This window comes from Juglans regia, chromosome 14, assembly GCF_001411555.2.
Source record: "Juglans regia cultivar Chandler chromosome 14, Walnut 2.0, whole genome shotgun sequence".
Lineage (NCBI taxonomy): Eukaryota > Viridiplantae > Streptophyta > Magnoliopsida > Fagales > Juglandaceae > Juglans > Juglans regia.
The window spans coordinates 7,344,002-7,415,710 of NC_049914.1; the positions used below are offsets into that span (position 1 = coordinate 7,344,002).

Genomic DNA, 71,709 nt, shown 5'->3' on the forward strand with positions numbered 1-71,709 from the left:
GCTGTCTCACACATTGGTTCTTTGTCTTTACACTCTCCGCACCGAACATTTACATTACGTGATACTCTTTATGTTCCCAATCTTTGCAAAAATTTAATTTATGTGCATCATCTCACCAAACAAAATGATGTCTTTATAGAATTTCATCCCTTTCTTTTTTTTGTGAAGGACAAGATCACGGGGGCGATCCTACTAAAAGGAGCATGTAACAATGGCATCTACACCTTCCCGGAATCATTGGCGGCATCCAAAAAGGTTGCTAATGTGCATGAAAGGACCTCCATTGATGGATGGCACAAGCGTCTTGGGCATCCTTCTCTTAAAATTGTTCACCATCTTGTTAAGAATTTTTCTCTTCCTATTTCCTCGCATAAAAATTTGTCTTCATTATGTCATTCATGCTCTATTAATAAAGCACATCAACAACCGTTTCGTGTCACAAGTCTCCAAAGTCATGAGCCTCTTGAACTTATTTACACGGATGTGTGGGGACCCGCTAGTTATACTGGGATTGATGGATCACGATATTACCTTATTTTTGTTGATCATTATACAAAATATATATGGTTTTATCCCATGACCACCAAATCTGGTGTTTCTACAATCTTTCCACACTTCAAAAAATTTGTTGAAACCCGCTTTCAAAAATCCATCAAAACAATATATTCGGATAATGGAGGTGAGTTTATTGCTTTAAAATCATATCTTTTACTTCATGGTATAACTCATCTCACCACTGCCCCTCACACTCCACAACAAAATGGTGTCTCTGAACGTCGTCACCATCATCTAGTTGAAACGTGCCTCACCCTCCTCTATGATGCAAATCTTGATTTTTCATACTGGCCCCATGCTTTTCAAACAGCCTCTTATCTCATAAACAGACAACCCACGTCTCTCCTACAAAACAAATCACCTTTTGAAGCTCTTTTTGGTCAATCACCCAATTATTTAAAATTTAAAAAATTTGGGTGTATTTGTTATCCTCTCACAAAGGCCTATAACTCAAACAAAATGCAGCCCAAATCCAAAGCCTGTATCTTTCTCGGATATTCACCAACTCAAAATGGCTACAAGTGTTTCGAGCCCAATACGAAAAAGTTCTTCATCTCTCGCCACGTATTATTCGATGAAAATAGAACTTACTTAAGCCAATCTTCACCCGTGCCTTCCACGCTCAACCCGAACCTTCGAGATCCTCATCAACTGCTCTCTCTTCACTTCGGTGCCCAGCCGATTGCAGTGCCCTCCTCAACGGTGTCCAACGCATCGGCATCCTCGCTGCCTCCGGAAAGTTCACCTGCCATCGTTGCGTCCTCCCCAGGTATTTTCGCCCCTTATGCTCCTTTACTTTCTGAATCCTTGCAAGCTGTAGATCCAAACCCCACCCATCCGAATACACCGTCAAGTGACAATCGGACTGGGTCTTCACCAAATTTCCCGACGTCCCTTTCACCTCACCCAAATTCCCCTACAGCTAATCCTCTCCCCAATCCGAATCTCACAAACCCTAACCCACCAAATCCTCAACCTCAACGAACTCACATCATGACCGCAAGATCAATGAACCAAATTTTTAAACCTAAACAAATTCACATCGTGTCAAAGCATTCCCTTCCCCCAACCATTGAACCAACTAGTGTGAGTCAAGCCATCTCTCAACCTCACTGGCGTGAGGCCATGTCCACAGAGCTCACTGCCTTGATGAAACATGGGACTTGGGATTTAGTTTTACCCACCTCTGAATGTAAACCCGTGGGGTGTAAGTGGATATTTGGGGTGAAACGGAAGGCTGATGGTTCTGTTGACAAATTTAAAGCCAGACTCGTGGCTAAGGGCTACAATCAACGCCCTGGTGTTGATTACACAGAGACCTTTAGCCCTGTAGTTAAACCAGCCACCATTAGAGCCGTATTATCTATAGCAGTGATGAATGGATGGGATCTAAGGCAAATGGACGTTAATAATGCCTTTCTAAATGGTGCCTTTCTAAATGGTGCCTTAACTGAAACTGTTTTATGGCACAACCTCCGGGATTCAAAGATCTGTCCAAACCCCATCATGTGTGCAGATTAAACAAGGCTATCTATGGGCTTAAACAAGCCCCACGGGCTTGGTACACTGCCCTAAAAACTGCAATTCTTCAACTGGGATTTCGAAACTCTAAGGCAGATTCTTCTCTCTTCATATACAGCCACGGCTCCACTCTTTGCTACCTTGTGGTGTATGTTGATGATCTTATCATCACAGGAAATAATTCATCCCTCGTGATCTCCATCATTAAACAGTTGGGTGACATGTTTTCTCTTAAGGATATGGGCTCCCTTCATTTTTTCTTGGGGATTGAAGTCATTCCTACCAGATCAGGGTTATTTCTCTCCCAACATAAATACATCCGTGAGCTTTTAGACACTACAAGTATGAGTGGTGCGAAAGATGTCTCAACCCCTCTCTCCACCACCCAACCTCTCCAACTGATTGATGGCACGGCTGCTGTAGACAGCTCTGAGTTTCGTCGAATAATTGGTAGTCTCCAATACTTGTCCTTGACACGTCCAGATATCTCGTTTGCAGTGAACAAATTATCTCAATTCATGCACAAGCTCACTGCAAATCACTGGACAGCAACCAAACGGCTCCTTCGCTACTTAAAACAAACCATTTTTTATGGTATTCAGATCCACAAAGCTGGACCTTCTGTTCTCAAAACTTACTCCGATGCCGATTGGGCTGGAAATATGGATGATCGCACGTCAACCTCTGCTTACATAAGTTTCTTGGGTCCGAATCCAATTTCTTGGAGCTCCAAGAAACAACGTGCCGTTGCAAGATCCTCTACCGAGGCTGAATACCGGGCCCTAGCAAATGCGGCTTCCGAGACAATGTGGCTGTCTACTCTTTTCAAAGAACTTCAACTTCCACTTAAAGGCTCTCCTCATCTGTTATGTGACAATATTGGAGCCACACATTTAAGTTTTAATCCAGTCAATCATTCACGCATGAAACACATTCAAATTGACCTTCACTTTGTGCGTGACTTAGTTCAAAAAGGAAGCCTTCAAGTTAGACATGTTCACACTCAAGACCAGTTAGCTGACCTCCTCACCAAGCCACTGTCAAAACAGCGTACAGAATTGCTACGTACCAAGATTGGTCTTGCCGATGGAAGCCCAATCTTGCGGGGGCGTATAAGGGAAACAAGTGTGGATTCTGCTCAATCAAACCAGAGCATGTTCAGCCTAAAATCATGACAAACATTTGGTCATAAATTCCATACGTGTAACTGATTTCATTCTTGTATTGTACAGCTGTCCACTGTAATCTCTAGCACAATTCTAGCATTCCCATTTATGTATTTCCTAAATTAGTTTCTCTTATACTTGTATATAACTACACAGAATCACTATCAATAAAGTGTGGGAAAATATTCATTGAATCCTCTGCAGTGCTTATCCTCTATACACCGACCCCATTTGTACAATGAGCCATGAAATACTATAAAATACTCCAATTTCTAGTGGATTTGCCCCTCAAAGGACCTATGGACGAAGCTCTGTACCAAACTACGTAAATCTGTGTATCTCATTCTCTATTTATATTTGTTGTGTTTATTTTTATTTACCGAAATGGACATACGTATGGACGCTAGAGTGCCTCTCCAAACTGTGATCAAGAGCTCAAACGATACTGATTGAGGCCCAAATTGTCACTGTGAGTCGGTGATTTTTCCACCGTTCCAACCTGTTGCCTACAAAACAGGTCTTAACAAGTCACTACGAAGATAGTTTGCAAAGCAACCCATATAAATAGTTTATTGTTAGATAAAACTCATAACACCAGCAAAAAAAAAAAAAAAGTGCAATAGGATAAGAGGCATGTTTCAATATGGAGATTAGATTCAAAGGATGTTTTGAATCGATCCTAACAATAAACTTTGAAACAAGTTATACTATAAGTTCTTATATTTTTCTGGCAAAAATCATACTGTAACATGAATCCAAAGTATCACATCATGGAAGATAATCCATCCAAACTCTTGAGAACACAAAAAGGAAAATAGGAGATGAAAATTATTTTGGAAATGAACAAACATGGCGTCATTTTAAAGCCAAAAGTGCGAGGCTAAGAATTTGGACTTTTCATTTTTTTTTTCCTGTAATTTTGGTAGTAATATTATTAAAAACATACATTTGCTTCAGTTGCAGGGTTATCGACATCTGGCATAGAATTGTATTGCATCTATTGTTGTAACAATGTAGTCATTGGTCGGAGGCAAATCGTTCTTTGCTGCCCAAGTAGACTCAGTTTAGCTAAATTTAGGTAGATTGTACGATAATTCACTATAATAGAGTCGACAAATAAACGGTAATTATAGCTCAAGATCATTTCACTTCCAACCCCTTGTATTATTTCAGACTAAACAATTCACTTCCCAAGCGCCACTGAAGGAAAAACTGGACGCAGCTGCAACCGCCGACGCCGTCGACTCCCAGATTTGGAACATTTAATTCGCCATCCCTTTCCGGTAAAACCTTCTGTTATAGTCTCCTCTTTTCTTTTCTAGCTTTGAAATTTTTCCAGAAATTTCAACATTTTCCTTTCAACTAGTATTACTGATTGTTCTTGGTCTCTTAGTCTCTACCTCGCATTCTCTGCCGTACTCTCGGCTTTACATTCTCACTATTCCCACATCTCTCCCTCTCTCTCCAACTGAGTTTAGTGCTTTATCTCATATATAATTATGTCGTAAGAAGCTCATTTTGCACTTTCACAATGATTATTACCCTGGGTTCTATTTCCATCATTTATGGATCGACGGAGTATCAATTCCAGGAAAGTATATTCCACTGGGTTCTGTTAAACTGCTTGTAGATCAAATGTCTTTTGCTCTTCAGACTTGCTGAGATGTCTTTGAAGCTCGTCTAGTAAGCTCAAGTAGATACTTTTGTTTGTTTTTTCTTCCCTAGTCTTTCAGTGAAACCACGAAAAGGCTACTGTCGTTGATAAGAGTCCTTGGTGTTCATAAATGATTTCTGTATGAAGATTAAAGGTGCGTTTGAGTAGTGAGAAGTGTTGAAAATGTTTGTGAATAGTAGTGAAAAAATAATGAAAAAGTAATAATAAAATATTGAATAGTAGTAAAAAATAAGTGAAAAGTAATAAATAGTAGAAAAGTAGGTAAAAAATAATAAAAAAATAAAGAATAATAGTGAGAGTACCTCAACTCTCACTTGCCAAACACACCCTTAGCTCAATGCAAGAAAGCCTACAAACTGTGTGTTAAAATTACAACCTTCGCCAATTAAAAAATATTTAAATTACAAATAAAATTAAAATAAATAAAAATATCAAAATTAATATTTTAATAGAATAGTGATAGATTTAGATTCTGTTATTTGATATTGTTAAAAAATAACTAGCTAAATTTATAAAAATAAATTTTTTAGTCAAATTTTAACCAAACTTTACTAATGCTCCAAAGGCTCTTAATTTTTAAGGAAGAAGTAGCATAATGGTATTGATTTTAGCGATGGAACCTGTAGCTTTTTGGAAGCTCAAAGACGTATATCTAACTTTAAGCACGAAAAGAAAGAGACGACAAATTTCAAGATGGAAGATGGTGGCAACAAGATGGAGAGAAGCGAGAGAGAAAAAAGCCGGAAAGTTATATTTTTTTCATTTCATTCGCTCCTCCCAAAAGGACTGTTAGCGCAGGTTTACTTCGTTTTTCTAGGCATGGCAATATGAAAATGCCAGTGGTGGCTGGAACCTAAGAACGCAACCAAGAAAATGAGATCAGTAAACAGGAAGCTAAAATCATAAAACCATCCTAAAACTCATCAATGCAGATAATGCACATAATGCATGCAGATAATAAGGTTTCGGCCTCCAATCACAACTTATTCACAAGAATTGGTACACATTTACAATTTTCTAATGATATGTCTCTGCTAGACCATCCACCAAGTATAAATTATCAAACCTTTTTTCTGCTTAGGCAACACATGCTTTTGCTAAGACAGTCACCCGTCGATGGCGACAAAGGCTTTTATTTTGTACAAGTGAATGTCAATCGTCTTCATTAATTTCTGGTGAAAGTTTCATTACACTTGCATCATCTTGAATAGGTATTATGTATCTGTTATGCAGGCAAGGGGCGGTTACTCAGCTTTTTAGTTATCTCTGCCGTATATTTACCCTGGTAAAAGGCCTGCTGGAGTTCTAGCTCGGTAGGTTGTCGAGATCCATCTCCTGCGTAAGTTCCAGCACCATAAGAAGAGCCACCTTTCACCTCATTCATCTCAAACATGCCACTCCCAAACGTGTAGCCAAGAGGAACGTATATCATACCATGATGTGCTAACTGTGTTATAGCTGTGAGTCTGCAAGCGACAAATGCAGAGAAAGAATGAATACCAAAAAATGAGCACATAAATGTATTCCTTGACAATGGGCAAAAAGTGGGAGAACCAAATGATGTTTAGGACTAAACAAACTCCATTAGTATATGCATTGCAGATTATCGACTTTCAAAGATACAACCATGATGCTGTTGATGTGAACTCATCCTCCACCTCATATTTATTAAACCATGCCCAGACTGCTGGCAACATTTGTTTAAGATGGATATCAACAAGTTTTTCCAGCAATTGGATTATATTTCATGGATGGTGTCAAAGGAGGAAAAAAAATCATGAAGACATTCCTTTAGAAGACTTTTAAGGTTATATATAGGCACGGCTTAGTTGAAGTGTCAGAAGTAAAAGCAGAAGGAACTCACGCAGTAAGTTCCTGGCCACCCCCATGAAAACCAGTGCTCCAGAAGATTCCAGCAGGTTTGCCAGCAAGTGCTTGGGATGCCCATAGCTCATCGGTGGCATCGAAGAAGGCCTTAAACTGGGCTGCCATCACGCCAAAACGAGAAGGAAACCCAAAAATTAAACCATCAGCTTCCAAAAGTTGATCCGGCCTGATCTCTGCTACATCATTCGCTTTTGAAGGGGCCCTCATCTTTTGCAGTATGGTGTTGGAAAGTGTCTCAGGTACCTGCACCATACCAATCAATTCAAACAAAGATTGGAGCCAAATAAATATAAGCTCACTTCCTATTTAAAGTTTCCCATTATCCTTTTGATAATCTTGCATTCTCATCTATAAATATTTTACCTGCCAAAGTGTTGCTTCAACACCTTGAACTGCATTAGCTCCTCGCTGCATCTTGCCATCTCTCCATCTATAAATATTTTACCTGCCAAAGTGTTGCTTCAACACCTTGAACTGCATTAGCTCCTCGCTGCACTTCCCTTGCCATTATCTCCACATGTCCATGTAGGGAGTAATATCTGGAAAAAAATAGCAACCCCAATTATTTTTCAAGGGAGAAACCATCTTCTGAATCCAGAATTATTTATATGCACATTTTGTGGTTAGGGGTGTTGTTGGGGAGAGAGAGAGAGAGAGAGAGAGAGAGAGAGAAGGAGAAGAAGAAGAAAGGGTGGAGGGAGTGTTATACACTTACACTATATAGACCTTGGTGGTAGCCATAGCAGCAGCCTAGAATCAGACTTTTATCCCAATTTACAGGCACTTATGCATGTTCCTTCTACAGCCTCTTCTTGCATGAACACAACACCGAATCACCATATATAATGCATATCTTAACAAGCTGAAAAATACCTTTTAAGACAAAATGGGACTTCATTATTTGACTAGAACATTTGATCTCTCACAGACCAACTTGCAACTAAGATGACCAACTAAAGTACAATTCTTTTAAGGTCCTGAAGGGGGTTATGTAGAATGGGTTTACATAATATCACTAATGAAGTGAACCTAAGTCACCTCTCGAAAGTGATTATCTTTAAACATCAAGTATCTGCTCCTGATCATCCTCAAGTAACATAACAAAGGTAATTGTTGTACTAAAAAAATGGGAAGAAGTCAATAGGGTATTTGACCAATACAGATGGTACAGATTTACAATCAACCTATTTATAGTTCATACAATCAGCAATATAGCTTAAAGCACAAGGTTCACAATCACTTTGGGGATGGGAGTGGGTGGCAACCCTTTCAAATGGAAAGGGAATCTACCAATGGAGCTAAATAAATTGCAAACTTGTTCTTTGAAAAACTCAAATTTCATCAATTCACAAGATAACAGCAATAGTCTGATATTGGAAAGTAGTTTGATATTGAGGACAAATGCTTAGAGTCAAAATCTCACTCTTGTGACCAATGCTTTCGGATAATTGAAGGTATATAGATATATATCGACAGTTCTACTCTCCAAAGCCGTTCAAAGCAGAAATCAAGTCATATACATATTGCCTAAACTTTAGTATAAAGTAGAAATTCTACATAAGGGATTCTGACCCACCACAAAGAAATGTCAAAAACGAATGACTGCACCACCCACTTAAAGCTATCTTCGGCTGTAACTCCATTTTCATTATTTTATTCTTCAAAACTGTTCCAAAAGGAAAATTAAACCTTGAAAAAGCATATTCATATGTAAAGCCAGAGGAAGCCGCTGTATCCAACATAATCAATCCACAACAAACTAAGAAATTCATAGACCACCAAACCAACCGATGTCATTATACTTTTCAGAAGGTACTTTCTGAGTTCATTCGGCCGCATAAACAAACCATAAAAAGCATTTCATAAAACAAATAAAGCGAAACAAAGGGCGCAAGAGAAGAAGAAGAAGAAGAAGACGCTAAGCTAACCTCCGTGAATGGAACCAAGCGCTGGTGACAACGCAGAAGATGGAAGAAACTGATAATGAAGGGTTAGGTTTAGGCGTCGGAGAAGTTGGGTGTTCGAAGAAAGAGTTTCGTGTCAGATAACAACACACCCGATGTGAACTCATCCTCCACCTCATATCGGCTTTGTCGCCTGTGGTTTATTTATTATTTATTTTTTCTGAGCTACAGGTGCTTTCTGGTTGTTCATGAACGGACAACATCAAAGTTGGTAAAAGAACTTTAAAAAAAAAATGATTTATATATAATATTTTTTAAAATATTTTATATAATTATATTTTAAATAAAAAATATTTTTATAAAATATCTTATAAAAATATTATTATTTTATAAAAATACTATCATTTTATAATATTATTGTGAACGAATAATATTTTTCACGTTACTTTATATAATAAGATGAGAACGTAATACATAATATTATTTTATTATATAATATTATATATATATATATCATTATTCTTAAAAAAAAAAAATAGGTAAAAGGCAAACTCATGCAAAGGATTTGATAACGTACCGGTGACAGGTCTCGCATGAGACAGCTGGGGCTACAACTATTGAGTATTGATAAATGATAGACTAATTCTATATACAACCGTGAAGTGCGTAACCACCGCGTAATCGCTTTGAAAAAGAGTGGGGTCCACTATTAAAAAATTAATTTTTTTCATGTGGGTCCCATATTTTATTCATTTTTTTCAAAACGATTACGCGACGGTTACGCAATTCACGGTTGTAAGTATATTTTCTCTAAATGATAATGATCCTACGAGGGAACTTGTATTTTGTTTATAGAGTTAATCTTCAAATCAATCCAATCTACATCTATTAAAATGCAGCCTTCCAATAAATTAATGCCATGTAAACTTTCTATCTAAACTATAATGGAGCCGTACTATAGTAAATCATAATCTCCTCTCACACTCAGATCTCTCCTTAGTCTATTGCATCTCTTCATCTCCCTCACAATCTTTGGTAGTCCATCACAGTCCCTCTTCCACCTGAGGTTCTTTCGTTGGTGAGAAATCGGAGCTCTATCTCCTCTGATTTTTGGTAGATTCTCCTTGACGGCCCTCTTAACCTTTGTTGGACCTCCACACGGCATGCTGATCGAAGTTTCAGAAATTAGAAACAACAAATTAACATCGACATGCAGCTGGCCTCTTTCTTCTAATTAATTTTTCTATCCCAATATATAGGCGATTACGAGCCAGTATAGGACTTCAAACAGCAACCCATACCAACAGAAGAACCACATGTATCACCTCCCTCGGTGTATTTCGCAGCTTTTGTGTCTTCGTGAGCTCACCACTTCAAATTTTTGCTAACTTTTTTTGTTTGAAAAAAACTCTGATTTTCTCACTCGCTTTGTTATTTTTGGAAATTTCGAGTAAAATTGTTTCTCTCTATTTTGCTTCAGTTGACTTGTTTTTTCTTTAGTAGTCTATGCCATTTTGGCTGAATAAACAAGCCTATGTTTGCTTCTTGAGAAAATGCTGGGAAGGAATTAATCACTTATTTATTTTTATACATTTAAAATTATAGATGCTTCACACGAGAGAGAGAAAGTAGAATATATGGAAGATTGATAATGCAGGTTTAGTATGGAATAAGAATTTTATAAGGTAGTGAGGCGGCCATCAAATTAAGAAGAAGAATTAAGTTAATTTTAGGAGGAACCAACATTGAGCCATTTGCCAGCTTGAGCCATTGCTAAAGAGTTTCATGAGTTGCACCAAAAAGCTAGAGAATAATAGACAGAGAAGTTTTAGTTTCAGTTGAACCAAATTAAAATGGAGAATGGGTTTTTGCAGGTTCGATTTTCACATGCAGCCACGACCATGGATGGATCAAGGAGAGTAGTATGCGATACCTTCAACTTTTTAGGACTAGTCCTCTTTGGAGCTGCAGAGTACTGGCTTTTGGGTTTTGGTGCAATAAGCTTCACGAATAGATTTGTTGATGTGACAGATTTTTATTGTAGATTGTTAAAGTTAAAAAAGCAACAGGATTGCTACAAAAGCAGTTTTGCTGTTTATAACATAATTCTTAGGGTATTGTTTATATTAATTTATTTTATTTTATTTCATTTAATTATTATAAATTTTTTAAATTTAAAAAAAATAATAATATTAACAAAATATATTCTAATAATATTTTATTTAACTTTTTAATTTTAATCGTAACTCAACTAATCTCATGCAAAAACAAACTATACCTTAAAGTTTCATCACTCGTAGTATAGTTTAAAGAAGATAAAACATTGGGTAATAAATCTGAACTTGAAAGTTTCGATTTTTCTGTCCATCAGACAGACTCATTCAACTCTCCTCTATTTCACTCTTTAAGCTCTCATAGACACCTCTCCTTTAGGACATTTTGATACCATGCATTAAAATAATTTTAAATTATAGAGGAGACGACTTATAGATTAAATTAAAATATTTTGATACCATGCATGAACATGATTTTAAATCATTTGATTATTAATAGATGAGTAAAGTCACCAGAAGACTGAACCATGATGCATTATAAAATATTATAATTTTGAGAGTCAAAAAGATTAACTAAATTATTAATTGTATTCCTTTTTTAACATCTCTATCCATCCACCTACTTAGAAAAGTAGTAGTCCTCCATTTTCCTCCATCAATCTCTTCCAACCCATTGACAGCCAATTCACAACAATCAATGGTCAAAAACGTTCAAATGATTTTGATTACATCTCAGCACCACTTCCATGACGCGAGACTTATTCTTTTGGGCCTTTGGCTTGTTCTCATCATTCATGGTCATGGACTCGTGTAATCATTCATTAATCAAAATTAACGGATTAAGATCTTCTAGATTTTTTTAAGATCATCTATCTGGTGGATTTCACAATTTTAATAATTGCTTTAAAATATTATGATAGAAATTTTTCCACATCGGTATTTCAAGCATGGTCTATTATTAAATTTGAAATCAACAGTTGAGATTTAGAAAAATTAACATGTAATCCCTCCAAAATTAATAACGCTAACAAGCGTCCTTGGTCCTAGAATGCTCTATCTGTAGGCTCTTTACTGCATCATCAATGGAGAGAAAAAGAAATTGCTCTATTTGGATACTGAGAGTATCTTAGATGATCTGTGAATAATCGTGAAATAATTTATAAATAATAGTGTAAATAGTAATGAATAGTTTGTCATTAGTAGTGAAATAGTTGAGAATATCTAAGAACAGTTATGTTTCCAAACAGACCACATCGGTAGAGAATCATTTGTTCTGGAAAATAAAAAGACATGCTCTTATGGCCATCGCCATAAGAGTTGCCTCGACTTACATGCTGCTATGTAGAGAATCATTTATCCTGGAAAATAAAAAGACATGCTCTTATGGCCATCGCCACTATTACTGCATACAAAAGGAGACCACAAACTCTAAACGAAAACTGTATTGTGATGGCTATCCAGAGTTCCAGCAAGAAAGCAAACCCGTGATTAGTCTTTCCAAAAAGAAGGATGAAAAGAAGCTTTCACAAGGTAGGAGAACGAACTGGTTTCGATTTTCAGTTTACACCACAAGATACAAAAGCAAACACGAGGAATTTTCCTCTATTTGCAATGGAGGTATCAAGGGGGATGAAATCTTTATCATTTCTCTACAAAGGAAGACTCGGCAAGATCAATGGCACGGGCAAGAGCAGCAGCTTTATTCTCGCACTCTCTCTGCTCATCTGCAGGATCACTGTCGGCCACAATTCCAGCCCCAGCCTGGAGGTGAGCTATCCATTCTCGGCGCTTGTTCACATCTCTGTATGAGAACATGGTGTCGAAACGAGTACTCGTTGGGAAGACTATGGTTCTCAGAGCAAGGGCTATATCCATGTCGCCGGAAAAAGAAATGCCTCCAAATCCCCCGCTATATGGCCCACGCCTTGTGACTTCCAGCTGATCTATTAATTCCATGGCTTTCACCTGGATTGCAGCAGAGCAGATAATGACAAACTTGAGAGTGAACCCTCACAGAAGGGAATTAATTTGGTTATTCCGAGTCAAACAGTAATAACTAACTTTTCTTTAAGAGGCTAAAAAGTCAGGTGGATATATATTTGCCTTTGCAGCAAGCATACAAGCATAGAATGGCAAATGGGGTGCGGTCTTCCTTTCTTCTGGCTCGAGCAAATAGGGTTTGTTATAGGCAAATAGTTGTAGGAAATCCAAGAATGGGAGGAACCCAAAAAGAATTTAGTATCAATAGGAGTTGTACCTCTCAAGATGTATACTAACAATTAGTAAAAATAGTTCTCAGTTACTGGACCATCACCCGGAAGATATGAGTGAAGTACTCTCAAATTATTCACGTAACAGTTGCATCTAGGAACATGTGGATTGCAAAAATCGCATGGAATTAGGAAGTTTGTGCGAGTAAAGCAATGAAATTTAAACAACCCAACCTTTTAGGCTCTTGGCAAGGAAAGTTTTCCAAGTAAATGCTCATCTATATTGGAAGAAGGTAGTTCTCAAACTATACTCTCCTTGAATCTTACATATCTGTACCTTAGCATCCACAAGAATGCCAAACCAAATGAGCAGGACTATCCACCAGGAAACCAACTGAATCCTGATGAAGAAATCACGATCTATGTAGATGATAATTAAAAGAACCAAAAAACAGCATTACAATCCCGCCTCTTCTTAATTTAATTCATCCTGGTGGATTTTTTTTATAAGAATTTATCCTTGTGAAACTGGACAGCTCAAATTAATTTGGATGAGTTCTTGGTTCTTATCAAAGAATACTACCATTCTCAAAAAAAGGTGAAAGCAATAGATGAACTACTAAAAGTGTAAGTGTGACTGTGACTGGAAAGGGGAAAAAACCTTTGGTGCTCCACTAACAGTACCAACAGGTAATGCGGCACGCAGGGCATCCCAACTAGTTAAATTGTCAAGCAACTCTCCAGTAACCTGCAGAGACGATTCTCATCATCGAATGAGATAAAAGGAAAATAGTGTCACTAAATGCATCACTTTGTAAGAAATCAATTAAGTGACTTAAAAGATTCTCTTCACAAAGCCTATTATGAGTATTTAGCTGGAAAAGAATTCAAAGATGAAGGATGAAATAAAATATCCACAAATGTTAGATATTATCTTAATGACAAACACCCTCACATATATGTGCCTGCACAAGTTTGAGAAATCATCAATTGATATATATATATATATTTTATAGGTTTTTTTATAGGGGTGCAACACGAAGACTTTCCAAGAGGTCACCCATCCTAGTACTACTCTCGCCCCAGCACGCTCAACTGCGGAGTTCTGATGGGATCCGGTGCATTAGTGCTGGTATCAAGTAACAAGTAAAAGATTATAAACACATCCTTTGTCATAAACTGCATTTATGAACTGAGCTACAAAAGAAAGAAAAACTTACAGTTGAGCTTATGTGCATAACATGGGAATATCGCTCAATGTTCATCAGCTTTTCAACCTTAACAGAACCAGGTTTGGAGACCTGCATTATCAGAGCCTGTTTTAGTACATGATTGTGACCATAAAATGAAAGATTATGGGAAAACTGATGCAGATTCTGAAAAAAGGATACAACAGGATAAATAGTATTAACTTTTTTTTTCTTATAATTAATCAAATATTTGATCAAAAAATGCAATAGGATACATAGTATTAACTGGTAGCACAAAGAAGTGAACAAAACTGCCACCACACATAGGCCTACGGGTTTGACTTGAGGGATCTAGCAGTGGTTAGATGATAAAGTGTTATCCTATAATGGAATATGAAGACACAAACAAGACTGAAATTGCTTTCCCTGATAATTTAAAAGTAGCACCATTCAATTCTACTTTACTGTCGGTTTCTTTTTGAGGCACACCCACAGTACAGGCTCATATACAGTCTGTAGAAACAAAAGTACAAACCTTTCCAACATCATTCCTTCCCAAGTCAACTAGCATAATGTGCTCAGCACATTGCTTCTCATCATTTAAAAGCTCTTTTTCCAGCATAAAATCTTCTTTGGGCGTTTTCCCTCTTCGAACAGTACCAGCAAGGGGTCGATTAGTTATTGTTCTCTGTCAGTAGAAGTGAAAATATGCATGTGTTACTAAAGCTAGTGGAAATGTTTCACTATTATCTTTGCAGAAAATAAAGTAGGTGGAAAAATGAAATTTCCAAAATAATACATGTGATAGAAGAACTAGAAGAAAATGTAAACGAAGACAGTTATGCTATAATTATTCAGATTACTGTAACAGTTACCTTCTTCACGCGCGTAAGAATTTCTGGGCTCGAAGCAACCAGGATAGCCCCTCTAGCCTGATCATCAGACACATGCAAGAATGGTCAGATTTTTACCATTGACAATCTTTTCAGACAAAAAGTAAAAGAGAAAAGCAGACAAACCTGTAAATAAGTCATATATGGGCTAGGATTGACAATTCTGAGTGCCCTATAAACTTCAAATGGATCCGCAAAGGTCCTTCGTTCAAACCGCTGACTCAATACGATCTGGAAAATATCGCCTGCCAGGATATGTTCTTTAGCCTGCAATACTGCCTCCTTGTATCCTTTGCTTGTCATGCTTGACATTTCCAATTTAGGACCGAAGAGATGAGTGTATAACTTTATTGAACCTGCAGGAAGCCTCGGGCTGGAATTGATAACCAATTATACATTTTCACATTGAACTTAAAGAGCAGACCACAGGATGTGTTACATGGCAAGGAAACAAAAAATTGACTACTCACGAAATTATATCATGTACTCTGGATACCAAAGTTTCCAGACGGTTTATTCCATCATTGAATGCCTCCTCAGCAGAAGAATATCGATCCATTCGCACCCAGTGAATCACATATGCTTTCTGATGTCGACAAAATCGGCATGATTAACAACACTACCTTGATTACCAAGTAGATACATACATACATAAGCACATAGATACACTCACACACACAGTTATTTAATTATCCAGAAATCATCCAACCATTGCAATCAAAGTTTGAAGTCCTGACCCATAAGCTATTTCTCTTTATAAAAATAAAAACAAAAATCAACTTGTGGAATTGAATATACACATCTTGTTTGGTGAATGGTGATGGTTTTTAATGGCAAACAGCTGGAATGGAAAAGAGAGAAAATAAATACTCTAGAAACAAGACAAGGCACATCAGAGCCTTCAAATGATGTAAATATAAGCTTTTATACTGCGAAAAGTGTTTGAAAATTACTTGGAAAAAAATGGTTGAAAATTGGAACATAGCAAATGCATGTAGTTTTTTTTTTTTTTTTTTTTACCTACAATATATATAGTGTTTTCTTAATAAATAATGGTCCAAAATTGAGTATGCCTTCTCGCTGAATTTTATATTCAAATAGAATAAATCCCGCTGAGAAAGATGGGAACATGCCATTAGATATGTTAGGCAATGCGAGTGAAATGGCTTAAACAATGAATTACTTGTCTGAGGAAAAACAAGTAGCGCATCTATCAAATTAAAACCACCTTCTGCACATGATCAAACACAATCACATCATCATAGAGGCCAAGATGAACATCAGGAAGGTTCCTGTCATCTGGGGGGGCACTAGCGAAGGGCAGCTTTTTCCTTTCCACAAAGCGCACAGTATCATATGAGAAGTAACCAACCCACCCACCTGGTCAAGCAGAGAGTGTAATGCTAAATACAGATCGACAGTTTCATATATAAGAGCAATAATCTTTGTTGGAAACAACAAAAGTTCAAAATAAATTAATATTTCTCCAGTAAGAGAACAGCTTGAATCCAACTGTGTGAACAAATATAAGTTGCATAAGTTAAATTAAGAGTCTTCCCTGGTCAGTTGCTTTTGTGTGTGTGTGTGTGTGTCTTTTTTGTTTTTTTTGTGGTTGAGGGGACGCAGTTCGATCCCCTTTTCTTACCACAAAATGCTTCTGGAAGTTCATCGATGAGTTGGGGCCTCCATCCTTCCATAATTCTTTGTGGAACAGTCATTGGATCATCCACAATCTCCTCTGTCCTAGTCCCTTCCTCATGGTCCATAATTGTAACCATATTCTCTTTTGCCACAATTTCTATTGTTGGCTGAGCTCCAATCACACTATACCGCCCCTGTACAATTCACCAAACTGAAATATAAATGATTTACATCTCATGAGGATGCACAAGAAGTTTACAAAGTACGGCAGAATTATTAGTACTCACAATATTGGAACCCAGCGCACCAGGTTCCACAGACTCAAACAGAAAGCTTGGAGCATCTCTATCATCCTCCTTCACCAAACATCGGTAGGCGAGGACAGGAGTTAGATGATCAGAGAATATGCATCGGTATAGAGGAATTAAGTTCCCCTTCTTGGAAGCTTCGAAAAATTCTTTCGAATTGGCGACTGCAAGAATTGCATCATAATAGACAACACTCACAAAAAGGAACCAAAAACAGAACACAACGGTTTCACGCATTAGAATCAAGATATAACAATTTTTAGCCTTATGAGAGATAAATGGTGTTTCGGATTCCAAATATGAAATGTCAGCTTCATAGCATTATTTCGAGCTCAGTGGAGTAAATGCTTCTGTTCTCTCGGGTCCCGAACAAATCAAACGCGCACCGTTAGATAACAAAGAGAGATTTTAGAACAATAATAATGAAACTTTTGAGTTTAATCACGATTAAGGACCAATATTCAAACTTGAGTCCGAAAAGTTATCAAAGTTCTAAAATGCAATCCCTACACATGAGATGTCAAGTCATTTTCTTTCCACCTCGATAATTTTCCCAGCAACCAAACAGAACCTCAGGAAAATCAGCATAATCCACTACAAAAAAACATCAGCATCTGGAGAGTTACCCAATGACGGAGGCCTCTGAGCTGAGCATCTGAGAGTAAGGGCACGCGAGCTGGAGCCGACTGGGGTGAAGGAGCTTGACCTTAACCTAGAGATCCTGCCATTACAGTTTACCGAGAGCGGTGCAGCTAATCGGAGACCCGACGGAATCCGGTGGTGGGAAACGGCTAGCGATTCCATGATCAGAACATTAGAGAGAAAGATAGAGGAGATGCAGAAAATGAAGACTTCTCAGCGTCAGGATGCGCCTTGACTCTTGGGTTATTTTCTGAACGGCTAGGAATTCTAGGATCACTAAATTCTCCGAATTACCCCTTGTCTTCTCGTTTCAATATGTTCATCGGTTAAACGAAGTGGCCATGGAACACGTGCACTGAATCTGAAACTGGATTAGTAACTGAATCCAATCCATGCACAACAACATTAAACGCAATCACATTGACAATGACAACGTTTTCACAGGTCGGTGAATCTGGACGACGGAGATTTTCTACCTTTTTTATAAAAATTACTTCCACAAAGAGAGACATATAATTATATTAATTACTACTATAAAAATAATAGGAAATTTAACATTAAATATAATTAACAGTATATTGGGGGCTTTGTAAGTTAGTTTTTACAAAATTTTGAAAATATTTGATAATGAGAAAAGATGTTTGTAGTCGTGTTAATATATGTGTATATTTTTTAAAAAAGAATTTTGCTATTTATCATATATACGCATCACATACCACACTTATTTTTGTTATATTTTTAATTTTATTCTTGTTAAATTAATGAGTTAATTATATTTTACCCTTCAAAATTTTACTCAATTCACAATGTGCCTCTAAAACTAATAATTATATCAAAGTAGACTCTCGAATTTTTAAAACTTTTTAATCCCTCATTCCATCTATTAGCAGCGTCAAATCTAACAAAAATTTATTACAAAGATGTAATTTTTATCTAATTTATTATTATTAATCATATAAAATATAAAATAATATATGCTATCAATTAATAATAATTATTTAGTCCCCCCTCCGCGTTGACGGGGTTGTTGGGGTTTGATATACCCTACCCTGCTTGGTCGGGGTATGGGGCTTTGTAATCTCTGTCTTGGACAGAGGTGGTATTTTCTCTAAAGATCTAGGTCTTTAGAGATTTACTGTCTGGACTAAACCATATCAATCACGAAAGTGTACTGGGAAAATACTAACGATTGTAATTGATTTGTTTTTCAAATCAACTTTGTAAGTCCTCTCTTAATGAAGGTTAACACCCGTTTACTCAAAAAAAAAATAATTATGTAGTGTAGAAATAAGTTTTCTAAACAATAACATTTTATAATATGTTTAAATAAAAAAATATATATAATGTTAAAAAACTTTTAATAAAAATGTCAGATTAATTAAACCTAGTTACCTGGATACACCAATTACTACTTGATAACAACAGCAGTATCACTTAGAACCTAAATAAAAGATTAACACAATGTTATGAGATTTAGCCGCCCTTTTGCAAAACAAAAGTAGAATACAACACCCTTATATACAACACTATACTATGCATTTTTGGACCTCTAGACTTCATATAGAGAAAAGATATTTGCAACTGTAAATTGTACAATCGCAGTGTAATCGCTTTGAAAAAAGTGAATAAAACATGAGATCCACATGAAAAAAATTAATTTTTTAATAGTGAATTCCACTCTTTTTCAAAACGATTACGCGGCATTTACGCATTTCACGGGTGTATGTAGAATTACTCCTTCATATAATACTCTCTATAACTAGCCAATTTGTGCCCATATTCTTCCAAAACCAGTGATCTAAAATAACTAGTATTACAAGGTTTTCAGCTTATTAGCATATGTCAAACCATATTCAACCCAACAACAAAACATGAAGTTATCTAAAGTTAATTCCTGTTAAAACAACAAGGTGATTAACTACCATTAACTAGAAAACAACCGTTAATTACATCCACTACTACCAAATGATTATTCTTCTACAAACTTCTAATTATTCCCCTTGCAACTCTGAGAACTAGAAGATTACTCTATGCTCCAACAAAAAGTTATGGCCATGGAAAGATTAAGTATGGTCGAATATTTTTTATTTTATCTGAAGATTTTGCCAAGTTGATTGGCTACTCACAAAGTTATTATAAAGAGTCTTCATAACAAATACTCTTGATCATGACAGGAAATAGTCGATACAACAAGCTAGAAAGATTATAAACAAGTGGTGAATGGAGACATCAAGCCGGATAATATCTTGCAAATGACACTTATTTTCATAGATCCTACATGTAGATAGTTTTTTTTTTAAAAAAAACTATTAGTAAATATTATTGCAAAAATATTATTTTCATAGATCCTATATGGGAGGAGTTTGTTTCAGTCCTCAAAATTCACTTTGGTCCCTCGGCTTACGAAAATCCAATAGGATTTTTACTAAGCTTTGACATGTGTCCAATGTTGAAGAATATCAAACCCAATTTGAGCACTTTATATAATCGAATTAATGGTCTCACCAAGGAATTTTGCATCAACAACTTTCTTAGTGGCTTATGTAATGATTTGAAAAATGGCATCCCCATGTTTCAACCTACAACTCTTTCAGCAGTATTTGGATTAGCCTGTTTGCAACAAGAAGAAGTTCTATAGAGAACTCCACACCACTCCCTACCTAGCCTAGCCCAATCTTCTTGCCCTAGCTCCCATATTAAGACTACCTGCCCTCCACTAAGCTTAGCACCAAGAAATCAAACAAACCCCACCACCAACAACCACAACAAAGGGCCCACCTTACATGTTAAACGAATTTCTCAACTGCGGATGCAGGAGATAAGGGACTGAGACCTTTGTTATTATTGTGATGAAAGGTTTCAACTCGGGCATCGATGCAATAGGTCAAAAGGACATGGATGGAAATGCTACTTAGGAAGATCTTGGATGAAATTTGGCAGAAATTTTCCAGGCCTTGAGGGCAAGGTCTTTTGAATGGGAGAAGTGTGTTATGTCCTGCGTTCGTGGGAGTTAGAGTTATTTTTGTTTAGTCTTTTGTTTAATCTCAACTGTGTCTTCTATCTTGTTAAAGATGTCAAAGAGTGAGAATGTTATTGAATTAGTAATCTATCATGAGATTTGTTGTGGGCTAGTGTCCAAAGTTTTAAGGGGTCAGTTAGTGGTGCAGGTTTCTTAGTGGAGATGGTGGTACGGGTCTTGGGCCATTTTGCCTAGTGGGGTAGTGATAAGTTATGTTATTTATTTTTAGTAGTAGGTTGTGTTCAGTTATTGACTTAGTCATAGCCATGTTAGTAATTTGCTTTAGTCCAGTAACAATTATTTGAAGCTGTCTATAATTATTGTACATATTCATCAATGAAAACAAGTAGATTCTTTCCATAAAGTTACAAAATATTTGAAGGTCTTCGACAACTCGAATTGCTAAATTTCCTTGTTTTATATTTACAGTTCCTGCGATCATAACAAGTGGTCTCAGTGCCACGTTTCTACAACATCGCTAAAGGGACTCGCAACGCACAACTCTTAGAAGTTGTGGCTAGCCTTAACGGGGAGACTAACCATCTGAAGGATGAACAAGTTCACCAACGAAAATTGCTGGAAAATGTATTACAGCAACTCAGCAACCTCACGACTAGTTATTATCAATTAGCTCTTACGGTGGGAAATACTGACTCCAGAGAAAGTTCTTCTAGGGTTGGAGGCAATAATGTCTAGCTCAATGGCAACCCTCTATTTGAAGGACATGGAGGAATTCAGGTTCGTACTTTGTGGTAGGATTTTCCTAGATTTGATGGACCTGAGCCCACCGAATGGATCCTCAAGGCCCAACAACTTTTTGCCTATTGTAATACCCATGATGATTACGGGCTACAAATTGCATCCTTCCATATGAGAGGAAAAGCTCTTTCTTGGTATTGTCGGTTCATGGATTCAAGTCTAGCCCACACTTGGAAAGAGTTTGTTTCAGCTTTCAAAACTCGCTTTGGTCCCTTGGCTTACTAAGATCCAGTAAGAGCTTTTACTAAGCTCCAACAAGTGTCTAATGTTGAAGAATATCAAATCCGATTTGAGCACTTATCTAATCGAATTAGTGGACTCACCGAGGAGTTTCGCATATGCACCTTTCTTAGTGGCTTACACGATGATTTAAGAATCTTCGTCACCATGTCCTGCTTATAACTTTTTCGACGGCCTTTGGGTTAGCTCGCTTGCAATAAGAAGAAGTCCTAAATAAAACTCCACACCACCCTACCTAGCCCACCACAACGAACCAACTTGCCCAGTCTTCCTACCCCAGCTCCCTTATTAAGACTACATGCCCGTCCACCAAGCCCAGAACCAAGAATTCAAACAAACTCTAGCACCAACAACCACACCAAAGGGCCCACCTTACCTATTAAATGAATTTCCCAACTGTAGATATGGAAGAGAAGGGACCGATGCCTTTGTTATTACTGTGATAAAAGGTTTCAACCCGGACATCAATGTAATAGGCTAAGAATTTATTTGCTAGAAGGAATTAAGGAGGACGCATCTCAAGAAGACATGGATGGCAATGCTACTTGGGAAGATCTTGGATGAATCTTGGTGAAAATTTTTTAGACCTTGAGGGCAAGGTCTTCTGAAGGGGAGGAGTGTGTTATGTGTTGCATTCATGGGAGTTAGAGTTAGTTTTATTTGGTCTTTTTTTTTTAATTCCAACTATGTCTTCTATTTTGTTAAAAGCTCTCAAAGAGTCATAATGTTATTGAATTAGTCATCTGTCATGAGATTTGTCGTGGGCTAGTGTCCGAAGTTTTAGGGCAGGTTTGGGACACGACAAAATACAAAATTCTCATATCATCTCATCTCATCATTACACATTTTTCAAATTCTTATACAAAATAAAATAAACAATTTTTTCAAATCCCAATACACTTTTTTCAAATCTCAAAATAATAATAATATTAAAATATATTATTTTAAACTTTAAAACAAAATACAAAATTCTCATCTCACCCTCCAAACCTGCCCTTAGGGAGTTGGTTAGTGGTGTGGATTTCTTAATGGAGATGGTGGTACAGGTCTTGGGCCATTGTGACTAGTGGGGTAGTGGTAAGTTATTTTATTTGTTTTTAGTAGTGGGTTGTGTCCGGTTATTGACTTAGTCATAGCCGCGTTAGTAATTTACTTTAGTCTAGTAACAATTATTTGAAGTTATTTATAAATATTGTACGTATTCATCAAAGAAAACAAGTAGATTCTATACATAAAGTTGTAGAATATTTGGAGGTCTTTGGCTCCTTGAATTGTAAACATTTCTTGTTTTATATTTACGGTTCCTACAATCATAACATTCCGTGCCTATTTATAGGAGAAAAATCACATCTTTCCTCACATCTTTCCTAAAGATTCGACATCCCAGAAGTAATTCTTGTGCATTATATTATAATCGGTGGTATTAATACTATAGTGATGAAGTCGGTGCCAAAAAATAACCCTTGAACTCTCCGCAACATTTTTTAGAGAGAGGAAGATGTTGAAGCTGTCGACTTGGTCTAGTGGAAGAGGAAAAGAAATTTCAGAAGAAAGGAAACGTGGGGGAGGGGATGCAAGAGATTTTATTGAACTGATGTATTTCAAGCTCAGGAAAAGAAAAAATGTCTCTCTTAGAGAGAGAACGTCTACCTTCTCTCTAAAACTCTCCCAAAACCAAACTTGCTAAAGGGGGTGGGAGCTTCAGCTCCTCCCCCATCTCCTTCCCTCCCTTCTTTTTTGTCCAACTCTGCTTCATGTATTGTGGTTTGTTTTTACTTTGTGTTTTTCAGGTCAAATAAGGGAGAATCGCAGATATGGAATTTTTCGATGACCAAAAGCCTACACGCACCCCACCATGGTGTTCCCCAGATGTTGATCTTCAAGACTACAGAACGCGAAGCCAAACGAAGAGTCGCGTATCACGCACGCGCGGGTTGAAGGTGGGCGCGTGGCTCTCACGTGCCACCGCGAGAAGCTTTCTGCCGACGCCACGCACAGAGTTTATGGGGCCAGAGACCGTCGGGCATACTCCCAGAGTGGCGCGTGTCCTTCACGCACCACTACAGCCCATTTTCCAGTGTTTTTTTCCAGTCCTAGTGTTTTTTTGGTTGCAGATCTGGTTTTCAGTATCAAGTATATATTTGTATTTGTTATTCTGTTTTAAGTAAATAATAAAAAGAAATAGATTATTGGACTTAGTGTCCATAGCAGAAGAGTACCGCTCCTCCTTTAGAGGATGGTGGGTGATAGTACTCCTCCTTGGGAGGACGGAGAACGGAGTTGGAGTGTGATAATACCTCTCTTTTTTTGGAAGATGGGTTGTTTAGTTCTTTTTTACATAGAACTTTTTTTGTATTAGGAGAGAATTTATAGAAGTTAAGACAATATCGATCACAAAGATATTTGTGGGAGGAGGAATCCCTAACAGATGAGTAGTTTGACTTGTAATCTGATTTTTTTTCTATATTGATTAGTTATAGTTGTAACTTCGATTTTATTAAATAAATTGAAGTCTATTTTCATATTAAACAAAAAAAAAAGGCTGGGCTGATGTGCGGACAAATCCTTTCGGTTTGGGGAGGGTTTTAGGGACTTGGGTTTGGGTATTACACTTGTAAAGTCAATAACATCAAAACCTATGATGTGCGGACAAAACCTATGATATGATAAAATGCAAAATGTTTAATAGTTTAGAATGCTGTGTAAAATTTTGAATATTTAATAGATGTGATACAAACGCAAAATCACTCATAATTACAAGGGTACATGGGAAAAAAGTAAAAAACCTCAGGATCCAGAATATTGACCAAATCTTTGTGGGCCCACACAAAGCCCGAGACCCATACCCATCAACTTGTTTCCTATATATATGCATGCAAACGCATGGTACAGCCGTGCTTCATGCTTCTAGGGTTTCTTTTTCAAGCAAAAAGCCCTACGAACTCTCTGATCTGCTGCTGCTTCTTCATCTTCAAAGAAAATTCTTCGCAATGGCCGTGAAGCCCACAAGGTCCCAGAAGAAAACCATATACGACAAGAAGCTATGCTCCTTTCTGAGCGATTACTCCCAGATTCTGGTCGTTCACGCCGACAACGTGGGCTCGAACCAGCTCCAGAGCATCCGCAGGGGCCTCCGAGGTGACTCCGTGGTTTTGATGGGAAAGAACACGATGATGAAGCGTTCCATCAAGATTCATGCGGAGAAGTCAGGAAACGAGGCGATCAAGAACCTCATTCCTCTTTTGGTGGTATGATTTATTTGATAAGCTTTATTTTTCTCTTTATTGGGTCTCTGTGGTTGATGAGTAAATAGCATTTCGGTTATAGGGTCTTCTTTCGTATGGGTCGGAAGTAAATAGATTTGTGACGGATAATAAAAAATACTTCATTCGGCTGGACATAAATGCTTGCTGAAAAAATGTGACGAATTCAAAATAAGATTTCTGAGAATATTTCTCGTACATTTATGTGAAAACTTTCGCTCAGTGCGTATATATTTGTGTGTGTTTTTAACTGTTAATGTCAAGTTTTGCTATTTTGTTTGTCAGAGTAGAACTGGGTACACCATGACATGCTGGATCTAGCGTTCTTATTTTGTATTTTATTTTAACTCAACGAGTATTCGATCGGTTGATTTGAAACTAATCAATATAAATGATCATTATATCCCATAATTTTATGCCCTTCCATTTTTACAATTTTCTCTGCAGCCAGAGGAATGTTAATGATTATATTATATATATCTTTTTGAAGGTGATTATCGCTCCCTTTTGTCGTATCGGTTTCTCCTCATGTCTTCATTTAATGTGCTGACTGCTTCAATTTCTTTTGAAATAGGGCAATGTGGGATTGATCTTTACCAAGGGTGATTTGAAGGAAGTAAGGGAAGAGGTTGGCAAATATAAGGTATGCCTATTCAAAGCTATAAGAAGGAATCAATTGTTTTTGCCAGCGATTCAAGCTGCTGTATATAATAACCGTTGGTATCATCTTGTAGGTTCTATTTCTTCGAACCTAGTATGTGTGTGTATATGTGTGTGTATATATATATATATATATATATATATATATATATATATTCTACAATTTTGTGATTAACATTTTGTTGGTTTTGCATGTTACCGAATCTCCGTCTGGCATTTTTCATTTCACTAGCGAACCAACTTCTAGCAATTTTATATGTTTTTTAAGTTATAAATTTGTGTGTTCTTGGTTATTTTCTCTCAACTGGCTGTTATCTTTTCATGTGTAAATACCGAATCATGCCTGTTCTGATCCTTTCATGCTAATTTCCTAATTACCATATCATTGTGTTTATCTATCCATCCAGACACTATAAATTGTCCGGTTCATTTTTTTAGGATCTTCTATTTGAGAAACCAGAATCATGTATATATGCCTTCCAATCACCCATCAAAATTTAAAGCTAAAATCTTAGTCAGACCATTAATATTTATAACCTTGATGGCGTGTCACCAATCATGTTAACTTCTTAGTAAAATTTATAGCAGTTAAAATTTAATTAAATATAGCTTATTTTGAAAACATAGGAAATTAGAGAGCTTAGGAAGTTGAGTTGTAGAGTTCAGTTATGTACGACGTTAAAACTCACTTCAGTGTATGAGTTAAATGTACAGAATTGCTGGTGAACTTCGACGAAGACTTTACCTGAAATCTTGGAGATTGGGTGATGTCCATTTCCTTATTTGGCGGATTTATAATGGTGTTGGCATTTAGTCGTGTTATCTCATAATTCATTTAAGATGAACAGGTTGGAGCTCCCGCACGAGTTGGCCTTGTTGCACCGATCGATGTTGTTGTCCCCCCTGGAAACACTGGACTCGATCCTTCTCAGACCTCCTTCTTTCAGGTTTACTTTCAGACTGACTCCCACTAAGTCCCGTGTCCGCTTTATTCTTAAACCTAATATATTTTCAGGTGCTGAACATAGCAACCAAAATCAATAAAGGCACAGTGGAGATCATCACACCTGTGGAGATCATAAAAAAGGGTGACAAAGTGGGCTCCTCCGAGGCTGCACTTCTTTCAAAGCTTGGGATACGGCCATTCTCTTATGGTCTTGTTGTACTCTCTGTTTATGACAATGGATCGGTCTTTAGCCCCGAGGTGCTTGATCTCACTGAGGATGATCTTATGGAGAAATTTGCTGCTGGAGTCTCCATGGTCGCCTCTATTTCCCTGGCAGTCTCCTACCCAACTCTTACTGCCGCACCCCACGCGTTCATTAATGCCTACAAAAATGCTCTGGGTGTTGCAGTTGCTACAGAGTATTCCTTCCCACAGGCTGAGCAAGTGAAAGAATACTTGAAGGTTGGCATTGATATTTCGTAAAAAATAAAAATAAAAATCATATTCTCTCCTGTTTGTGAATTTGACTGATGGCACAAAGCCAAATTGCAGGATCCAAGCAAGTTTGCTGCAATGTTGGCTCCTGTTGCAGTTGCTGATTCTGGTGCTGCTCCAAGTGCTACTGCAAAGGTGGAAGAGAAGAAGGAAGAGCCAGAAGAGGAGTCTGATGACGACATGGTTCTCGGTTTGTTTGACTGATTTTGATCAGTCGGCTGTAGGGTTTTGGGTTAATGGCCAGATATCAGCTATCACTATCTCCATTTTCCTTTGGGATCTTTATATTTATCTTGGGATGCACAGTAGACCCTTTTTCCATTTTGTCTTGCACTCTTCTAAATATCAGCCTATCAACAATTAAAATCCTATTTAAATGCCAGTGCAATGTGTAGTTGAGCTTTTTGGTTCGTTCAAAGTCATGACTAGCTTTTTCAGAATCCTCTCTAATTTCTAGACCCTAATCCAGAGGTCCTTCATGAATACATGAGAGGGTAGCAGATATGGGTTCAGTAGGTGTCAAGCAGAGGCCCTAAAATAACTTTTTTTTATTAGCACAGCTGGGATTTTCATCCAATAAATTCTATTTTAAAAAAAACTCTACTTAACAGCCCTGCTACACCGAGGAAAAATAAATAAATAAGATAATAAAAGTTTAGATACCCATCTCTACGAACATTAGTGCAGTCTGGCTGGAACAAGAGGGTTAGGGCATGTTTGTAATGGCTATAGCAAACGTGATTTATGTGCTTCAACACCATACAAATCTAATGCAATTAACTATGTCCACATTTCCTTTGAAAAAACAAAACCTTATAAACTCATCCAATTTGTAACGTCTTTACAAAGAAGAATGATACAGTTAAAAAGTACCAGTTAAGTTACATGTGATGAACAAATCATGTCTTAAAATTTCTTCCTACATTTTTTCGTATTTATCTTCTTCTTTCCCTTTTCTAGAGAGGCAATGTTCCAACTCTCTTGAATTTGCTGACATTGGGCGTTTGAATTTATAATTCCTGTATTATCTCCACAACACTCATCATGCTTGCCAATTCTCTGATTTCTGCATTGACGGAATGAAATGTAAGCTTGTAGACAACATCATATGTCCAAAAAGTAATGGTACAAGACTCAAACACAATTCTTTTATAAAAAGGTGGATACCACTAAAAAAAAATAGTTTTTATCTTTTTAAGTTACACTTTTTTACAAGGACTTGTGAGCTTGTACAAATCATTTGAGCATTCTCAATAGATTCTTCATCATATCTTTTAAAATATATCACCAAAACTCACTTTTTTTATTTTATATATTGACTTTTACAATATATCATACATCAATTTATCTATTTTTTATATCATTTAAATATTATACTTTTTAATATATTTTATTCATTTTAAATAAAATAAAAAGTAGAAAGTAGATAAAAAAATGAATAAAGAGTAAAAAGTAGAGAAAGAAATGAATTCAATATTTATTTTTTAAAATGTGAATAGTATTTCATAGATGTAGAGATGGTAATATAGCAAACTAGATATTAGTTATAAAATACATAATTCATTTAATGGGCTATATTGAACTATTTTCATCAAATTTTATAAAAACATGAGTCGAACATAATTCATTGGAAATGCTCAAAAAATATGGGAATCTTTTCCCTTTTCTTTTCAAATCAGCCTTTTGGCTAGATCCCGATGCACTCTATTGGACTGATTCTCGTGCTCAGACAGAGAATCTATAAGAGCAATAGAACTATTTTTTGAAAGATTACCCAACTTTTGTCAAAGTCGGTTTGCATAGGATTGTTGGACTTCGACGTTAAACTGGTCAAGTCATTTCCCATCCATGATTAAAGTGGTATCTCTTCATTGGCACTGGGTGAACTGTAACTAGTCGTTAAATTTAAATGAAAAATGTAAAAGAAAAGGCTACCAACCTTTCCGTTTGAACTGGGCGAATTGGGAAAAAGGAAGTCACCATTAACAAGCTTAAAAAGAATCACGGGTCCATATGCTTTGAGCAGAGTTACTGAAGACAATTGCGAAAGAAACGAATCCCCTGATTCACAAAAACGACGATGTAAACAACAGAAGATTCTCAGTGAGAACAGATCCTCAGTGAAGAAAACACGATACGAGCGGCTCATATGAGGCAGAATTTGTGTCAAACCTGTAATGCAAACGTGACGTCTGCTTCATCTACTCTTAATGACACTCTTTTCGATTTATCTTCTCGAGATTGACCTAGTTTGAGAAGCCCCTGCACATTGAATTATGCCACAGAATTTTATTCGTATAATTTTTTCAAGCCAGAGAAGTGACGCAGTGTTACAGGAGAACCTTACGAGGAAGATTTGCAGAGAGTGCTACCTGGTCATTTAGTACGCGGCATATAGTTGAAAGTTCCAGACTCCCAACAGGAGGGATTAGTGATGATTTGCAGATGTCCATATAAGACTTATTCAGCTGTATCCATGGAACAAGTTTCAGAAAACAATGATGTAATTCCAGATAAAAATCAAGTATATTTTCCAAAATAATGGTAAGAAAGCACACCTCCCCTACAGTTGTATCCTTCTTTCCCCCACGGAAATGTTTCACGGCAGAGCAAAGTAGAATCTGCAATCAGGTTAGGTGTAGCGAGTACATATCAATACTCATGTATCCAAAACTAACGATATAAGAGCAAGGAAGGTAATCATTAAAAGCCAGCCTGCAGCCTGATGCAGCCTAATTTTAGCTCCTACTAACATAAGCGGGTTGGGCTAATAGTGTTTCTTTGCAATTATAGCTCTAAAGCACGTGCCTATACATAATGTACAACATCATTTTTCATCAAATTGCTTATATTACCATTTACCAATTAGAATGACCACTATTGAACGTACGGCATGATTTATAGCATAGCATTGAAAGTAAGTTCTTATAAAGATACCTCAGTGTCAGATTTGCCAAGTCATGACAAGCAAGATGAATGAAGAACAGGTAAAAAATAAGTAATGTGGCATATTTTTGACGGTTGAATCTAATATTAATAGAGGGTGAACATTATAACCTTTGATACCTGGATGGAAGCATGTTTTTAGCACATAGTTACCTGCTGATGTTGTGGGAGAGATTGTATGGTATCCACTATTGGCGTTCTATACGTCTTTGACAAAGCAATAGCCATATGATCAAGCCTCACCTGCAACCAATTTCCAAAACGTAAGACTGAGTAGAAGAAGTTAGAAAAAATAAATAAATAAAAACTAACCTTGACCTTTCACCATTTCATGATTTTAGAAAAGGATATTTAAGAAGTCAATCGTTCAGAACATACCACATGATCTATGTCTTGTTTCTTCAATATATCAGGAGCTGTAGCCGTCTGTTGTTCAAAGCATGCTTTCTCTACTGTTAATGAATTAAAGTTGCTGCTAGACTCTTTCAGCTCTGCTTCTAGAATCTCAATCGCACTCCTGTAATACATCTAAACAGTTATAGCCTAAATTTTGTAGTTTTTATTCCAAGCAAAGCAAGGTTACAGCGGTTTTTGTTTTTAATTTGCTTGGAGTCAAAACGCAAATAACCATTGTAGTGCTTGATGCCAATTCTTCAGGTAAAAACTGTTCAACATACGATAATGCACCATGAAATTCAGTGCAAACTTGGTTGAGAAAGAAAAGAACAAGCACAAGATCTGGCAATAGTGCAGAATCTGCGTTGCATAGATGCATGTTGCCAAATCTTGAACATGAGTGTAATATCCAATATCAACTTTCAAATGCTAATGGCACAAGTTATACATATTTAAGCTTGATTAAACCTCCTAGACGAATCCATTGAAGCTATTAAGGTTGAGGAATTTGCTAATGGACCTGCGACTTAAAATATAACTTGGCTGCATCTACAATGTGTGCATGTATGTGTTTAATGCTTCTTGAACTATATACTGCCATCCCGTATTCTAGTTTGTCAACTTAGACAGGAACAAACTCAAGTTCTGACATTTACATGTACTAATTCCAACTACAACTATCATAGAGCACTTGCCTGCAAATACATAGAGCTCTCCGCATATCTCCAGAGGCAGCGGCCACTTTCTGCAAAACTTCATATAGTCAAGCTAAAATTATTTTCTACATGAACCACAAGGTCAGATTCAGATGCTTTAGCTTGATGGGAAAGTTGCACCATCCTTAACATTTGGGGGGGGGGGGGGGGGGGGGGGGGGGGGGGAGTTTAGGAGTTATTCGTCAGAGAAATAGTGAACTCACTCTGGCACAGAGTTCCAGTGCTTGCGGTTGAAAGACAATGTAAGGAAGTGCCTGTTAGAACAGAATGACTATAATTACTTATCACATTCATCACCCTACACAAACCCCAATTTTTCTACCAGAATCAAATCTATAAGCAAACACGGCTTGCTTGCTTGAAAATAAAACAGGAGTGCAAACTTGCCGATAGCCTCTCATGAAGTATCTTGAGGATCTGATCTTTGTCATATGCCCGAAAAGTTACGACCATAGGCTTGCCTAGCACAAAAAAGTAGTTGGTAGAGTTACCAATAAGTATTATTCCAGAGATAAGGGCCAGCTAGCATCTGTTGTTACACATTTGCAGGAAATAAGGCCAGGTCTAAAAAGGCGGCATTTAAAGGATATATCCGGGGGATAATTTGAGGAGAGTTTGGTTAAACAGAATAATCAAGCTAATAACTACCTCTTCCCATATTGCCAAGTAAGGGCGAGTTTAACTGAGTATTGGATAAAGGACCTTTAAAGAATTAAAACGATCAAAAGAATTTTGCCGGGTCCAATATAATGACTGAAGTATTGAACTCACAATTTAATGACTGAAGTCTCGGAAGAAAACGATCTGCTAGGTCTATGGCATTGGCTATCCCTGCAAAACCAAAGATGACAACAGAAACAATTATACATGAGGCACACAAAATTGACAATCCGATGAAGCAGAACTTAATAATATATCTGATAAGAGCACTACCTATCAAAATACATCTGGAGAAAGGGAAGGTTGTAAGCATGAAAAGATCATGAAGCACAGCCCGGTCTTTTGTAATTAAATAGTCCAACTCATCGACAATTATCAGCCTGTTAAAAGGAAGACTCGTTAGTAAAACCACATATTTGGTGACATCCATTGAGGTGGAAAAGGCAACAAAGTGATCCTGTACTGCGCACGTGTGTGTAGGCTGTGGAAGATAAGATCCTAGAGTGAGAATGCATAGCCTACATCATCTTTATGCCGGAAGATCGTGGGTTTTGAGAGTACAAGTTCTGGAGATGTTGCAACGGTGAGGTAGCAGAGCTATTCACTTTCCTTCGCTGTTGGGCATCACCTAGTATCTGTATATACACACAGCAGTTAAGCATATTTGATGTTTGAATAACAATGAAATCTGTTGTTGATATCAGTACCTTGACGAAAATATCTGATGTTTTTGCTAGAGAAGTACAATTTATTGGTAACACATCCGGCTGCCGATGACCTGCCTGGTGGGAAGAATAATTTATACAGTCAGAATTAGAACTAAAAAATAAATTCCCAGTTTTACCTAAAAGAAGGTTAGCCTATTTGAATTGTTAAATTACGCATTATCCCAAAAGAATAGATATGAATAGAATGGTTAATTTAATCGTTGAAGCATCATTCTTAGCTATCACTGATCATAACTTGTTTAGAAATCCTCTTTATGAACCAAATGCAAGCCTCCCAGACCAAAGAAACAAATAGAGGGTAAATAAAAGCTTTACCTCTTTCGCCCAATCAGCCAAAAGCTGCTTCACTTTTTCCATTGACAACGACTTCCCTGTCCCTGGGCACCCGCAAACATATAAACTTCCAGACTTCTCTTTCTCCACGCATACCTTGCAGAATTCCAAAACCCTCTTCTGTTCATTCTCACGGCACACGACAGTAGATGGCGCTGTCGAAACGTGCAAAGCCTCCTTCACTGCCCTCATCTGCTCCGTATCTATATCGATCAAAACGAGTAATACAACCATATTAAACAAGCACGTTCAATTAAAGCTAAAACGAATTGGGAATGAACTTATTGTATCAATAATTGCTTAAGTTCACGCTTGCCTCCTGGATTCCACTTTGGCTTTGAAATAAATTTGCCGGATAATTTTTTCACCGGAGATCTCTCAGGATTAATACTAAAATCTCTCTCAGTTCCCTGCAAATAATTTGAAATTATAAATTATTACAAAAGACTTTATTCGAATGTAGTTTGCTTCAAAATATGTATATGTAAACCAATAATTTAACCAAACAAATTACTTCCACATTTCCGATCCATTTGACTTCTCTCGCTCAGTTTTATTCAAAGAACGACAACATTGACAAAAAAAAAGGTTAAGCTGTTCTTATTTAATCAGAGCATTGTAGAATCACATTTGAGAGACTGTTTGGGCTCGTAGAGCTGCATCGGCGAGGCGATTTCCATTTGACCGACGTAGAGATCGGAGAATCCTGAGCCGCCGCATCGGATCTCAGTCTGCGCTTCTGAGGAGTGGAGTCGCCATTGGATCGAGCGATGGCAGGCATGGTGAGAATTTCGCGATTGAGATTTCGCGCAAAGGATCGGAAGGGATCTGGATCCGCGGGAGGGGGGGCTGTGGGAGAGAAAATTAAAGAAAATTTGGGGGAGGAATATATAGTGTGGTAATTTTAGCGGGAAATTGGAGCCGTAGGATATTCTTTTCCCGCCAGAGGTTAGGTGGTTTTGAAAAATTCTTGGCAAGACTCTTCTATGTAACGTGGGCTGGACCACCCACTTGTCTTAAGCGTCTGCCCCGCCCGTGTGTCTAAAGTGCGTTTTTTTTTTCCTTTATTTTTTTCTTTTTAACGAAATTACGAGTTAACACTTGTATTCGCATCCGATTATCTAATTTTCTGATTAAAATTTTAAAATTTAGTTAGAAAAAAAAATCTTGGATATTTTACATAATCTAATTTCTATGCATCCCACATTGGTTTATTTATTAAAATTGATTGATTTATAATAATAGTTTACATGATGGATGGGCTATATAGTATCTAATAAATTTATTGTTGTACGGTAGCTCTAGCTAGTTTAACAATATTCTTAACTATTTTAAAATAGCTCAATTTTAACTCGTCTTATATAAATAAATAAATAAATATATATATATATATATATATACACAAAGCAATGTTACAAATAGACTTACGTTGAATGAGTTTCGCTCGCTCCCTTTAAAAAAATGTAGAACACATATTTGCCTTATATTTTTCAAATAGAGTACTTGAGACTTGCATATATATTTTAAAGAGAAATGATAGTTACAATCGTGAATGTACAAGCGTTATGCAATCATTTTTAAAAAAATGAATAAATAAAAGATTTATATAAAAAAAAATTAATTAATTTTTTAATAATAAACCCTACTTTGTTTCAAAGCAACTAGACAATACTTGTATACTCCACGACTGTATGAAGCATTACTCATACTCTAAAACTTCACAAATCATTTTATATATTTTTCCTTAATAGATATTGTTTTAAAGCATCCAATTTCACTACTCTAATAACATGTTTAGTGAAAATATTTTCTATATTTTTTTACGTGTTTTGAAAAGAAAAATGTTTAAAATATGTATTGTACAGGTTTAAATGAAATTGGATGGGTAGAATTAGAAGTGATTTAGATATACTTTTTAAGTGTATTTTGTATTAGGATTAGTGAAAATAGGAAGATAAATTTTAAAAGTTGTTTGTATCAAATGTTTATGGCAACTTTTTTAAAAATAATTATGTTGGTCGCTTCTCCGGTTTTCTTTACAAAACCTAGACAAACGATTGGCTGAATTTTAAAAATAAAAGATTAAAAAATGGTGTTTAAAGATGTGTAGATTATAATTGAAAAAAAAATCCAAAAAATAAAAAAAGGCATAACATCGTTGTAAATAGTGAAAAAGTTTTTATCAAAAATAATGATAGGTATAAGTTTCAAATAGATACATTATCTCATACAATTCATGATTTGTAAAAAAATAGGTTCCGTTAATAAAAAATAGTTTTTTTTACAATTCTTAATGTAAAGTCTATTTTTTTTACAAGAATATGCATGTACTTAGGTATCTATGATATATCAGTTTCACGACCAAAAGAAGAATTTATTCATCAAATAAAAGCTTGCACGCTTCAAAAAGTGACAAAAACTCCTACAACTAAGACATATCGATGCGATATAAATTGATTTTGAAGACATTTTGTGGACCATACGTATATGATATAATTAATATATATATTATTTATGTGATATAATTTAATTTTAAAAATAAATTTTAAATTTTATAAATTAAATTATATCATATAAATAAATATGCGACTTGAAAATATTCCAATAGTACTATTTATATAATATAATATATAAATATATATAAATATATATATTATAATGAAAGATGACACATCAGCATCAAATATTTCCACGTTGACAGCCGCCTTGCATTGATATTGTGATATATTTCGAGGGAATTTGAATGGCCGAGGTGGTCGGACGCGATGCTGTGTAGTAGTGTGTGGATATAATTACTTCAAGGCTCTCAGTTAGGTCACACTACGTAGCCGATAGAGACCTCTTGCATGCTGCGAAAGGACGGACCAGCGCATTTTCTCTCCATATACATCTCTTTGGTACCAATAAAATAAATTTAATTTAATTTAATTATAAATAATAATATTTTATGAGTTCTATTGAGATAAATTTATTCTTTTTATATTAAAATAAATTTAACTTTCTAAATTAAAATATATGAAATAGATTAAAATAAATTTTTAACTTTTTTTCTTATAAAAAATTAAAAAAATAACAAATCTCATGATCAACAACCAAACATAATCTTAGAGTTAGAGTTACTTTAATTAATTATGAGTTGATGTGTAAATATATATTATTAATTATAAGTATCGACAATCATAATTAAAATACAAATAATATATAAATTAGTTGATGCGACAGACTTTCGTATTAGCAGTATATTTGTTATGTGAATAAACATACTCATTTATTCTACGTACTTTTTATTTATTTAAGCAGTGCAACGTACGTACGTACGAACGATATAATAATAAAGCCAAAGGGTGTCGGTTATATATACTGATAAGATCTCTAATTACTTAATTTTGTTGGGTGCAATAAGTAATTAAGACATGATGGGGGACAAGACATTTTAGTCATTTGAATTGGAAGAGGAAACAAAAACAATGACAACGTTCAGAGAAAAAAAGAAGATTCAAAGACTCATTTTGATTGGGTGGGAGAGGAGTAGTGAAGACTAGATGAGAAGATAAGGAGATTGGCGTGGCAATATTGGCGTCTGTTTTGAGTATTATCCCATGTGACGACTAGCTAGCTATATATATCTCGAGGTTTTCTTCTGTACGTACGTTGGCTAGCTAATCCCTTAATGCCAACAATCACATCTAGCTCCAAGCATGCACCCTAGCTACCTCTTATCTCTCTTTCTCCTCTTCCTCCAATTATATTAAAGGTTCCTTTCTTCCTCATTATGCATGCATGCACATCATTCGATCTCGTGCAAAATTTCTACCCAATATATGTATATATCTATCGTCCAATTTCAATAAAAATTAGGTCATTGACAATCACATCAAATTGCCTCACCACCATCAATGTGTATATATATATATATATATACACACACTAATAGTAATATTGAAACATCCAAGGGACGTCTGCCAAGTGGAGAGAAAATATATATGCTAATTTTATATATATGTATAACTACATATATCAAAATAGAAGAGCACTCATTAGAAAAATATATCTGATAATTCAGATTTGACCTTTAACAATTAGTTGAAAGAGTAAGAGAATGCATGGTAACAATTGTTTGTGAAAGAAGTAAAGCACTTTGTCACCTATTTTAGATCCCACAACAGAAGAAAGCAAAACACTTTGTCCTATTACAGGTCAAGAGAAATAAATTAAAAAAAAAAAAAAAAAAACCTAGAAGGGTAAAGCATAAATGTGTAGTGATGATAATGTCTAGGGTACGTTTGGGTAGTGAGAAGTATTTAGAAGTGTTAAGAATGTTTGTGAATAGTTATGAGTAGAGATTGAAATGAGTTTGTGGGTCTCATTGAGAGTATTTTGAGTTGTTTGGATATATGAATTATGTTGAGTTGTTGACTTTTGAGTATGTAGTTGAAAAATGTGTGGGTCTCATAAATATTATAGTGATTTTATTTTTAGTAATAAATATTATAATGATTTTATTATAGTAATTTTTTAGTATTAATAAATATTGTAGTGATTTTATTTTACTTTTATATATATAATAATGATAAATATTATAATAATTTTATTTTTAATTTATATATAATAGTGATAAATATTATAATGATTTTATATATATATATATATATAATAGTGATAAATATTATAGTAATGTTATTTTTTATTTATATATTATAGTGATTTTATTTTTTATTTATATATAATAGTGATTTTATTTTTTATTTATATATAATAGTGATTTTATTTTTTATTTATATATTATAGTGATTTTATTTTTTATTTATATATTATAGTGATTTTTTTTTATTTATATATTATAATGATTTTTTTTTTATTTATATTTAATAGTGATAAATATTATAGTGATTTTATTTTTTATTTATATATTATACTGATTTTATTTTTTATTTATATATTATAGCGATTTTATTTTTTATTTATATATTATAATGATTTTATTTTTATTTTTATTTAATAGTGATAAATATTATAGTGATTTTATTTTTTATTTATATATTATCGCGATTTTATTTTTTATTTATATATAATAGTGATAAATATTTTTTATTTATATATTATAGTGATTTTATTTTTTATTTATATATTATAGTGATTTTATTTTTTATTTATATATAATAATGATAAATATTTTTTATTTATATATTATAGTGATTTTTTTTTATATATTATAATGATTTTTATTTTTATTTAATAGTGATAAATATTATAGTGATTTTATTTTTTATTTATATATAATAGTGATAAGTATTATAGAATGTTTGTGAATAGTTATGAGTAGAGATTGAAGTGGGTTTGTGGGTCTCATTGAGAGTATTTTAAGTTGTTTGGCATGTGAAGTATTTTCAAAAGTACGAGAATACTTGAAAAGTGTTGAGGATACTTTAGTACCCAAACACACTCTAGTCACTTGAGAAATAAATAGAAGAAAAAAATAAAAAGAGAAACAAACATATATTCATTTCTATGGAGATTCACAATAGAGGAAAATACAAACAAAACAAAGATCAAACAGAAACAAAAATAAAGATGTGAATATTTGTTCTAACGAAAAAAACCAATAACGAAAAAAAACCAACAGAAACAACCATCCATTCATTGATGTACAAATTCACAATAGAAGAGAAACAAACAAAACAGCAAATCTAATATGTGAAGATGTGTTGAGATGTATAGGAAAAAAAAAGAAATCAACATTCATTCATTTATGTTCAGACTCACAAAAGAAAGAAAAAATAAAATAAATCTGCACATCTTAGAAACAAACAATCTTAACATATCAGACAATAACATTTCAGATTTGAAATTTGGCACAATAACAAATCTAATATGTGAAGATGTGTTGAAATGTATAGAGGAAAAAACATAAATCAACATTCATTCATTTATGTACTGATTAGCAAAATAAATAAAGAATAGATGAAAATTTGCACATTTAAGAAACAAACAATATTAACATCTCACACAATGACATCACATATTTTCAAATTTGAGATAATAACAAACCTAATATGTAAACATGTTAATATTGTTAACAAACCTAATAGGGAAATAAAAAAGTCAACTAGAAAAATAGACAACAAACAAAATAAATAAAAGACAGCGAATACTGAAGTGAAAGTAAAAAAAATAAAAAAAATTAGATAGAATCATAGAAAAAAAAAATTCCACCTATTTTTTCTTGATATGGGAGGCAAATGTGCCTAGTCATCATACACATGAATATCATCAAGGGAACAATTTTCTCAAGCACAAATAAACTTAATACAAGATGAAAAGAGACACCCTGACTTAATTAGAATAAATCCTAACTTAATTATTTCAATTAAAACTCTTTCGCTGAATCTTTTTCTCTACACAAATTAAAATTAAATAAATAAAGAAACAATTGTTAATATTGTAACTTGCTTAAGCCAGAAAAACCAGTCCAAATATATATATATATATATATATATATTTACATTCAAATATACAATTGGCACCGAGAGACAAATCTACACCTAGACGGTTGAGTATAAATATGTACAGACTCAAGAAAGAAAGAGAACTAAAAATAAATATGCACATCTCAGAAATCAACATTCATTCATTTATGTACAGACTCACAACAGAAGAAAAAATTTGAAATAAAAAAATAGAAACGAAAAAATATTCATTTCTGTAGAGATTCACAATAGAGGAAAAAATAAACAAAACAAAGATCAAACATAAAAAAAAAAAATAAACATGTGAATATATGTTCTAACGAAAAAAAAACCAACAGAAACAACCATCCATTCATTAATGTACAGATTCACAATAGAAGAAAAACAAACAAAACAACAAATCGTGTTTATTGTTCACACTAAAAGAGTAACTGCTGAACATTAAAATTAAATGAAACTAAGAAAATGAGGGTCTTAGAGGAAAATATTTCTGTAAAGATAAACCCAACACTACAGAAAACCACGACATGTAAGAAAAACAAATATAAATCCATTTATTGAACTAATGCATGGTATGCTTTCTAATTGTGTCGTGATCCAAAGCATTTGAAATTAAATAAGGTGTTTTTATAACTTGAAACTTGCGCTCTCCTCATGCTCTAACCCAAATTCAAAACCATATGAATTCACAACCAGAATCGCAACATTAGCCCCTATATGCAATAAAAATGTATGAAATAAATCTCTAGGTTATGGCATTGTAAAATTTATAGAGCAGCTGATGATGGAGCAGTAATATCCGTAATACTTATGGAGCAACTAGTAACGGAGATCTATTGCAATGGAGATCGACTTAGGGTTTTCTTTGTGTCCCTCTCGTAAACACCCTGAAAATTAAAAACTGCTCTTAGTGGGAATCTGCGTGTAACTTTGCACTGAACAAAGAAATTCTCACAGAGTAGAGGCTTCAACCATCAGGGCCTCCAACACCCTATTCATGAAAAACCAAGAATTAAACCAGACTCAAACAGAAAATTATAGAACAATCCCAACCGAAAATTGACTCGAACAAATTAACATATAGGGAAAAAAGCAACTAAGTCAGAGCTAGGCTTCTCTAGCCATGGACAATGGGGAGAGAGAGAAAGAGAGAACTACAAAAATCACCGTTTCTAAGGTGCGGTGGAGGAAATCAAGAAGAAAAAGACAGATCTGGCTGGAAATCGCAGATTAGGTCGAGGCCGAGATGATGAAACAGAGGGAGAGAGAGGCATTGGGGTTGGGCTCGTAGCTTCAGTGGTTTGGATTTCAACAAGACGAAAAAAAATCTAGGATCGCAAGGTAGAGAGAGATAGAAAAGAAAAGGAGGTTCTGAGTTGAGAGAGAAAACTCGAGAGGGAGACGAAATGAAAGAGAGATAGATTTGTGTTGTCTAAAGATCTTCTGGGGAAAATATCACTGACACAAAACGTAAAAACAGAAGGATAAAAAAGACAAAATACACAAAAAAAGGACTACATGCATATATTCATCTTTATTGTTCATCTTTATCGCCACTCATATATTCACTATAGATATATCCCTCTAATACATGTGATTAGAATATGACCTAAATAATATTATTTTTGTTTTGAAATTTGAAAAAGTTGAATTGTTTATTTTATTTTATATCAGGATTTCAAAAAGTTATACAGATGAGATGAGAGGCTTTCAAATTTTTAGGTTTTAGTCTTGAAAGCAAACAAGGTAATTTTTTTGGACAATGAATGATTTAATATGATATTAGAATAACGATCTTGAGTTCCAACTTTCATGTATTCAGCAGCTTAAACCACTTATTGATCAGATGAATTTAATCACCATCAACACGAGTCTAATAACCACAACAACAGAATTTGGTTTTTGTGACGGACGAAACCGTCACAAAAAATAAGCAAACCAACACAAAAACTTTTTTGTGATGGTTTGAGATCGTCACCTAAACGGAGTCACAAAATGTTTTTTGTGACGATTTACAGTTCAACCATCACAAAATTTTTTTTTTCAAACCTGATGAATTTTTGAGACATTTAAAAACCATCATAGAAAGTAACGTTTGGACGTATAAACCGACAATCGAACGTTAACCCGACTAATTAACGTTCGCACGTAAAAAATTGATATTTGTTGATTTTGCTTCAAAGAATGATATTTACGTTCGAACGTTAACTCGATGGCATTTGAATGTAACATTCGGATGTTAAAGGAGAAGAGTTCGAACGTATAATTTTTCACATTCGGATGCTAGTTTGTCACTTGAACGTATCAATTCTCATAATTCAAAAGTTTAGAATCTTTGTGCATTAAAACGTGTGAACGTAGTATCTTACATTCGAACGTTTTGTACGAATTCACTAGCATTTTGTTCAAACATTGATTCGAATGTGAATCAATATTCGAACGTTTGGTCCTTGCGTGCGAATGTTATGATCAGAAATAGTAATTTCATAAAATTAAAAGGTATACAAATTGTTTCATATTACATCATAAATGTAACAACTAACAATGTGTTATAGAGTTGCAAAAATAGATAATAAAAGTTTCAAATACTTATAATAAAATATTGATCATTTCTTTTTCATTCCTTGCCCACTGCAGTTTTGCTGAATTGACATAACACGTTCCATCTAGACCATCATCTCCTTCTGCACTTACTCTTGGACCTCAATGTGTATTCTTTCATCGCAGTCTCTTTGTTGCTCCGGCAAACTCATAAATGTAACAACTAACAATGTGTTATAGAGTTGCAAAAATAGATAATAAAAGTTTCAAATACTTATAATAAAATATTGATCATTTCTTTTTCATTCCTTGCCCACTACAGTTTTGTTGAATTGACATAACACGTTCCATCTAGACCATCATCTCCTTCTGCACTTACTCTTGGACCTCAATGTGTATTCTTTCATCGCAGTCTCTTTGTTGCTCCGGCAAACTCGTCTCTAAATCAAACTGTTGCAATAAGAGAGACTTCAACACCTGCTGTCTCAACTTCATTTGCTCAATTTTTTGGCGTACAACATCTAAAACATTAGTAAGATCGTTAATTTCTAAAGTCAAAGTTTTGGAGGATGAACAAACATGCTTGAAAGAACGTCTTAAACCTCTTACCAAACCACATTTGGTCTCAAGCACTTGCGTGTATATGTTTATGTCACTAGGAGATGATTCCTCAGAAGTTGATTGTATCAAGTCATTTTTTTCTGCCATTACAACAAAAATATGACAATAAAGCTCACATATTAAAAGAACACAAGGAATCAAACATAATAAGAATTTAAATGTTGCATAATTTGGTCACAGAAAATAACATCACTTACATAATTATTTTTAGCGACAAGATCAACCCACTCACTGTGTTCATCAGTGTGAGTAACAGAATAAACATAAATGAGAGAGAAATTTTCAAGATCATCACGTTTCTAATAAAGCCCTATTAGTAAATTTAAAAAATAATAATAGTACTTAAATAAAAGAATATGATAAAAATGAGTGAGAATTAATAAGTTATCAATTACCATTTTATCAACTAGACATTGGAATGACCTTATGCAGGCGGCTCGGCACGATGGTAGATTGTCAAAGCTGATCTATTTTGTACATTGATAAAACTTAAGTGCTACAGGAGAAATTAATAATGGTAAATATAATATATGAAACAAATATAGATGTGAATAACTTATAAGGAATAAATTTAAAATACCTAAAATCTGGATTTTGAAAAGATCACAACACTTTCTTCAATCGTTTAACTTTATTTTTTGAGACTGAACGGCCTCTTCCAACGTCTCGAATATCTTGAAGTGGTCATGGCATCATCTCTTGTGACACCGAAATAATGTAGTAATCAACTCATTCACAGTTTGCACATCCTCACTATAGTCAAAATGGATGTCGAATTCATCCTATGAAGTGAATTGCGTAAAAAATATGAAATCAAAACATCTCTCAATAAATTTAAGTTTGTATATAAAATCATCATTACACAACACCGAACATGATCAATCACCTCATTCGGAACATCTATCAATGATCACACATAAAATGGGGCATAAGCTCGGACTACTGTGCCGACATTGGAGGCAAGCGATGCTGCACTATCGTCTACTCCTCCAGTGAAGTTATCAGGAAAGTTGACTTTGCTTTTTCCGTACCTTCTATTTCTTTCAAGAGCAAGACCACATGTGTAGCCACGTCTGTGACGTGATAATGCATAAGTAATATTTTTAAAATAATTAAATACAGTCTCCAAAGTATTGAAATATAATTAATTATCAACAAAATTTCATTTCCGATAGGTGTCGACTGGATGTCTGTCTCATGTGTATTAACTTGTTCAAGAGCAGAGTTCTCAGTTGGTGAGTCATGAATGGGTTGGGAACTTAGGGGAGAAAACACATTTCTTCGTTGTCCTTTCGGTGGCATCCTTGAAAATGATTAATATTTTAAAAAAATTAGTACATAATAATTTATAAAAAAATGTATTGTACTGTCATCTATGTTAATAAAATACATCATTCTTTTATTTTTCATCTTCAGATGCATTTTCCATACTTGTTTCAAAATCGACTTCAATAACATATTCGTCGTCGTCGTCATCTTCTTCTTCATCGACTTCCCCTTCGGACTCTTCTTCTTCTTCTTCACTTTCTTTATAATGGAATTAGTTCAAGTGCACCGAGGTCAACAAATAAATTTATATCATTTCCATCTTCATGGTAGGCCTCTATAATCGGAGTGTCATCTTAGTCTCCACTATGGTCATGATCCGCTACCATTCCTGCATCATTTATATTCAAAGACACAAATTTTTGTACGATTCGTCAAGTTATCTCTCCATTATCTTCATCGGCCCATTTCATTGGATCAACCAAGTAATAGACTTTGGAGGTTTGACAAGCCAAAATGAATGGATCATCGTCGTATCAATTACATGCAGCACTGACACTCATAAAGTGATTATCCCTATGTATCGAAACCCCACCACCACCTATATCCCACCAATCACATTTAAAAACATATGTCACATTCTCATCCAGGTATTTTAATCCGATAATGTCATGTATGACAAGATAGTAGTTAATGTCATATGTTCCATGATTTCCCTTGACCAATACACCACAGTTTTGCATCTTCCGATTACATTAACGGTCCATAGTATGGAATCTATAACCTCGAACTGTGCATGCAGTGTATCGTAGTGCTTTGGGTGAGGAACTACGAGTCAATGTGTGCACTTCAAAAGAAACTTATGCGGGATCATTAGTATGTTACTCCAAAATCTAACAATTGATATAATAATAAAATTATTAAAAGTAAACAAGAATTAAAATGGTTCAAAGTGATTTTAAGTTATAGGACATTTAAAATGCATATGTGATGTTCAAACCATTAGGGAAATTATTCTTCGTATCTCGCCTCTATACTCTCTACGCCTTCTATCCTAAGTTTGTCAATGTGCTTACTGTATGAAAGTACAAAAGAGTAGGATATGTGCATTACATAATATGTTATATAATGTAATGCACAAATCCTAACACTCCACCAATTAAGTCGTATCCCATTTGTACACCCAATGACTGTACATTTGAGGAAAAACACTGATAGCTCACTAGGGGGAGGAAAAGCAAGATCAGCATTTCGCTTTTCACGATTAAAACATGTCTCAACACCATGAAGATATAGAGGGCAAAATGTCAATCATTCATCGTATATATAAGTATTTGCTATTGAACCCTCAATTCGGGCTTTATTCCTAACAGTGCTCTTCAATCTATCCAAATATCATTCAAACTAGATATATCCAACGAAACTATACCGGGCCACCTAACATTACCTCCTGAGGTAAATATACTGCTAAATAGACCATTACATCAAAAAATGATGGTGAAAAGATCTGATCGAATTTACACAATATAATAGCAATATCTTCTTCCAACTTCATTAATATATCTCGATTTACAACCCGAGAGTACAAATCTTTGAAAACATGCAAAGTTTGGTTATGGCGACACGTACATTAGAAGTCAGTTTACCACGAATTCTCACCGGTAATAATTTTTGCAAAAATATGTGACAATCATGACTTTTCAATCCACTTATTTTTCAGTCATCAAGGCTTGCGCATCTACCGAGATTGGACACATAACCAACTGGCAACTGCACACCTTACAACCATTTGCAAAAATCCATAATCTCATCTCTTGTCATCATAAAACATACATGTGGCATAACCACCCTATTGCTTTCTATTCGCAAATGTAGATTATGCTTTATTCTTATTATCTCAAGATATTTCCTCATCTTAATAGTGTCATTCTTCTTTTTGTTAATGCTCATCAATGTCCTTCGTCTTTCTTAATATCTTATTAATTAATTTCTATTAGTATAGATAAATTAAATTAAGGTTAAAACTATTATTTATTTATTAATCATTTGTTTTTTATTAGTTATTTACTATGTATGCTATTTCTTATTTAGGCTACGTTTGGATGCACAATTAAGTCCAGTGCACTTCACTTTTAGACTGAATTGAACATCCAAACGCAGGTTTCATCTCTTCTCAATATAGTTCAAATGTGAAATTAGTGGCCGGGTCTCTCACTTGTTCAGATTTTAGTCTTTGGTTGGACCCCACCTAATAATCCACAAGAAGCATTAATTTTGTGTTTCCTCATCTCACTTTTTTTTCTTTCCCATTTTCCCTCAAGAATGAAAAACCCTCTCCATTAGTTGGTTGCAAGTGCAATCCATTATTTGCCTCTCTTTTTTTCTTTTGCATGTAGGTTTGGCAGCGGAAATGTGAGACAAATATGTCAAATGAACAATACTGTTTATAGGTGGGACCCAATTATTTTACAACTTTCCATAATATATATCTAAACTCATCTTAACATTCAAACTCACATAAACTCATCTTAAGTAGACCCCACAAAACCTACTCAACCATCTCAACTCATTACTATTCATAAAGAACTAAGTTCAGCTCAACACCCAAATGCAGCCTTAATAATCTTTTATCTTAAATGTTTAATTTAATAAGTAAGTTATCATGAATTAACTTTTTGTATAATATCTTATTAATTAATTTATATTAGATTAGTATATATAAATTTATCTTATTAATTAATTAATGTTTTACTCAATACTCTTTTACCTAATTGTATCTCCTACATTCACAACATATTCACAATTAAATACCAATACATTCATAATGTATTCAAAACATATTGTTATTAAATTCACAATCAATTATATAACATATTCACAATATCAAACATATTCACAATATCCAAATAACATATTCACAATATCTAAACATAGTCACAATATCCAAACATATTCACGTACTCACATTTTCACAACTGTATTCACAACAAAATGTAAAAATATACCTAGCAATTTCCTCAAAATATTAATCCCCAACAAGTGCCAAGCTTAAAAAATCTCCAAGAAATAATCTTTCAAATAAAACACAATACTAGTTAGTACAAATTAAATAATACATAAAAAAAATAACAACATTATTCAAAATAAATAAATAAAATATAATACTAATATCGCAATATTAAACTTTTTTCTCTTTAACTATCTCTCAATCTAACTCTCTCTCTCTCTCTCTCTAACTCTCTCTCCCTCACTCTTACTCTCTCTCATTGAATTAGCGATGTAAAGTGAGGAAGGCACGGATTAAACAAGTTCAGGGCGACATTATTTTTTTTCAAAATTTTTGGATTTATTGCAGCGAGTTTGGTCGCTATAATAGGTTTTATGCACTCAAATGACAACGTCTTTAAGGCGTACTCAAGCTATTGCAGTGACATTTTAAATGAAAAGTAACCACATCAAAATTCCGGTCAGTTCCAATGTCACAATATATGTTCGCATGTGATGTGAAATTTGGTTCCCATAGAAAGAACTACCTAAATTATAACACTCACAAGCGTTCGAGTGTACAGTAGTTCACGTGCGAACGTTACGTTAATAATCCCAAAACAAGCACAGATCACACAGATTAAGTTCGAATGTATAATTCAAAATATTCGCACGTTTTGTTGATGATTTCACAAGTGGGTGACCTCTAACTCACGCGGGAAAGATCTTGTCATTTTTCCAATCACGTTCGCACATCAAGGCGTTGTGTTCACACGTATACGCATCTACATTAGAATGTTAAGTATACACGTTCTAACGATCAATTTCTCTTACAAATAATGTGGGAAATGATACTGCCAAATTTTGCAAAGCGTTCGCACGTGTAAATCCAAGTTCACATGTCAATACAAAATGTTCAAACGTAGATTCGTTTTGTATTGTTCAAACGTAATTCACATATTTATATATTTTTTAAACAATAGTGGTTTATATATTTATATATTATTCACTTCTAGTATGTTACTACATTACATTAATTATTAATAAGAATGTTATTAATTACATAACAACACTAAATTAATATATATACTATATATATTATATTAGTGTACTATGTACTAGTATATACTAGTACATAATGGTATTAGTATAGCATATATTATTAGCTTATAATATGTTAGTATATAACATTAGTTATTAATTACATTTTATGAAAGTATTTAACAACACTAGACTAATATATATTGTATCTCTTTCTTACTAGTGTACTATGTACTAGTATAACTTATATACTAGTACATAATGTTATTAGTATAGCCTATATTATTAGCTTATAATATGTTAGTACATAACATTAGTTGCTAATTACACTTTATTAAACTACTTAACAACACTAAACTAATATATATAGTATATATATTATACTAGTGCCTATGTACTAATATAACTTATATACTAGTAGATAGTGTTATTAGTATAACATATATTATTAGCTTATAATATCTAGATAACAAAATTAGTTATTAATTACACTTTATTAAACTAATTAACAGCACTAGACTAATATACATAGTATATATACTAGTGTATAATGCCCAATGTAGCAGTATAACTTATATACCAGTACATAGTGTTATTAGTATAACATATATTATTAGCTTATAATATGCTTGACAACAAAATTAGTTGTTAATTACATTTTATTAGACTAATTAACATTACAAGACTAATATATATAGTATATATACTAGTGGACTATGTACTAGTATAACTTATATACTAGTACGTAGTGTTATTAGTATAATATATATTAGAGCAATGCTACACAACCTCCCAACCTCCACACACTACATTTTTTTAAAATTTTTAAATTTTTTAGTATTTTCTTTAATTTTTTTAAATTTATTCTTTTTAAACTAATTCAAATTTTCAATTCATTAGTTATATATTAAATATTTTATAAAATAAAAAAATAATAAAAATTAAAAAAAGTGTGGTGTGTGAAGGTTGTGTGAGTAGTAAGAGGTTGCGTAAAATTTTTGTATATATTATTAGCTTATAATATGTCAACAAAATTAGTAGTTAATTACACTTTATTAAATTAATTAATAACACTAAACTAATATATATATAATATATATACTAGTGCATAGTGCCCTATGTACTAGTATAACTTATAAACTAGTACATAGTGTTATTAGTATAACATATATTATTAGCTTATAATATGGTAGCTAACAAAATTAGTGGTCAATTACACTTTATTAAACTAATTAACAGCACTTGACGAATATATAAAGTATATATACTAGTGCATAGAGCATAAGTATAATGTATATATAATAAATTATTTAGTTTGAATTATAAAAATTTTATTCTAAAGACGTTAGAATATACCAACATAGCGTTCGCATGTATCTGGCATTGAGTACAAGCGTTTGCATACTAACATAACGTTCGCATGTAACGGGAATTAAGTAATTAAACGTTTGGACGTTATAAATGAAACATTTGGATGTCTTTCTCTCTCATCAATTGCCGTTTGCACGTTAACTATTAAACGTTTAAATATTAAGTGTACAAAAGCTCAAGTTCGAATGTGAAACGACACAACTCACATTTCTTTCAAAACTCAATCTGTAGCCTTCGTCGCATACCGCCGCTTGCACTGTCACCGTCAAACTCAGCCACAACCGTCACAAAAGAGGTAGGCATCCCTCTTTAACTTTTGGGTGCTTTTTTTTTTTTTTTTTTTAAATGTTTAATAGAGATTGCAGCGGTTCTCGAAACTCATTGGTGGCTGGACCTTCATCTTCATTTTTCGACCATCATGGATTGCCAATGGCCAAACGGCCACCGTAAAAAGATTTCTTGAAGTTCATACTTCATTTCTACAGTGACATTTGACCAATTTCATTGTATTTGACGTGTACGAGAATGGCTGAATCGATTCACCCATTTCTGTATCGTAATGTTTGAATGTTACGATATAACGTTCAACGTTATATCTTTCAAATGAGGAAAATGACATACAAGTTCGCACGCTAATCATATAACGTGCAAATGTTTTACAATACATGCGAACGTATTTAATATGCATGAGAATTTAAATTATATATGCGAACGCACATTTGTAATATTCGCATTTATGATCATTCAAATTCTTAAGCAACATATACGTAAAAACGTTATTTGTAATTTGTGTGAATGTAAAACCTTTCAATTACCCTAAACCAAATATACGTTCGAACTAATAGTTATGTACATTCAACAGCTTCCTCACGTGCGAACGTGATATGTTTTGTACGTTCGAATGTGTATTTCAGCCGTCACGTTCAAAACGTTGGAATCTTACGTTGGAACGTATACTAGATAATCTAATATGCGAATGTAATAACCAAAACGTTCGCACGTATAAGTTTATCCTCCGAACGTGATATTTTACGTTCGAACGTGTACCATAAATAATTTAAATTACAGTACATAATATGCATCATAATATTAATATTGCTCAATTTTTTTTTTCAAGATACCACTCATCTTCTGAAAATTAGGAAAATGGGGAGTGAATGATTAAGCAAGGACACGTCTCAAATCGTGGCTCGAACAGTGATGCATGAACGAGAAGTCATGATCAACCAGTTCCACGAACTCATATGGGAGGAAAAAGGCATTTGAGACGTGTTCGATACGAGACGCTGAATGTGCATCTGCACATTGAGGTGTAACATATATCCCTCAATAGATCAGGAGTTTTATATGCAGATGTGCTCCATGCCTAAGGATGCATCCTCTCATACCGTGACAGTACACGGTGTTCAGTTTGAGGTCTCGACAGATGTTATCACAGAGCTTCTGGAGATCCATTGCATAGCTGAAATATCGACTGCATGAGATACTCAGCCTATGGATGGATTCTAAGTAGATGCAGATGTAGGCACTTCTGCATCATCTCCTAGCCTAATTAACCGGTCGGAGGTTGGGGATACTGATGAGGAGGATGACGACCAAGATGAAGATTTCTACATCCTCACTAGGAGTGACTGAGACCGAATTGATAGGAAGAACTTTTTTAGCCAGGTACAGCTCCTTCCTTCTTTCCGCATGTGCATCATATTGTTGCAACAACTGTGGATCTTGTGGGACATAAGGCCACATTTAGCCGGAAACGTGCACAGTTCCTTTGGCATGTGGAGATCCTATTGACTTTCCACTTCGTATTTTTTAGAGGATTCGTTACTAGGAGAGCGTCGTCTCCACATACAACCTCCCATATGAAGTCATCATTACTAAGCTATTACTGGCCCGGAGTGTGCAACCCAAGGTGGAGGAGTGAAATACAGACCAGATGAGCCCCATCGACATTACCACACACTATCGGAGCATTGGACATGGGAAGGGGCATGCTCAATGTCAGCCTGGCATGTACCAAATCTTATTCCTTCGACCTAGGCTGAGCCTAGTGTTGGTAGTATTAGTCAGCCGTCGACGAGTACATCTACGGGGAATGCGCAGCCTCCTTGGATTGATGCTGTGATCTCAGATATTACTGTGCATATCGACCGACAGATCGACAAACAGATTGCAACTATAGAGGAGACTGTCGCCCAGATTTCCCATCATGTCGATGTTCTAAACGAGAAGGTCATGATATTGATTGTGGAGTTCCGCACAGCAACATGATTTGTGAACAACACGTTGATTTGAGTGTTGTTTACAAAATTTTATCATATTTTATAATTTATTTTTATTATATGTAATGAACAATATTATTTAATATATTTACTATTTTTTAATTTTAATTCTCAATCTTTTTTAATGTTAGCTTATCCAACTTTAATATTAAATCACTGCACTTCAATTCTCAATCTTTTTTAATTTGAAATATACAACTTTAATATTAAATCAATTAACGTTCGAACGTGAATCACTAATGTTCAAACGTTGGCGTCAAATATTTTCACGTTCGCACGTAAGTAGTCTCCACGTTCGCATATATAGGGAACGTTCAAACGTTAATATATATGCGTTCGAATGTAATGTAATTTCTCAGCTGCCTTTAGTGACGATTTTCCGAAATCGTCATTGAAAACTATTTTTTATGACGGTTTGTGCACTGTCACAATTACAAAACCATCACAAAAACTCATTTCTCTTGCAATTACAAAACCGTCACTAAAACTCATTTATAATGTAGTGAACGATCTTGAGTCGTTCGAGCTAATTTCAGGTCACTTTGCTAGTTGTACGTAGCACATGCATATTGATCATGTATCAACAAAAGGACAGGACTAGGGTCGTTGCCCCAAACGTCTCGGATGGTCGGTATGATATATCAACACGCGCCTATTCTCATGTCCTACCAAGCATGAAAGCTACTGCTGTCATAATTTCATCTGTACAACCATGCATGATTATAAATGTTAGGACTTGAAAGAAGTACTGTTGCTCATTACTGTGTGTTTGGGTTAAAAAAAGACAGAAGCATGGGGAGTCATACGAATGGGGTTGGGGTGTTTGATGATCAGTCACATCCCCTTATACTTACTTTAATGGCTGGGGTTGGGGTTGGGGCTGGGGCTGGGGCTGGGGTGGTTGAACAATCACAGTATTTCTCGATTAATGGCTGCACGGGGCATGGGCCTTTAACTACAAACCCTACTTACTTTAACTTCTCTCAAATGAATGCAGCTTTTCTTGGTTGTGTTTCACGTTCATAGGATTTTCATTGTGAAAAATATATATATTTATATATTTGTTTATAAAACATCAAACACACTATTAATATGAAAGCCTGACACATAGACTGTATAAAAATTACTGATGTTTAGAATTTTTTTTTAATTATAATGAATTCTCAAAGTAAATAGTATGTTTACGTATCGTACGTACATTGTAAGTAGCTAGCAAGACTTTGGCAGTATCATCTTAATTTAAGAAGAAGCTGTCCATCGCTTGTCTCATTCTTAGATTATTTTTTTTTCTTGGTTTTCTTTTCTCTGATGATGTTTGTATTTTCTTTTGCTTCCAATGTTGCAAGAAAATGAACTCCACAAAGATGGTAAGATTCACGATCGTTCATGCATGGACCAGCAATAATACTAGTAATGCATTTTCTTTTGCTTTCCTATTAGGACGTTTTAATAATGACGTGAATATACTAGGGACACTGAAAATAAGTGTAGTTGTGCTGGAATAGTCACAGTGGGGAATATCTGAAGGAGTCAATCGGGAGGTTGTTCAATGTTCATGCATCAGTAACATCGCACCATTCATTTTCAGGAAAAGTTTACTGACAATCTATTATGCTCTGGCCCAATTTCGCCAGTATCTGCTCGGCAAATTCTAGCCTCATTCACATGAACATTGCCCATTGTTGCTGAAAACTTCACACGCAAAGTCCACTCGCACATTTCATGATCAGTGACCAACCAGAGAGCTGAGAGAGAGAGAGAGAAAGAGAGAGGCCCTTTATCTTTTTTTCTGATCTTTCTTTTGAGCTAAAAAGAGATGCCATTGTCCATTGACATCTTCCCCTTGTCCCAATATGCATGTTTGCTCCGAATTCTTTTCAATCTTAGTTGGCTCTTTCCCATTATGTGTTCCAAAAAGTATCTGGATTGGCGTTATCTCTTTTACGGGTTTGTTTGTTTGATGCTTTCTTCCTACATTAAACACTTTAATGTTGCAAATTACGTTTCTTTTTTTCTTGGTTAGACTATTCCCAAGATGGCGAGAATATTTGAGCGTTAGGTACTGATCTATATTTCTTCTTTATGATAACAACCGCTTGGTTGTTCAGGTCGGATCGTAATACCCCTTTTTTGTAACTATTCTAAAAACAAATGTGTGGACTGCGATATTTAATGCCATAAAAAAAATTTGAGGGTATCTCAATGCCAATTGATTTACCCAAGATGGCAAAAATATAGTGTTGGATATATATTTATCCCTTTATAACAACAACAGAGCGGTTGATCAGCATGTTGGGGCATAATCTCAGTACCCATCTTTGCAACCGCTAGGAAAAAAGAGAAGAAAAACTTAAATATATTACTAATACTAATTACTTTTAAGTAGATTGACAGCTTAATAAACTAATAAAGAATATCAAAACTAGAAGTCATGATATCAAAGTCCCGCGAGGCCGCGCGCCTAAGTAATCTTCCAACCTGTTAATGCCTAAAAATAGAGCAACAAGTTCTAAGGAGAAAAAATTATTCTCAACCTGTTGAGACTTTTAAGATCTCGATTGGTGTAGTGTGGAGTCTCGATGCATGTGGCTGTACAACGTCAATGTGTACATATATGGTGGCGAGCAGTAAATAAATACAGGAAAAATAATAGATGGAGACGTATAAATTTACATGGTTCGGTGTAAAGCCTATGTCTACAAGGATTTTGGAGAGGGGAGGATCCACTATAAAGTAATTATTTTACAATCTCTCACGGTCTCTCATCTTTGATGTACAATAGAAATATGAGCTCTTTTTTTGGTCGAGATCATCTTGTCGCTGAAGTCCCTCTCGTGAGGTTGAAGAAGTTGAAGTGAAAGAAATCTCATTTATCCTTTGTTCTTCCATTCCTTGATGTCACATATTCTCTCTTTTACGTCACATCTTCACTTTTCCTCCTGACACCATTTTCCCTTTTCAGCATTTTATTCATTCCTTCCTTCTTTATTTCTTCCTTCCTCTCCTTCTGTTGTCTTGTAGTAGGAGCCTTTGATGGGCTAGGCTTTTTATCTGAGTCTAGAATATTTTATCACCTTCACATCTTTTAAGTAATCCAATCATTTCGTGTAGATGCATCTTCCGAAAGATCTACAAGTTTTAATTGTTGAATTGAACGGTTATTATATATATATAAATAAATATTACTAAATATAATAATAGATTGTATAAATATCGTACATTCATTTTAAATACGAGTACTAGTTTAAAGCTAGCAAACATCATTCTTTTGATTATTTAAGCCAACCTTGAAATACGAAGCAATTTCCTGAGAATTTCTATTTTATGACATGAAGAACCAAATCATGGAAGGAAAAGAAAAATTGGCCGAAATGCAAGTCAAATAAAGCTTATCCTATTTTTTTACATTATATGTTAAATAAATTTTTTTTATCAGTTAATATTTATTCTCTTACACTTTATAAAAAATACTTTCATATTCTATTAAAAAAATATCTCACTTTATAAAAAAATTTATCGGTATCAGATGTGAAAAAAATAGTGTACACTTAAAATTCCTAAAAGGTCCAAGTTCTCGATGGGCGTAAAAGAGCGATGCGGCTTGGGGGGATAACAGCATATGCCAGCCTGTGCATCAGGTGGGGGCCTACCTGTCGTATTCACAGGCCGTGGACCTCTTGTCCTGCCGCTGCACGGTGCTACAGCGAACCATGCCTTTTTCCTTGCTTGGCCAGCCGATCCCTCGCGCATTAAGGTGGTGTTTGATTGTTAAATTAAATTTAACTTTTTTTTTTAAATAAAAAGATTAGAGGTTTCGAATTCAGTTTTTTTATTTAGAAAATCGGATCATATCATCAATTATCAAACTCTTGATAAATTTAATTCATTTTAAATTAATTATTAATAAGATTTAATATATTTTTAACTTTTTTAAAAAAATTAAATTACCTCAACATACTTCACATATTTTAATTTAAAAAATTAAACTCATCTCAATCTAAACAAATTAAACACATCTCAATAGAATTTATAAAATATTATTATTTATAACTCAATTCAATTCATCTTAATATTCAAACGCAACCTAAGTCACCAAATAGTACAACTTGGTTGAAAGTTATTTCTTTCCAATTTAAGCAATGATATCCATACAACATAATATACAATATATTCTATAATAAGAAATGATATTTGTAATTATGGATTATGTAAATGCTGCGTATTCAGTTTTTTAAAAATAGCAAATATAGGACTTACATGGAAAAATTAATTTTTTAATTATAGATCTTTTTTTTTTTTTTTTTACAAAAAGTGCACAATATTTATATAACTCATTATTGTATCTAGCGTTAGGGGTGAAAACCAACTGTTTCGGTCCAAAAGCAAAACCGAACCGACAACTTATATACATGGATAAAATAGGTCGAAACCAAACGGTAAAGGGAGAGAAAATCGGCAATGTCTGTTTCGGCGTGATCTCGGTCAGTTGTCGATGTTCTTTCGGCGTTGTGAATGGTTCGAAACTCAGAAATGGAGGTGTGACCGAGCGATGAGAGACAGATTGTTCGGCATCGCGATGAGAGAGAGATGCACTGCTACATGAGAGAGGAGAGAGAGTGAGAATTGGGAGAAGAATAAGAAGCGAATGAGGTATTAAACCTTAAATCTTTTTTCCTAAACGATACGTGTAAAACGATGCCATTTTACTTAAGATATTATATATATATATATATATATAGATATAATCGAATGGTTCAGTTGAACTGAACTGGCCGACGTCGATTTCAACTTATTTCTATCGGTGGCCGATCGGTTCTCTGCTAGTTTCATACTCCAACTATCTGTCCGCATCGGTCCTAACTAGCTTGATCGGTTTTTGTACACTCCTATCTAGGCATTATTGTTTTCAAACATAATTTTGCGGTAACCTATAGTGAGAAAGCCTATCATTTCTCTTTTAAAAAGCTTATGTTCCATGCCAGAATTACAAATTGATTATACAAGGTTTAGATAGTTAATTGAGATAAAATAAGTTAAAATAAAAAATAAAAAATAAAAAAAATATATATAATTATAATATTATTTTTTAGTGATTTCAAAATAAAAATAATAATATATGTACCTTCGTATTAAATACATTAAAAGTTACATATTATGTCCAAATTATATAAAATATAATTTTAATTAAAACACCCTGACTTACGAGAACCTTCCAAAGAAATTTCAACCTCGACCCTTAAAAAAAAATAAAAAATAAAAATAAAGAATGGAAAGCAAACACGGCAGTTGCCATTTGCCAAATTGCCAACGACGCGATTCGTTGAAGTTAATGTATAAAAATTTTCAAACCAAATGCAAGCTTAGATACATATTATCTAGTCTTTGATAGACTGTGACAGATACAGTAGTAGTATGAGAGGATCTAATATAATTACAGTGAATCTAATGCTATTTTGTAGGACCTATAATTATTAGATATAAATGACTGTGACAAGATTTTAGAGCACAAATAACATAATTAAATCTCAGTCGCTCAAAAGATCTCCATCACGCAATTGCAGCCGTTGAGACTGCACGCCTGTCACCATCACCCAGTCACCATCTTTTCTCCTCGATGGAACACCCCATCGAGCAACTTGCAGTTGGCAAATTGGCACGCAGCTTAACTTCTCCTGGGGCTTCATTTTGGACCGTCGGTTTCTCACCCCACCAAAGCCTCCAACTTGATTTTTCCTTTTCTTTTTTTTTTTAACTTTTTTTTTTATTTTATGAAGTTTCTGTCCGCATTTGGGAGCTAAAGACAGTGTACCGGCAGAAAAAACAAGGGCATGGAAATAACATGATGAGGTAAAAAGACATTTATTATTGTTTAATTAATTCAGATATTATAAATGAAACACACTACGGAAATGGGATTCACTCGTACGATCTTTTATGCCGCCATTTGGTAATTAAAAATAAGAGTTTGATACTCATGTTTTTAAAATTAGAGAAATGATATTTGTAATTATGAGTATATAAATATTATGTAATTATTTAAAAAATAAAAAATAAATATAGAATTCATATAAAAAGAATTTAATTTTTTAATAATAGATTTCATTCTTTTTCAAAATGACTATATGACGTTGCGTATTCTATAACTGTATATAACATTATTTTATTATTAAAAAATTAATTTATTTTTAAGCAAGTCTCGTATTAATTTATTTTTTTTAAATAATTACACGATACTTACAAATTCACGACTGTAACTATATTTTCTCTATTTTTAAACATTATATCGTATATCATACTTATTTTTATTTTTAAATTTTTATTTATTAATTTTATATTATTCTTATTAAATTAATTAAATTCTTTTACTTATCATTTAATAAGAAAAGAAATAATAAATAAATATGATGTATGTTGTATAGAGATGATAAATAGAATTTTTCATAAATCAAATAGAAAATAGTAAATACATCACCTCAATTTACTACAGTAGCCCTTCATATTTTTTTTATTTTTGTTTTATCTGGTGTCACTATCATGCATTTTTACTTTAGTCATCATATATTTATAATTTTTATACAATCATGAATTAAATTAAAAGATATTTTTATAAAGTAATTTATACAATTATTGTAGTTGAATCATTTTTCTTTATACTTTTTAAATTTGTTTTCAAGGAAATTGAGTCAAGACGAAAGTTTCAGTTTGGAGGCCGTGCAGGATCTCAATTTTACATCAAATCATTGAAAATTTAAAAGATTTCCCAAAACTAAATATGAAAGATATTTAATTCACAAGGATTAATTTTTTTAAAATTTAAAAATATTTAAATATATTCAAAAATATTTAAAATAAAATAGAATACAATTTACACTAAAAACATATCAAATAGACAAACTTGAATGGAACAGTGGCATCTACCTTTTATCATTTTAAGTGAGGTGGCTTTTTAGTTTTACCTCATCATCAGGTCATCACGAAAAAGCCGAGATTAGTGAGGAGATTAAAGAAAAAATATCACAGACAAAAAGTCCTTTCACTTTTTCTGACAGCAATGGTGCATATAATGATAGAGGGCATAAGTTTTGTATAATCGTTTTAAAAAATAGTTAAATTTATTATTATAAAATTAATTATTTTACATAAATTTTCTATTTATTATTTTATTAAAAAAGAAGTTACTGACGGTTAATTACTGCTGCAAATATATATTTTTTCCTAATCACACTCAAAAGTAACCGACATCCACGAGCGCCTCGACAGTAAAATAAACGGGCACGTGTCACTGAATCGACGGGAGAGTCGGTGATTTTCACATGATGGACGGCCAGACCGGATCCCGAAGAGCCCGTGAAAATAGCCGCGTAAGACTGGAGCTCCTCGACCCGTTTCCCCAATGGCCAAACCCTTACATCTTGGCGGCTGACTCGGCAACTTACCTCACTCCACTCCATTCCAAACTGATACCTGAACTTCCCGTTTCCTACTGTAGGGTCCCGTATTTCTACGATGTGATGCTTGGTGTGTACCCCGTGAGATATTTTTTGTTCATTAAAGAGAGAGAGGGTCGGTGACTTTGTATATAAAAGGAACCAGAGACCCTCTCATTGGTGAAGTGAGTTGTCTCTGCTTCGTTTTGTGATTGCTCGCCGGGAATATTCTCCGGGAAAACTCATCGAAGTCTGCTTCGATCTTCTGAGTAAGTTTCATGAAGATTTTTTCACCTCTCGAAATTTTCGTTCTTTGGGATCTCACTCTCATTGATTTTCGTGCACGTGTGAGTTGGTCTCATTGGGCTTATGCCCCGATCCGACTTCATGGAAATAATAATAAGTGTAATGGAAAATGAATTCTCTATAAGTTTATTGAAGGGATGGAGAAGATATTTTCATTTCAAAACTCTGGTTTCGTTTTCTTCGACTTTTCCTGGAAAATCTGGATTTTGGTCGAGAAATGGTCTTAGAGTGGAATTTTGGGGTGTACTACGGGTAAATTGTTTGAATTGTTAACTTACTCTGTTGGTTTCGTTGTTTTGTTTTGTTTTTTTTTCCAGGTTAAGAGTAAGGTTGAAGGAAGAAAGGCGAAGGCTTTTTCACGGATCTGATTTAAAAAGTTGGAGATTTCCGATTGAGGAAGAGAAGATTTTGTACTTTTTAGAACGAGTTTTTTTATGGGGCTTGGATTGCTTCGAGGTTTCTGAACTCTCTCGGTTTGTTCACTTTGTTTTACTTCTGCTCTAAAATGGGAGTGAAGGTAGCTGCGACCTGTTTGCATTGGTCACAGTCGGTTCTTCCTCATTCTCCTTCCTCATCTCAAACCCTAGCCTCAGCAGTCTCATCTACGGCAGGACAACGAAACCGCCGTGGCGATGGCAGAGCTCTCGTGTGTCGCTACGTGCATAGACTGGAGCGACCCGCTCTGTTTGGAACCGCCTCGACGATGTTTTACCGGTCCCGATCTTGCGAGTTTCCGAAACCGAGAACCCGGACTCTGAAAAGAGCTTGCAGCGCCAGCTTAGACGCATTTTCAGACGAAGAATTCTCGAAGAAGATTCAGGAATTAGCACTCCGATTCCAACTTTCGGGCGACGATGAAGATAATAGTATCGCCATGGATGATACGGAATCACATGAGATAGTTTCCGATTCCAGAGATATCCAGAGCATGAATAGTGCTGATAGTTTTAACAGTTTCAACAGTAGCGTCAACTTTGTACAGAATCAGAATCATATACTCCACCCACCTTCGGAGATCGGGCCTCCTTGGGCAGAAATCCAGCGAGAGCCCCCGGATTGGGCTGAAAGAGACGAAATTAACCCCGCGTGTATCGAGCGAAAGGCGAACAGCGTGGATCTTCCCCTTTCGCTTCGAATGATAAAGCGAAAGATGCAATGGCAGGAGGGGTTCAGAGAAGTAGGAGAGTCAGCTTATTGTTCGGTAAAGAAGGCCTTCTCGTCGATGGTGTTCATAATTAGAGAGCTCCAGAGCTACACGTTGCAAATGAGAGAGTTTCTGTTCTACGAAGACCTACAGGGGATTCTCGCTCGGGTTCAGAAAGAGATGCACGCTTCGTTCGTGTGGCTATTTCAGCAGGTCTTTTCTCATACTCCCACTCTGATGGTGTACGTGATGATTCTCCTCGCGAATTTCTCAGTTTATTCCATGGGGCATAACAACGCTGCGTTCGCAGCCTCGCCGCCACCGGGGTCGTTTTCAACGACGACAGAGATGGCTTCGGTAGTTGAAATGGATCAGGACCATACGCACCAGAGGTTTGATTCTTCAGCAATTAAGAAGTTCTCGGTGTCGTCTTCTTCTGGGAAGACGACTTCCATCGGCGGAAACAATGGCGGCGGTAGTAACGTGCGGCCAGTGGGTAGTGGAACCGACGGCGACGGACAGTTTGACGGTTCAGATTACCACTACCGGACAATTCTGCCCGACGGGACAACTTCTTCCCAGTTGTCCTCGTATGGGACAACCATAGAAGCAGAGTCGGAGGCAAAGACCAGGGAAGAAGAAGTGGCTCTATGGAATTCGACAGTCGAAGAGGCTTCACAAATGCAGGACGCATTAAAAGACGACGGTCTCGATAAAGAAACCATGCAACGATTCATTTCACCGGTGACGGCCAAGATTGAGGCGGACAACGACTACGCAGAGTACTTCAGAACAGAGCTGCTCTACCAAATGGGCTTGTCCCGAGAGCCCAACAACCCTCTTCTCCTCGCAAATTTCGCTCAGTTCCTCTACCTTGTCTCGCACGATTACGACAGGTACGATATTTTTTCTTTCGTCAATATTTTACTAAAATTTATTCTGTCGACAAGTTTGCTAGCCTAATTTTAGTCCGATTCTACCAATCGTCTTGGTGGATAGCAATCTTTGAGCGAGCTCATATCTATCTTTGCTCATGGCTCTCACTATCCGGGATAGTCTATCTCTACCCGTCCCAAACACAGAATATTCTATTGTTATTTGTTATTTATGATTAATTTATTACTATTTTTTTACTATTATTCATGGGAATATCTGAGATTCACTACCTAGACGCAACCGTAGAAGTCTTATGATTTCAATCCACTTTGTCGCTTTGCGTACTTTGGTTGTTGATATAGGGGAGTACGGGGTCTAGTTTGTTTTTGTTTATTGGAAAATTTCACTACTCAATCCCATCCTTTTTTCTTTGTGTGAATGTGATCCATAAAGTCGTTGATTTTTCTTTTTTCCCAAAAGCCTTTAGTCATATTGTTAAATTAACCCACAAAATGGCTGTTTAGCATAGTAGACTAAACATATGGTTTGACTGTGTTTATGTTTTGTTTAATTCCTAAAAACAGAGCGGAGGAGTACTTTAAGAGGGCAATAAGGGTGGAGCCGCCAGATGCCGAAGCATACAACAAATACGCGACCTTTTTATGGAGAGTGAGGAACGATTTGTGGGCTGCAGAGGAGACCTTCCTGGAGGCCATCTCGACCGATCCCAGCAACTCTTTCTATGCTGCTAATTATGCTCATTTTCTTTGGAACACTGGCGGAGAAGACACTTGTTTCCCCCTTGACCCCTCCGACACCACCCAAGAAGCTTAAAAAAAAAATCTTTTAAAAAAATATTAAATATAATTTCCTGGAAATTAAAAAAGAAAAAGAAAAGGATGGGGGAGGGGAGGATGTTCCCACCACACTTCACCATACCCGATACCAAGACCCTGTTTTTGTTTTCCATCTCTTTTACTCGGAATTTTGTTGCTACCAAATAAATTGTGCATAACAAATGGCAAGAGAGAAGTTCGATTTTCTTGTTGATTTATATGTCCACCTTGTTTTTGTTTTTCTCTCTTGGTTTTTTTATCTGTTTATTCTGTGAGAGGGGGAGCGAAAATGTTGGAGTGGTATCGAAATTGGGATTTGGGAAGCGAGGGCATGTGGGGGGGAGATGGGAATTGGGCACATGCAGTGTGATACTTATGAGGCAGGGCCAGATCCGAAAGGACGGCAGTGTGTGGGGGCTGAGCGAGCACAGTCCTCGTGCTCCTCGAGATATTTGGGCGGAACTTGGCACCAATGGGAATGCTTGCTCTGGGGCTTTGCTTTTCTGCACAGATTTTTAACGCTTTTCGGTAACACAATCACATGACAAAAGTGTAATTAGCTTCCAAGTTTCATGTATGTGTATTGCATTCAACGATGGGTATAAATTTTATATTTTGTAAAAAAGTAGACCTTCCAAAAAAGACATGATATTTTTTTATATTCTATTTTACCGTGGGATTTATTTATTTAAGATTTATTCAAATTATTATTATTGTACGAATTGCCCATAGAATAGTATTTCCACTATAGCCTCGACATTGTCTTACATGTGACCTCTATTGTTATGATTGCAAGAATGACTTAGGGTTAGTTTATGGAATATTTTGAAAATATTTTACTATTATTTATTATTACCTTTTACATAGTTTTATTTAATTATTATTTTTTACTATTATTCATAGAATATTTACGCAACCTTGATGACACTGGAAAATCAAGCTTTCTTTTGATAGGTTGTGGGGGAGTGGGGGGAATGGTTAAATCGAACAGACAAAATCAGCTCGATATTGATAACAAAATAGAAAAATAATGGGATTTTTATTGGTGGTCATTAGTAGCTTTAATATGGGTATAAAATCATGAGAATGATATTGCTTTCCATTATAGAAAACACTATCCTTTTTAATACCCTCAATGATAATCCAAGATTGATGCATCGGGCACCAAAATGCCCCAACTGATCAGTAGATTGGCATAAATATGCACGTTTATATGAGAATATCTTACAATGTTCCACTAATTCCAATCATGTAATAATCCCTTTGGTCAATAATGTAATTATCTTGCATAATTTGGTCAAGAATTAAAAATTCCAATCATGTAATAATCCCTTTGAAGTACATGCAAAAAAAACAAAAAATATCATTTCAGAGTTTATTTCTTGTCTTATTTTTTTTAAAGGAAAACTGTCATTATTTATTTATCGGAAAAATTTACATCCATGATCAGATATATTATGGGATGTACCTATATCAAACATGACATCATAAACAAAAATATTACATTTGGAACTCTACCAGTATACTATTTCCTTTTGTGATTGGTTTGATTTTCACTATTGCTAATACTTTGTACAAATATCATTCCAGAAACAACACTTTTTACCTAAACAGAGACTCAATTTCAACTTTCATAAAAAGAGAGGACTTAATCTCTGTAGACAAACATCTGAGAGACGAACTCTTTTTTTATTTGAATTAATAATAAAGAAACCAAAAAGAAAAACAATAAGATAGATGCGAAAAAGGATGAATTACAGTTTGGACTAATTTCAGTAGATCTCGAAATCTGTGACAGCTCGTGAAAGTAACACATTTGTCTCTTTTTAGTTACAAAGATCAGATATGAAAGGATGAATGATTCCAATAGACTTCGGTAGACTTTTTATTATTATTATTATTATTATTTCTTGTCTAATATATGAAGAAGATGATTTAATAATAAGTGATGCTACATTCATCGGTGAATTCACCGATGGATGTTACCGACAAGGCCAAATGATCTTTTTCTTTTTCTTTTTTTTTTGTATTTTTTTTATACCCTTTAATATTAAAAAATCACAACATCATTAAAAAAAATTTCTTCAATCATTAAGTAAAAAGGGAAAAAAAAAAAAAACCATCGGTGAATCCATCAGTAGAATCAATCTGTGAACTAAGCATTACTTTTTAATAATTAGTTGAAACATCGAGAGATAGAAAGACAACTTATTTATGGTAAAGAAAATATTATATACTACATTTCATCTCGCTTTTAGTTCAGTGGATTGACATGATCTAGACGTCAATTTATTTTTAAAGTTATTTAATGGTTAGTGAATGGTACTGTTTCAATGATTTGGCTTCGTTTGGATTTTAAACTAATCTCAACTCATTTCAACTCATCATTACAACTTTTTCAAATCTCAATACAAAATATAATAAACAATTCAACTCTTTCAAATCCCAAAATAATAATAATATTAAAAAATAATATTCTAATAATATTTTATCCTCTTAACTCAACTCAACTCAACTCAACTCACTCTAACATCTAAACACAACCTAGTGTGCAAAGTACAGGAATAGAATTATAAAATAATGTGTCACATAGCATAAGTCTCTCATTAGATCATTGAAAAATGAAACATTTTTTAGGAAAAGGGATGTGGATGAACATGAATGGGCTAGTGGTATTATCTCTTAGCGTCGGTTAAGGACTAAAACTGTTATCAGATATAATCAGATTATTTTATTATTATTTATAAATTATTTAATTACTATTAACCGATCACCTCAGAGTCATGTTTTATATTATTTGTGCAAAAGAAGTTGTAAATGGAGTTAGTCATCACCATCTAATAAATCATCGGATCGTTCTTGACCGAATTTTATTTATGTAAAATAAAAAAGAGATTAAAAATTCAGAAAACATAATTATATTTAAAACTAGATCTAGATAATTTGTTACATATACGGAAAAATAAAATTCTAAAAACCCAACTAAATATACGTTTGAGATTTATGATGATAATATTTTATGGAATAATATTCATCTATTATTATTTTTGTAATGAAATATTTAGAATTTATTTTTTTTCATAAAATCTATCAAATTATCTTTTAGAAGGCAATCTTACATTCTACTGTGTAATTTAGTTTATTAAGTTTCATATAAAATTTAGATATTTTAGTGTCACATTAAACATATAATAATATAATTGAGATCTCAAATAAATTTTTTCTTGCTCAATGAAATTTAGAAGATAAAACCTCTCAACTATTTTTCTTACAGACCATCAACTTTAAACTTTAAATGATTTTAGTGTCACATTAAAGTCTAGAGATATTTTTAGGTACATTAAAATTTTGAAAATTTTTAGAAAGCATGTGAAAATTAAAACTTTTTGAAGGTACCATTCTCTTTATTTATAGAATTAGAAATAAAATGTATGCGACTGTATGGAGCCACTTGATGCATTTTCCATTGGTCAAAACGTAGTGAGATCTTTTGTTTTGCGTCAAAAATAGACATTAATGAGTGCCAATGCATTATGCAGAGAGCATTAATTGAGAAAAGAGGAGTTGTAGTTGCATGAAGCACATGCATCCCATGCTACTTGGGATTAGTTTCGCCAAGCAGAAAATGACAGTTTTTCACGTGAAGTGAAGTGAAAGGACTCTCCATTATGGAGCAGCAACTTTCATTGCCCCATGTTCCTCCCATGCCTCCTCCCTCCTCTCCTCTGTTCACCGCTCTAAACAAATCCTTACCGGCTTTCCCATTTTTTATTTTTATTACTTTTTTAATTAAATCTTTCTCGAGAAAAAATAAAAAGAAAGAAAGCATTTTCTAATTTATTATTATTACGTTTTTTTTTTTTTTGGGGTGCTTTTGTTACAAGACAATGCAATCGACGTGACCAAAAAATTAGAAAATAAAATGCCAACAAAGAATAATTATATGATCTAAATGATCTTACAAAAACCAAATCAACAAGTGTTAGGCCCGTTTGGAATTTAGACGGAACTGAGATCAATTTAAACTCAATCTAATCTTAAGTTGAATCTAACATTCAAATACATAACTCTCAAATCACTAAACTAAACTTAACTTAATCTATTTTTATACGTGCGATCCATAATATTTTTCAACACGATACCTCTTTACATGCGAGACCTATAACTTTTTTCAACTTCTTATAAATACATTTAAACTCATCTTAACATTTAAACACATCTAAACTCATCTTAAATAAACCCTACAAAATTTACTTTAATATCTCAACAAATTTCAACATACAAAAAAAAGTTTAATGTCACGTGGGGAAGAGAGTTCTGATATTTTAAGTACGGCCCAACTTGTTTTGCAGTACACCAATCAATCTTTGGACCGACTCTCTCGATCAAGAGTCAAGACACCGAAAGTTGGAGGAGATTCTTTCTGCAGAACATATATTTCGGCTTTGAGGCCTCAACTAAGGAAGGGTTAAGGAATCCTATATTTGGGCTTCAGTTTTGTCCATCCCCGCTGGAATATGCTTTACCTCTCGTTCCACTTTTTATCACACAATAAATAGATAAAAAAAAAAATTATTTAAAAATATTTACGTCACATATAAAATAAGTCACATCATTTGATTTCAAATATAAATTTTAAAATTTAAATCTTAGAAATTAAATTATTTCATAAAATTGTGTATAGTGTAAATGCATTCAAATAACACTACTCAATAAATAATGATACTCATCAATCCTTAAATTAGTTTTTATTTTTTAGAATAAACAATCTAAGAGTTTGAGATAATGCCACATCATCATAAAAAAGATAAAAATAATATGAGACTGTATGTAGTATATATATTGTATTTTCGTAGATCGAACCGCACAGTGTATTGCTGCATAGTATATATATTCGATTTTAAAAAGAATAAAATTCTGTATAGTTTTGTCGTTGTCGAACCATATAAATCTTATGTTTTTGTGTAATTGATTTCGTTATTTTGTTTATTTTTTTTCTTTCATTCCCAACAGTACTCAACATGTACACTAGAGTTCAAATAGAAATTAATTATAGAAATCTGAATCCTTGTTTTCTCCATAATAGATAAGGTATAAAGAGATATTATTTTGTATGTAGTGTTTACAATATATATCTATGTGGTAATTAGGATAGCATTAGATATCTTGAAAGATAATTTTTTCAGCTAATTAATTAATTAATCTCCTGATCTCTTACCCAAACAATATATATATTGTAATTGATGATCTCCTCTACCTTAAAACAATGTGCATGGGTGGGTCTTGAATACGCCAATGCATGCATGGTGTGCTAATTGGATGGCATGATTTGGAGAGGAGGATTTCGATTTGGATTTGGATGTTTATAATCCAAATCTACTACTTGGATAACATATTAAAATTTAGATTTAGATTTACACCAATGCCAAACACGATTTTAAGTTTTTTCAAAATCTTAGATTTCATGAAGTCATGGTTGATTTGAAATCCAAATCTGAATTTAAATTTATCTATTAAACTCGACCAAAAGAAATTTAAAAAAAAAAAAAAAAGGAAAATGAAAATTAAATCTGCTTGTAACAATATATATATATATATACCCTTATGATATTTTTCACTTAAAAAGCCTTAATTATAAAGAGTACTTAAATAAACCGTTACTATATATATTTTGAGGTCAAAATTTTGAATTCTAGATTAATGTCATGGGATAAAGCTAGGGGATCGAGATTAATGGTGCTGCTGCATTATACTGATAGTGTAAATGTACTTTTTTTTTTTTCTTTCAAATATATATTTTAATATTTTTGAATATTTTTTAAAAATAAAAATATACCAATTAACTAATAATCCATCCTTAACCAAGTAAAAAAAAAAAAAATACAATATCTGTCAAAATATATATAATTAATATCATGACCCTGATCCACATGCAATTTGCAGGCAATTAGCAGCCATCCAAGCAATTAAAAAACCAGGTATTAGAATTCTCCCGAATTTCCTCACTGTAATAAATCTGAATTAATTAATTTTCTCAAATAACCGCCATCATTTATTTTCATTTTAATAATTGGGACCTCCATTTTTTTTTTATGATGTCAATATTGATGTATATCAAAATCACCCTCATAAAAAATTACAAGTATTGTGAGTTACTTGTCCCAAATTTCACTAGTATTTGCAATTTTTATATCTAAATTAATAATTCAATTAATAATAATAATAATGGGTTTAATGACAAAGCCACCAATCTCCCCCCCGCCATTCTACTTTTGTCTGAGGGAGGAAGCTCAGGAGTTACATTCAACTCCAATTCTCAACCGTTGGTTTTAGCCCAAGATCAACGGCAATTACGCCATGTGGCTCATTACAAGGCTTGGTATAAGCTTCTTGATTCTAGTCCAGCTCTTGTTATGGGGTGTTCTCACAAGTTAAGCGAAAAAACCCACAAAAACTTCCCAAAAATCAAGCCTATATATATAGACCTTTTAATTTCCCTCTAGTTTTCAATCTCCTTGAAGCTCCTCTAATGGAAGGTGGTGGGGAAGGTACTGCATGTTGTTATGGGAATTCACAAAGAAACCCTTCCATATGTTTGCCCGGTCTAATTCCATTCACAGCCATAGACAGGTTCCTGCAGTATGGTGATCAGAACCACCATTTCTCTCAGCAGCAGGCTCAGAACCATGCAAAGAACAAAGAAATACTTATTTCTGACACCGGCTTATGTAGCTTTACCCCTTACAGGGATGCAATTGGTGGTGGGTTTTCCTGTCCGAATATTAATCCAGAGGTGAGCTTTGCTGACGGGTTTTTTGTGGATGAAGAGCCTCTGAATTGGATATATGAGAAAATCCCTATCATGGCCGCGGGTTTGAAACAAGAAGTGAAAGTTACAAGGAGCAAGAGTTCTAAAGGCGCGGGGAAGAATGCTAGAAAAGGATCTTCTGAAGCTTTAATCAAGGGACAATGGACAGATGAAGAAGACAGGTGAACCCAAGACATTTTGATGATAAATTTTTTTTCACCGACTTTTTCCAAAGGTAGTATATATAGCTTTGCTTCTCGTATTCTCGGACATATATTTTAGGTTTTTTCTTTCGTGTTCTTCAGGAAACTAATCAAGTTGGTGAAGCAACATGGAGTGAGAAAATGGGCACAGATAGCAGAGAAGCTGGTTGGAAGAGCTGGTAAGCAGTGTCGCGAGAGATGGCATAATCATTTGCGCCCAGATATAAAGGTTTCCTCTCGTTTTGTACATGATTTTGTTCATCTTTTATTCATGTTATTATCCAAATCATGGAATGATTTAAGACTTTTAGGCCTTTATGGGGGTATCTAAGAACCGAAAACTTTGTCTAAAATCCCAAGATTTGATATAACCAATGATCATTAATTTTTGACAAGAAAAACCATAGATTGCTTTATTTTACTCATGTTACAATCTAAAGTTATATATTCCTAGTCATTGGCAAAGATACAGATCACTCAGATTGTAAAGGATCTATCTAAGAGATCTACTCGTGATCATCTTCAGATCTTCCTAATTTTCTTCTTTTAATTCATGGAAAACTACAATTCCATTCAGCAAAGAGTACACTATATATATATATATATGATCTTAGGGCTTAGATTTACATAGCAATCACAAGCTGTAAGCCTAACTAGCTAGATCACTTACAGCTTCTTGCATTCTCCTTTTATCTGTATCAATTTTTTTTTTCTTTTTTAAATTTACTTGAAAGTATATAGCGTTAATTGATTTTTGTATGTCATTAATTTGATCTCATGCATATATAACCTATCTAGGTCAGGCGTTTTTTTTGTGCAATTTGCACCTTCACGTTTCTTCTTCCATATATTTGAACAGTCGCTTAGCGTTGAATTAATTTCATGTGATTTTGAATATTCGAGCAAGCAGGCCAGAATGCAATTTTAGTACCGTTATAAAAGTAATCCCCATAATATATGCAAAAGTACTGACATTGGCTAGCTTTGTCTTTGTCTTGATTTTTAGAAGGATAGCTGGAGTGAAGAGGAGGAGAGGTTACTGGTTGAAGCTCATGCGAAGGTCGGAAACAGATGGGCGGAGATCGCAAAGTGCATTCCCGGAAGAACAGAAAACGCAATAAAGAACCATTGGAATGCCACGAAAAGAAGGCAGAATTCAAGGAGAAAGAACAAACCGACAGAGATGAATAAAAAAGGAAAGCCCCAGTACTCTTCTCTGCTTCAAGACTATATCAAAAGCAAGACTCTGAACAGTAAAACTTTCACCGCCAGCGCCGACGCCGCTATCCAAAGCACCACCACCCCCACCAGTTCGACCCTCTCCGGCAAAGACCCATCAACCAAATTCAATTATTTCCTCCCGGATCAACTGTCAGAGTCGAGCTCCCAATATTGTGACTCGCCCACGTTGATTTCTCAAACATATGATGAGGAGCTACTCTTCATGCAAAACCTTTTTGCAAACCATTACGATCAGCCACCTGTTGACGATAGTACTAAAGCCACAGCTCAGATGGTAGCTGAAACATTTCATGCCGATCACTTTAAGGATTCTTCCACCGACGTTGTGGAATCCGGTACTGGTCTTGCATCTTTCACTTCGAACCCAAACTTGCAGAAGAACAACAAACTTCAAACTATAGATACTGGTGCCCCCGCGACGACCCACTTGCATTCTGACATCTACCTCTCGTACCTGCTGAATGGCACTGCCAATTCTTTGCTTTCCAATGATTACAACTGCTGCTACGACAACATTAACATGAACATGGACTTGCACATGACTAACCAAGCGTACTCCTGGAACGGCAGCAGGAAGGAGATGGATTTGATAGAGTTTGTCGCTTTAAATTCTCATTTATCTCAGGGCAGCAACAGTAGCGTGTTTCTTGCTTAGTGGGCTAGATAATAAGAGTTTGTTGGTTTCCATCTTCAAGACTAATTTGGAGAGCCAATATACTAACTCTGAATTGGTGCTAGGGATATTGAAATGTCTTTTAAAGAAATTTGAGACAGGGACATTAACTGTTGGGCTGCTGACACTTGAGAAAAGTGACGATGTTGGAATGTGTTTTAGGGTGCTGAGCGTTTCTTTCTCCGTGCTTTATATGGCTGTAGTAGTAATGGTGCTCTACTTTGTTTGTAGTTTGTGAACAAAATATTGGCGTTTGGTTTTTGTTTTCTAGCTGGACTGCAATCATTTTACTGGGAGTACTACTACTTGTTTTCGTTTCTAATTTTCTGTTACGTCGTCCTTTTCTTCCCTTTTCAACAGCTAGCTTCAGAGCTTCTGATTCTTGATATGTTGTTGACGAGAATTTTGGCCAACACGAAGAAACTCATTGAAATGGCCTGAAAATATATTTTTTGGGGTATAAAATGGAAACTGCATGCAACGCAAGATCAGTACTTGCAGAAGTACGTACAATTGTTTTTACACGAAGTCACAAACTTCTAGGAAAGGCTGATCGTTTTAGTACTTTAGTTGGTTATCACATATTCTTAGCTAGCTAGTGTAGGTAGTTGAATGGGCTAATTAGTAAGAAATTAATTTTCGTGTTCTTCTTTCTTTTTACGTTGAGCAATTAAAGATTGCATATATAGCGTATTTAGTGCAGAAAATACTATCTTTAAAGTAAGAGCCCTTATGCTCAGAGTATTAGTTGATACGCTCAATATATTGAAAGGGGAGAAAGAGTCATTCACAGCCTATTGAAATGACTTAGAC

The 71,709-nt window shown here is 34.6% G+C and overlaps 6 protein-coding genes, 1 non-coding gene and 1 pseudogene across 12 annotated transcripts; 4 read left to right on the top strand and 4 right to left on the bottom strand.

Annotated features, from left to right (window-relative positions):
• The first annotated feature begins 4,835 nt into the window (after positions 1-4,835).
• LOC118344594 lies at positions 4,836-4,942 on the top strand. The gene has a single exon (XR_004798374.1). It is a non-coding gene; the product is annotated as a small nucleolar RNA snoR77 (small nucleolar RNA).
• An 870-nt stretch (positions 4,943-5,812) lies between these two features.
• On the bottom strand, positions 5,813-8,906 carry LOC109009004 (probable NAD(P)H dehydrogenase (quinone) FQR1-like 3). Of its 5 annotated transcripts, none has more exons than XM_035685113.1 (5): positions 8,733-8,867; positions 7,520-7,612; positions 7,250-7,343; positions 6,782-7,047; positions 5,813-6,383 (listed from the first exon to the last, which is right to left on the bottom strand). In XM_035685113.1, exons 2-5 carry the CDS (start codon positions 7,543-7,545, stop codon positions 6,143-6,145), a joined length of 627 nt encoding a protein of 208 aa, XP_035541006.1. In that variant the 5' UTR covers positions 7,546-7,612; positions 8,733-8,867; the 3' UTR covers positions 5,813-6,142. The 5 variants fall into 5 exon arrangements, with proteins under 5 accessions (XP_035541006.1, XP_035541005.1, XP_035541007.1 ...); XM_035685112.1 differs by having other exon boundaries at positions 7,520-7,677; positions 8,733-8,843; XM_035685114.1 differs by lacking the exon at positions 8,733-8,867 and adding an exon at positions 8,381-8,470.
• Positions 8,907-11,934: 3,028 nt separating this feature from the next.
• LOC109009002 (anthranilate synthase alpha subunit 2, chloroplastic-like) lies at positions 11,935-18,096 on the bottom strand. The gene is made up of 11 exons (XM_018989322.2): positions 17,631-18,096; positions 16,984-17,168; positions 16,701-16,890; positions 16,284-16,435; positions 15,526-15,641; positions 15,182-15,428; positions 15,038-15,094; positions 14,698-14,850; positions 14,193-14,273; positions 13,634-13,720; positions 11,935-12,727 (listed from the first exon to the last, which is right to left on the bottom strand). The coding sequence occupies exons 1-11, from the start codon at positions 17,806-17,808 to the stop codon at positions 12,404-12,406; spliced, it is 1,770 nt and encodes a 589-aa protein (XP_018844867.1). The 5' UTR covers positions 17,809-18,096; the 3' UTR covers positions 11,935-12,403.
• On the bottom strand, positions 14,000-14,120 carry LOC118344643 (annotated as a pseudogene).
• A 6,468-nt stretch (positions 18,097-24,564) lies between the features above and the next one.
• On the top strand, positions 24,565-27,430 carry LOC109009837 (60S acidic ribosomal protein P0-like). The gene is made up of 5 exons (XM_035685116.1): positions 24,565-24,912; positions 25,502-25,570; positions 26,436-26,534; positions 26,603-26,995; positions 27,086-27,430. Exons 1-5 carry the CDS (start codon positions 24,655-24,657, stop codon positions 27,230-27,232), a joined length of 966 nt encoding a protein of 321 aa, XP_035541009.1. The 5' UTR covers positions 24,565-24,654; the 3' UTR covers positions 27,233-27,430.
• Positions 27,431-27,815: 385 nt separating this feature from the next.
• Positions 27,816-33,662, bottom strand: LOC109009832 (cell division control protein 6 homolog B-like). 2 transcript variants are annotated; one of them, XM_035685118.1, is made up of 17 exons: positions 33,436-33,662; positions 33,124-33,217; positions 32,790-33,010; positions 32,454-32,528; positions 32,269-32,381; positions 32,020-32,126; positions 31,858-31,917; positions 31,474-31,547; positions 31,290-31,340; positions 31,066-31,115; positions 30,353-30,491; positions 30,128-30,217; positions 29,587-29,649; positions 29,401-29,496; positions 29,201-29,290; positions 28,968-29,089; positions 27,816-28,094 (listed from the first exon to the last, which is right to left on the bottom strand). In XM_035685118.1, exons 1-16 carry the CDS (start codon positions 33,586-33,588, stop codon positions 29,057-29,059), a joined length of 1,509 nt encoding a protein of 502 aa, XP_035541011.1. In that variant the 5' UTR covers positions 33,589-33,662; the 3' UTR covers positions 27,816-28,094; positions 28,968-29,056. The 2 variants fall into 2 exon arrangements, with proteins under 2 accessions (XP_035541011.1, XP_035541010.1); XM_035685117.1 differs by having other exon boundaries at positions 31,858-32,126; positions 33,436-33,649.
• A 25,292-nt stretch (positions 33,663-58,954) lies between these two features.
• LOC108999612 lies at positions 58,955-62,188 on the top strand. The gene is made up of 3 exons (XM_018976519.2): positions 58,955-59,077; positions 59,432-61,154; positions 61,719-62,188. The coding sequence occupies exons 2-3, from the start codon at positions 59,620-59,622 to the stop codon at positions 61,966-61,968; spliced, it is 1,785 nt and encodes a 594-aa protein (XP_018832064.1). The 5' UTR covers positions 58,955-59,077; positions 59,432-59,619; the 3' UTR covers positions 61,969-62,188.
• Positions 62,189-68,499: 6,311 nt separating this feature from the next.
• Positions 68,500-70,878, top strand: LOC108985085 (transcription factor MYB64-like). Its single transcript, XM_018957251.1, has 3 exons — positions 68,500-68,960; positions 69,084-69,210; positions 69,988-70,878. Exons 1-3 carry the CDS (start codon positions 68,500-68,502, stop codon positions 70,876-70,878), a joined length of 1,479 nt encoding a protein of 492 aa, XP_018812796.1.
• Positions 70,879-71,709: the final 831 nt, after the last annotated feature.

Coding starts and splice junctions, on each gene's coding strand:
- LOC109009004 (XM_035685111.1), bottom strand. CDS start 8,887: ATGAGGTGGAGGATGAGTTCACATCGGGTGTGTTGTTATCTGACACGA. Junction 7,048..7,249: donor TTGAAGCAACACTTTGGCAG/GTAAAATATTTA, acceptor GGTATGGTGCAG/GTACCTGAGACACTTTCCAA. Junction 6,384..6,781: donor GGTGGCCAGGAACTTACTGC/GTGAGTTCCTTC, acceptor TGTCGCTTGCAG/ACTCACAGCTATAACACAGT.
- LOC108999612 (XM_018976519.2), top strand. CDS start 59,620: ATGGGAGTGAAGGTAGCTGCGACCTGTTTGCATTGGTCACAGTCGGTT. Junction 61,155..61,718: donor GTCTCGCACGATTACGACAG/GTACGATATTTT, acceptor TCCTAAAAACAG/AGCGGAGGAGTACTTTAAGA.
- LOC109009832 (XM_035685117.1), bottom strand. CDS start 33,588: ATGCCTGCCATCGCTCGATCCAATGGCGACTCCACTCCTCAGAAGCGC. Junction 31,341..31,473: donor TACTTCATGAGAGGCTATCG/GCAAGTTTGCAC, acceptor CTGTTCTAACAG/GCACTTCCTTACATTGTCTT. Junction 30,218..30,352: donor AACAAGACATAGATCATGTG/GTATGTTCTGAA, acceptor AATTGGTTGCAG/GTGAGGCTTGATCATATGGC.
- LOC109009837 (XM_035685116.1), top strand. CDS start 24,655: ATGGCCGTGAAGCCCACAAGGTCCCAGAAGAAAACCATATACGACAAG. Junction 24,913..25,501: donor ACCTCATTCCTCTTTTGGTG/GTATGATTTATT, acceptor CTTTTGAAATAG/GGCAATGTGGGATTGATCTT. Junction 25,571..26,435: donor AAGAGGTTGGCAAATATAAG/GTATGCCTATTC, acceptor TAAGATGAACAG/GTTGGAGCTCCCGCACGAGT.
- LOC109009002 (XM_018989322.2), bottom strand. CDS start 17,808: ATGGAATCGCTAGCCGTTTCCCACCACCGGATTCCGTCGGGTCTCCGA. Junction 14,274..14,697: donor GAAGGAATGATGTTGGAAAG/GTTTGTACTTTT, acceptor CTGATAATGCAG/GTCTCCAAACCTGGTTCTGT. Junction 12,728..13,633: donor CTGTTAGTGGAGCACCAAAG/GTTTTTTCCCCT, acceptor GCTGCAATCCAG/GTGAAAGCCATGGAATTAAT.
- LOC108985085 (XM_018957251.1), top strand. CDS start 68,500: ATGGAAGGTGGTGGGGAAGGTACTGCATGTTGTTATGGGAATTCACAA. Junction 68,961..69,083: donor TGGACAGATGAAGAAGACAG/GTGAACCCAAGA, acceptor CGTGTTCTTCAG/GAAACTAATCAAGTTGGTGA. Junction 69,211..69,987: donor ATTTGCGCCCAGATATAAAG/GTTTCCTCTCGT, acceptor CTTGATTTTTAG/AAGGATAGCTGGAGTGAAGA.